Raw genomic sequence first — 63467 nt, forward strand, 5'->3', positions numbered from 1 at the left:
GAGCTCAAAAAATCAGCTCAACTCGGCTTGAACTCAGTTTCATACCGAGTCAAATTGAGCTTTTCGAGTCAAGTCAAGTGAACTAACCAAGGTAACTCGGTTCGCGTACAGCTCCATCCGTAATGTTCAAAATAAATGGATGGCTAAAGAAAATTTGTTTTAGCTTACGCGTGTAGTTAGTATTACGTAGCCCACTTAGCATATCTTTTAATCAGATATCACTGTGGCCCACCTGATGGAAATATGGGATCTCACATACGTGCCATATTGGCATGTGGTCTTGGAGGTGGATGGGCATGGCTCTCCACACGTGCGGGATGATAAAACCCATGTTGCAAAATCATGTTATTCGTCTGCAAACCCTATACTCTCCTCCAATGCTCCAACTGCTGTAGTTGTTGGAATTGACATAAACGAAACCAATTGACATAAACGAAACCTCTATGATTGATCTTGGGATTGGAGGAGGTTAAGCATGACCTACAATGTGATGTGTGGGCCTACCAAGATGTGTACGTGACATCCAATACGTCTATCATATGCATCCCTTCATTTTTCTCCTTAGAGCTCAAAGAACAGAGGGATCCAGTACTCAGGTGGGCCACATCACAGGGAACAGTTGGGATAGGGACCCCACAGGATGAATGGTCAACCCAAAAATCAGACCATTTCCAAAACTCAGGTGGGCCACACATCATGCCTAAGACCTCTAAAATCTCGTGGTGTGGGGTACCTGAGTTTTGGACGACTGATTTTTTAGTTCCAAAAAAAACATGTGGGGCCCATGAAGGGCGGGTTGAAAATCATGCACACATCAAAGTGGACCCCACACATCACAATGTAAGTTAACCTACAAAACCTTGTAATGGAGTCGGCCTCCATAATCAAAGTGAAAAGAATTTATCTTTCAAAATCCAATTTGGGCCGACGATGGATATATCATGGAATTCCAAATCCTTAATTGATCACACGGTCCAATCAAACTGATTTATGTTCTACGGTCAATTTTCGTCAATGGTGGGCCCCTTACCAAGTCAAAATTACCAACCATACACTTCCACTACAATGATCAAGTTAGTATAATGAACTAAAATGGCCCACGCATGTACCTAAAGCACTAGCTTATTATGATCTTGATCTGAAACACTACCTTGTTTTGAATAATTAATACAATGCACAAAGCGTAAAAGATTGCCAGAGAATCCCAAATCATTCGATGGTGAAACCAAGCTCAGTTGAAGAAGGATCGAGTTTTGTTTAAATTTTGAGCCGAGTCAGACTTAGCGAGTCACTCCACGATGTTGATGAATTATTGAATCCCAAATCATATATCATGCAAGCTGGTCTTATTGAACTCAGTTCGGGTTGGATCGAGTTTCGTTTAAAACTCAGGTCAAGTCATCACCTGGTTGACTCAGCGAGTCACTCGGCGATGTTTCTAAAATATGGAATCCCAAATCATATTTCACACGATTTCGTCACGTTGAACTCAATTTGTGTTTGATCAGGTTTAGTTTAAAACTCAACTCAAGTCATCACTTTGCCAAGTCAGCGACCAAATGCTTGAGGTTCAACGAAGTCCTATCTAAAAACCAGATTTGAGTCACCACCTTGCGAGTCTGAGTCAATTACTCAGACCTTACTTGACCGGGTTTCTAAACGATAGTTCAAAAGCCTGAAAACCCGACTCGAATAGATATGCAGCTGAGTCAATTCAACTCGAAGACTCGAGTTGAGTCAACTCAGGAAGTATTTAAAGCAATAATAGATATTTGAAATAGAATGAGTGAAAGAAAAAAGGCCAGATTACTGAGTTAGAATGGACTAAATCTCCAGTAACCTGGCTTGAAATCGAGTCGAGTTGACTCGGGTGAGTTTGAGTCGAGTCACTGAGTTTTAGAACTACAATTAATCTAAACTATGGTATGCTGTAAGTATCCTCAGCCGTAGATCATCTGACTAAACAATCAGGAAAGCATATCAGAGTACCTGAAACACTAACATTTCAAGCCCATGTCACAAAAACAAGCATTTGTTTAGTTGTTTGACTTATAATGCTAACATTAAATAAGGAGTTAGGTTAATGTCAAACATAACTAATGTGGCCAAAATAATGTCTTAGTCAAGATCAATCTATCTTGTAGAATGATTGGTACTAATTTTTAGCCATGTCACATGCATGGTGGGGGCCACCCGACAAGGGGACCTACGTAGCTTTTAGCCATATTGCATGTGGCAGACCTGGCCTGTGAGCGGCTTGGAATGGTTGAATGAGAATCTTTACCGATTAATCCATACCATTGCGAGTATTCTAGCTCTCGCATGGGACATTGCGTCAAACAGCGATTTGTAACTAACCCTAAGTAGAGTTGGACCGAGTTAGGGCTGACCCGACCCGATCCAGTTTTGAAATAGGCCTGACCCGAACTTGACCAGACTCGGTACCGAGTCCAACATGCCTAACCCAATCCGAGTCTAGGTCTGGCTTGGACTAATCCAGACCGAGTCCAACCTGGTCACAAGTACTGAGTCGGGTCGAGTCGACACCGAGTCGGGTCAGGTGCAGCGGGTATTCACAAGTTGAAATCACAACTCAAAACCTAGATTCACTTGCTAGAAATGCAGCCTCTCCATCAGCTACATGACATCTTAGATTTGAAATATCGGATCTGAGTTTTTTTTAATATATATGTACGAGTCGAGTCAATACCGACTTGGATTTCGGGTCAAGTAGAGTCAAGTTACTGGATGACTCGAACTCGACTCGGTTTGAGTTTAGATTGGACGAAGTCAACTCGATTCAGATCGACTCACCCACTCAGTTTGGATCGAGTCGAATCTGAACGAGTTGGACGAGTCGAGTTTGTCAAGTTGAGTCGTTGTGTGCCCAGCTCTAACCCTAAGGTATAAAATCAATTGTATTAGTGCCTTAGAGAAGCATGGGTTCAGATGAGTCCATTTGACCCAACAGGTCATTGGACCCGACCCAACGATATGAACCATGTCTGGATCTGAGATTGGACCTACTATGTCAAGTTTTGAGTCCAAACACCACCTCATTATCATATGGGTCTAAAATCCCTCAAAGCTTACCTGCCCTAAACCAAAGTTTTAAAAGGGCAGGATTTTGGACCACCCAAAAATAGACCTGACCTAGAACTCACTCAAACCTGACAAGGATTCAACCTAGAACTGACTTTAATTAATTCCTTTCAAATCTCAATAAGGTATTAGACTAAAACATAAAGTACAAAAATCTATTTAGAGAAAACATGTAGTTGGGTGCTTAACAAGAAGTCTATATTAAATAAGAAATTAGAAACCGAACCAATCCATCACATAAATAAATCGGTCGGGTCTAGATACTCACCTAGACGGACCAACCCAACCCATTTGCATCCTAATGCTACCATTTTTGTGGGTGCCATCCAATGCTCATTCCCACAATTTATTAAACTAATCCAAACTAATCATAACGAACATGCAATGGCGAATCCAAACAATCCATAATCATGGACCCCATCATCAACATCAATAGCTCAGATCACTCCAATTAGACAATTTTAGCCAAACAATAGAATGGCCCCAATCTCTGAAAAACTTACAAGTTGAGGAATATCCATCACAAAATCTGCCAAGAAGAAGATTGCAAATTCCATGGAGTAGGACTCACCTAACTGTTTGTTTTCTTCTCTTTCTTTTTTCATATACAAAACATCTAGGGTTAGACCCTTAGATGTGGGTCACTTAAACAAAACAAGGTTTTATCCACACCATAATATTATTATCAGAAAAGTTTCAATACTCTAGTAGAGTGTGATGGTTAATACACATGCACCAAGAAATTGCACACAAGCATATACCTAATGTTAAATTAGACTGCCAATTTTGATCGATCATAACTCAAAAAGTGCACTAGTTCAATTAACTCACTAGCCAATTCGTGGACATTTATTGAAGGGTAGACAATGGCCTAGGTATCCACAAATCAGAGATTAGGATTGTTCAACCAATCTGATTTTTGGGACTCTGATCTATTTACATCTGTCGCACAATTTGGGCTGTTTAATTTAAGTTAATGTACATCGGACGTACAATTTTTGGGTGCCTGAGTATCAACGATCGCACTCTGCCGGAGTATTGAATAATTTACAAGGTGAGTTGACTCAGGAAGGTTTGGATTATACAAAACTAGGTCAAAGTGGTCTAGTTGGGAAGGTTGATTGTTCTTTAATGTGTATTAAAAGTAACCTAGGTGTTGTGTAATTTTTAAATATTGGGCACTTGGGAATGTCAACCACTCTCTTAAAGGGCACAGTACTAGCAATGACAAAAAAAAAAAAAAATTTGACACTCGGGCGGAGTGTGATAGCTGATATGCAGGCCCAAAGAGTTTCTTCACATGGTATAGAAGTAACTAAAATTAAATTATGGTCCCCATTTAGATGGATCATAGACCAAAAGCTTATACTATTTTGATTGCCACATTTAGTAGACGATTGAGATTAAGTATCCAATGGTCCCATTTCATAGAAAAATGCTTAAAAGAATCAAAGGTTAGGATCGTTTAATCAATATGGTTCTTGTGCGATTGCTTATCTACACTACATTCACAATATGGATGTTTTAATTTGAGGCTTTGAGCATATGCTTGCATATCAACCATCAGAGTATTAAACAATTCTTGCAGACTTGATGCTTTTAATTGATTAAACAATTCTTTCATGATGTATTGAGTTGAGTTTTTAGTACTTGGATTATTAAGTGTATTGGATACAACTGAAAAGTCACAATGTTGAGGTCATAGGCCACATATACAAGCTAACCTTTGCTCTCAAGTACATGGTGTATCATGGTCTTAAACATTGCGGCCGTGAGTCGCCAAACCTTTGGATCTTTGACCATTTAGATTTGGGTCCTTTTCAATCAACCAAACCATTTTTATATGGTGGCCCTAATAGCATATGTGGAATACCGAAAAACATCTCATATTAAAATTATTTCAACCCTTTGATTATTTAAAGGTATTGAGTCATAGAACACATCTTTTGCACGGACTGAATCTGCGATTAAAATCTATTTAGGGTTGTTTGAGGAGATGGATGATGAACCTAATGATGATGATGGTCTCAAATTGCTAGATTTAATGGCAGAAAGGTATTGCAGTGGGTTGCAAAGCAGGCATTGGATGGAAATGATGTTGATGCACAGGGTAGATAACAGATGAGTCTCGTGTGTCGTTGATGTCTTAAATCTTTCAACAACAGGGCATGTCGATGCCATTGACAGACCTTTCAATTCCATCGAGGATTATTTGTGTAAACAGTGAAAAAACAGAGAGGAGCTGAAAGACTTTCTGTATTTGAGACAACCCAAAGGGGTTGAATATATAGAAATTACAGTCATCTATATAAGGAAAATAATAAAATCAGAATCTTCTGCCTATGAAAACGAACTATACAAGGTAGACTAGTTATACAAGGTATACAATGTATACAAGGCATGTGAGTCTGTCTAACATCCCCCCTCAAACTAATGCTGGTCATCGACAAGTAATAGTTTGTCAACTAGAAATGAGTGACATGCAGAAGTGAAGGACTTGGTGAGAATGTTGGCAATCTGATCATGGGATGCAACATGTGGAAAAGAAATGAGCCCATACTGAAATTTCTCGCGGATAAAGTGACAGTCAATTTCAATATGCTTCGTCCGTTCATGAAAAATCGAGTTAAAGGCAATCTGAATGGAACTTAGATTATTGACATGGAGTGGAGTAGGATTCTGTAGAGGAATGCCCAAGTCGAAAAGAAGTCCACGAAACCAAACAAGCTCACTACACGCAACGGACATCGCCCGATACTCGGCTTCTGTGCTCGATTTGAAAACAGTGGCCTGCTTCTTACACTTCTAAGAGATGAGAGAAAGTGCCGAGAAAAACACAGTAGCCAGTGGTAGATTTCTGTGAGAGCGTAACCAGCCCAATTAGCATCCGAATAAGTACGAAGGTCCAGAGTCGTCGTGGAGGAGAAGAACAGTGATCGATCTAGAGTTCCACGTAGGCACCGTATGATGCGCAACACCGCAATCATATGAAGAGTCCGATGAGTAGAAACAAACTAACTGACGACTTGGACAGCATAGGCAATATAAGGGTGAGTCGTAGTTAAGTAAACTAAACTCTCAACCAAACGGCAGTATAAGTCGGGCAGCATAAGAAGATCACCATCGTCACGGCCATATTGAACGTTAAGTTCTAAGGGAGTCTGAACTATCTTCTGATCCGTCAATGATGCCAAGGCGAGAAGATCCTTGGTATATTTACGCTGGCTGAGTAGGATCCCACGTTTAGAACGTGAAATTTCAAGCCCAAGAAAGTATGTTAGATGTCCGAGGTCTTTCATCTTGAAGAATGATTGCAAAACTTCCTTTAAAGCCGAGATATCAGTAGCATCGCTACCAGTCAGAAGTAGGTCATCAACATAGACGGGAATAATGACAATTCCGCGAGAAGTGACGCACAAAAATAAGGATGGGTTATGACTACTTTGAGTAAAGCCAGCACATGTAATAACATCGTGAAAATGTTGGAACTATGCCTGAGGTACCCGTTTGAGGCCATACAGGGCTTTCTTTAGGCGACATACCTTATTGTCGAGGATTAAAGAGCCAAGAGGAGGTTTCAAATATACTATTTCTTGGAGGTCTTTATAAAAAAAAGCATTTTTCATATCCATCTAAGCAAGTGGCTAAGAGCGAACGGAAGATATTGCCAGAAGAGTACGAACAGTTTTCATCTTGGCCACGGGAGCGAATATCCCATCATAATCAATTCCGTATTCCTATTTGTATCCACGAGCAACAGGCCAAGCCTTGTATTGATCCAATGATCCATCAGACTTGAGCTTGACAGAATAAATCCATTTGCTACCAATTAGTTGGTGGTCAGTGGATCAAGTAACAATGTCCCACGTATGATTATCATCCAATGTCGCAAGTTCTTCTGCCATAGCTTTCTTCCAACAACCATGAGTGGCTGCCTGAGTGTATGAAGTAGGAATAAAGACAGTATCCAGAGTAGCATTCATGGCAGACATAAAGCATATCAAGCAATCAGGCTCTCGATGTACACGAGCGTAACGACGTATCGAAGTAGGTTAAGGATCTGCAACAGGTACAGTAGGTTCGGGTTGAGTAATAGGTGGTGGATCTGTACGTGGTCGACACGAGTAAACCTCCAACGGACGAGGGAGAGTACTCGAGGTAAAAAAAAATCAGGAAAGATGGTTAGACCAGGAGATTTCGGGACGTGTGGAGGAGGAAGAGATAAATGGAAGGCAATATGTTCAAGAAAAATAACATATCGTGAAACCCAAACACGACAAGAAATCGGATCATAACATCAAAAACCCTTCTGAGTTTCTCTAAATCCCAAGTACAAACATTTAATCGATTTTAGAGATAATTTGTTATGCTCATGTGAAGCCAGATGAACATAACAGACACAACCAAAAACACAAAATGTGGAATATGCAGGAGGTAAGCCGGTTAGAACAAAGTATGAAGATTTACTGTTCAAAACATTGGTTGGCATCTGCTTTATCAAGTAGACTGAATGTAACATTGCTTCCGCCCAGAAAGAACGAGGAACACTCATAGCTGTCATCAAGGTGTTGGCAGATTCAATAATATGACGATTTTTTCGTTCAGTCACCCTATTTTGTTGTAGAGTATCAGAACAGGTGGTCTGATGAATAATCCTATAACCTTGAAGAAATGTACGAAAATCTATTGAGAGATATTCCCCCTTGAGTCAAAGCGGAGAGTTTGAACTGAACCCGAAATTGAGTCTCCACCATAGAGTGAAATATCTTGAATTTTTTAAAAACCTGTGACATCAAGTGCAGAAAGTAAATCCAGGTGTAACATATGAAGTCATCAATAAATATAACATAATATCGTAACCCAGAGAGAGACATAATTAGTGAAGGACCCCAGACATTTGTATGCACCAGTTCAAATATAAAAGATGATTTTATAGTACTTAGAGGAAAAGAAATACACTTACTTTTTGAAAGACAACAAGATGAATGTAAGACCCGTATCATAGTCCGTACCGTTCCGTGGACTTCCATGGTCGTCCTGGTCGAATTTCGGCAACCCTCGACCTGTATCCGGCGTTTACACGCAATCCTAAGCCGGGTCCTATATACCGAAGTATGCTCGATCCAAAACTTGTATCATAGCGACTGCGTCGTCGCCGCGGTTCTAACATCATGACTCGCACAGCGATCCGATACCCAAACCAGGAGATGTGGGCCTGCGTGCATTCCGAAGAAACACCGCGCGTTGCGAACTTTGAAGGAATCTCTATGACATGTCACATCAAATCAAGTAAGTACACCACCTTACCTCCATGCCACCTTACCCAACAACAAGTACAAGTGGCCTCTCTCTCTCTTTTCCCACAAGTCAACCCTCTCTCTCCCCTCACCACTCCTCTTTTATACATTTTCAAACAAACCCATATTTTTCCTTACAACCACCACATCACCCAATTCATTTAACCCGTTACTTCCCTCTCTCTCTTTCATTTCATCTCTTCACTCCCAAGCATCTCACGTCCAACCTCTCTTCTCTCCCAAACAACACTAAGTGTGGCCCACTTTCCCCACCCTCTCATCTCTCATCCCCACCATCAAAACCTCATCAACCACCATCAAAAGTGTAGGCAAGGAGCTAAGGAGGCTAAGGGAACAAGGAGAAGGCCTAGAGGTGGGTGATCCACGGTTAAATTCTTATTTTAGGGCCCACTTGTTGGTGGGACCCATTTTGATCTATGTAATGTAAGAATGGAGGGCCCATAGTGGCAGGGTCCCTCCTCTCCATCACCAATCTCTCTCTCTCTCTCTCTCTCTCTCTCTCTCTCTCTCTCTCTCCCTCTCTCCATTTGTTTTGATGAAGCGGACCCCACTAATTTATGTTCTATCCGCACCGTCCATCATGGATTGTGGGATTCCACCGTGAAGTGCACACCAGATCCATAGCTTAACTGGCAGACTGAGTGGAGGTACCTCGTTTCAGCACTTGAGGTCTTGGTGTCGATCCCTAGCAAGGGCGGCTAGCATGGGGTGTGTGTGCTAACGTCACCAAGCTGGTGGACGTGGGCCCCACCACATGATGCATGTGTTGCATCGAACCGTCCATTCATGTGAGGCCCACCATCAGTAGAGACGTTGGGCGCTGACAGCGCTAGCCTCCCTCCCTCTTATACGCGCACACACACACCTATATAATATATATTATTGTATATTATAATCATCATACCACTCCAACATGGGCCCCACCTTGATGTATACATTTAATCCAAGCCATCCATTTCATTCTCTAGATCATTTTAGGCGTTGAGCTGAAAAATGAAGTTAATCCGAGTATCTAGTGGGCAGTATCTTGGAAAATGCTGGTCTTTACCGTTAAAAATCCACTTGATGATCCTATACACCAAAATACCTTGGATATTAGACTCGTTTGGCTTGTCTTGAGTCGTAGGAGCGAGTGGACGGAGTGGATTTTGTTGATGCGTGCCCCACTTGTGAAAATCCTTAGAAAAACTCCAAAAGAGAGAGAGAGAGAGGCAGCATGCGTCACTAACTGACGCGCAGCAGGCCTGCTGCGCTGGACGTGAAACAGCCAGGGTCAGTGGGCCCCACCTCAGGCCCCACCGTGATTTGAGTTGAACATCATCACCGTGCATTTAGTGGGCCTCCCTCCTAGCTTCGGGCCGCCCAAAAATCAGTCGTGTACGTGATCCAGGTGGCCCACATCACAGGGAACAGTGGATTGAACGTCTGCTATTAAAACCCTTTTTGGGTCAGTGGATCATATGAAATTTGTTTTTCCTCTTCTTCAGGTTTGTGTGACCTTATCAATAGTTTGGGTGGAAAATAAACATTACGGTGGGCCCCAGGTCCACGTGGCCTTATCAACAGGTTGGGTTGAAAATAAACATTTTGGTGGGCCCCATGTCTGTGTGACCTTGTCAACAAGCTGGGTGGAAAATAAACATTATGGTGCGCCCCACATGAGACCCACTGATGTACGTATTGTAATCCACACCTTCCATTAGTGTGGACCCCACCATGAGGTAAGTACTTCATCTATGTCGTCCACCCCTATGGGACCCACCATGATGCATGTGTTGCACCCAAACTGTCCAACCATTTTTTAAGACAAATTTAAGGCTTGAGGCAAAAATAAGACATATCTAGGATCAGGTAGACTACATTATAGAAAATAGTGGGTTTGAACGTCCACTATTAAAACCTTAGAAATTTTAATGGTGAAAATCCTCATCACCACTAATATTTGGGTGTGGCCCATTTGATATACGCGTGACCCATTGTTGAGGCCCACCTTGATTTGTATAAGGCCCATGTTGTAAGGCCCATTGTGATGTATGCAAGGCCCATGGGTTATGGCCCATTGCAATGTACGTAAGGCCCATTGATGCGGCCCATTGATACGGCCCACTTAACAAATATAAGACCCATGTGATTAGGCCCATCTTGATGTAGTTGTGGCCCATCCGTTGGGGCCCATCTTGATATATACAAGACCCATGTACATGAGGCTCATTTGATGTATTGGAGGCCCATGGGTCAAGGCCCAGTGGGATGTACATGAGGCCCATTATAACGTGATTCCACCATGGTTTATGTGTTGACCTTTATAGCGGGCTATGCCTTGGGAGCAATGATGGTTTGATGTCCACATTGTAAGGATAATGCTGGTTAAATGTCCGCATTGTCACTCTCCCTAAGGCCCATCGATAGGCCCATACTTATAGTGTGTAGGCCGTCTGGCCCCATCTTTGCTATGCACAGAGCCCATCACTATATAACATGCTTAGTATAGATCCATGATTCATGATCATACGCATCATATGTATGCTTGATATGCGGAGTGACTGATCATAGCATATGCCCTCGGGCAGATTGTTTATGGGCTCCTTAATATGCGGAGTTGCCTTTCATGAGCGCGCGGTATGCGCAGGATTTGTTGCATGTGTGGTAGAGTGATTCATGTACTTGCATTTGTGTGATTATGATTGTTGTATGCCCTAGCGACATCAGGGCCATAGCCTCCATAGACACATCGTGGATAGCTGGATTGGATACCGGAAATACTATTTTTAGTATCAGGGCATCATAGATGTCCCTGGGTGAAAATTCCTAAACCCAATGGTACCATAGGATGACTCCAACGTCGAGACCGAGTGGATACACGAGCGCATGAGGGCCGTATACCGGTAAGCTGCGTCTCCAACTGTATCGTGGTCAGTTGGAAAGGGGTGTGACCTTACCCGCCTGAGTGAGGGGGTAATTTCTAGATTGAGTTTAACCAGCTTGAGGAATGGGTCCGCTATCGACGAGCCAGGCCCGATATTGACAGGCGGATAATGAGGTCTTTTCCACTCTCCCAGTTGTGCATTCGGATAGGGGCGGCAAGCTGACGTGGAGTGTACTAGACCCCGGTAATTATCCAGAATGAGAACTGTACTAATATATGATTTCCACTGTTAAAATTTACAGGGCCCATCATAGCGTTTATTTTTCATCCAGTCTGTTCATAAGGTCACAAAGACCTGAATTAAGTGGAGAAACAAATTTCACATTGATCCAGAACTTTTGCGCTCCCAAAAAGGGTTTCAATGGTGGACGTTCAATCCCCATTGTTTTTGGCAGTGTGGTCCACTTGATATGCAATGTTGATAAAGCACGTGCATCAAGGTGCATCCCACCATCCAGCAATCTGGACGGTGGAGATAAAACACATATATTATGGTGTGGTCCACGGTCTAGATGGACGAACAGCATGGACGTGAAACAAATACATCACGGTGGGGTGACAAGTTCACCAAATGAATGGACGGACAGCATGGACGTGAAACAAATACATCACATTGTTGGCGTCGGATTCGGCGATCGGAAATTTTATGAGCCCGATTTACGAGTTTGGGGCGTGACAATGAACAAGAATAATCCAAATCTTTTCTATTAAGAGAAACCCTCCCTAACATGCCAGAAAAAAATAATTGAATTAATCTATCGGAATGTGGATGACCCAGGTGAAAGTGCTATAGTTTCCACAATTTATTTGCCGAACAAATATCTGATGAAGATGGAGAAAAGAAACAACGAGTCGGAGTGACAGATGTATCAAAGTCCATCACGTACTGACGACTATGCCGCCTACCCATCTCAAGTACCTTCCCCATTGTCAAATCCTGCACAAAACAACAGTTGGGAAGAAATATGACTAAGCAGTTATTAGATGTGAGTTGATCAAATGAAATTAAATTGGAAGAGAGGTGAAGGACATCAAACACACCACGAAGGGTGAACTGGCGATGGGCAAAAGGAGAGAAAGTCAATGATCTAACGGACTGAATAGGTAGTCTAGTGCCATCCGCAGTAAAAATAGTCTAATTTTCGATGTAAGGACGAATGTCACAAAGATGGGATATAGCATCAGTCATATGATTGGAAGCACTCGAATCGAAGAATCATGTAGAAGATGGGGATATACCTAACATACCGGCCGCAGAAAGGGCCTGAACGATTTGCTGGAGCATCACAGGAGTCAAATGTAATGAAAGACCTTCAATAGAAACAGTGGATGCAGTATCACTAACAGATGATTCGGAAGAAATAGTGGCAACAGTAGCAGAAAGAGCACGACCACGGCCACGACCAATACGTCCATAGCCGAAAGAAGATGCATAAGCATGTGTATGGCAGTCCTGAATACCATGACCAGTCCATCGACAATAAGCGCATTATTCTTTGCATTGAGTGACGACATGACCCACCTTGTTGCAGCCGCGACAAGGCAAAGGAGTGGAACCACGTGTTGGTGTAGTGATGGACACAACAAGCACTATATCAGATGATTCCGAAGTTGATGAAGGAAGAGAGAACTTTCAGTCGTTGTTCCTCAGCCAATAAATCATTAATAACCAAATTCAATGAAAGAGTAGGGCTACGGTTCAAGAGAGCAGCCCAAAAATGCTCAAATTTCGGACGCAGCTTCATAAGAAACTATCAAACTTACGCACTCTCGTGCATAGTTTGGAATATCTTAAAGTCATGAGAAAATGTTGGATCTATCATAGCCATCTTTGTCCAAATTGTGACAATTTGGGTGTAAAATGCTTGAATGTTGTCATCACCTTGAGTTAGGTTAACGAGATCCTATTCCAGGCGATATAAACGAGCTGCATTACTCTGCTGATAAATTGTCTAGAAATGCTCCCACATTGTCTTAGCAGTGCGATGAAGTGTGAGGCTAACAGCAATGGACCAATCAACCGAATCGAGAATCCACGTAATAATCCGTCCATTATTCATTTCCCAATCAACTAATTTGTCGGCATTGTGGAAGTGGGGATAGTAACAGATCCATCAATTAGTCCCCACAAACCACGACCCTTGAGGAAGTTCTGAAAATGGATGGCCAATAGAGAATAGTTGGTACTATCAAAACTACAACATGGGGCCTCTGTACGTGATGAGTCCTTGTCCATTGATCTGAAGTAATGTAAAGCATGCAAAGAGTCACGGTAGAAGAAGGTTTTAGATGCACCTTGCAGCAGGAGATACCCAAGGGATTGCAGTTTCTGGATCTGGCGTAATAGCAACAGCAACAGGGGTTGCTGGATCTGGAACGAAGTTTGGCAACAACAACATATCGGAGAGCAGAGGGGCATGCAATAGGGGTGGTCGGACAAGCAGGGGCGACGCTGTAGGGGTGGTCAGACGAGCAGGGGCGACGCTATAGGGGTGGTCAGACGAACAGAGGCGACGTTGTAAGGGTGGTCGGACGAGCAGGTGCAGTTGGATGACGCTGTAAAGGTGGTCGAACGATGCAGTAGGGATGGTCGGACGACCCAAGGGCGGTCAGACGAGCAGGGATGGTGGCTGGACGTAGCAGGGATGGGGGTCAGACACAGTAGAGATGGTGGCTGGACGCAGAAATGGTCGGATCTGACAGTTGGTGCCGGTTTTGGATCAGTGAAACTTTGATACCATGTAAACAGCGAAAAAACAGAGAGGAGCTGAAAGATTTTCAATATTTGAGACAACCCAATGGGGTTGAATATATAGAAATTACAGTCATCTATACAAGGAAAATAATAAAATCAGAATCCTCTACCTATGAAAATGAACTATACAAGATATAATAGCTATACAAGGTATACAATGTATACAAGGCATGTGAGCTTGTCTAACAATTTGATGCCATCGAACAAGTATTCGATGTCATTGAGAAAATTTGAAAATTGCATGTTAGTTGTAGGACACTTTAAGTGTCCTGCACGATGTCATCAAATGAGTTTTGATGCCATTGATGAGCTATTGATGCCATCGAAGTCCTACTTGATGTCATCGAAAAAATTCAAATTTTACATGTTTAGTCGCTGAAACGTTTTGGTGTTTAGTTCGATGACATCGACAGTTCGTCAATGCCATCAAAATCTCATCGAAAGTGTCATCGAATAATCGCGCAGAGCTACGTAAGTGCGGAATTTGTTTCCTATTTCGATTGTGATTCTCATAAAAGTTATATATATATATGCGGAATTTGTTTCCTATTTCGATTGTGATTCTCATAAAAGTTTTATATATATATATATATATAGTGTAATTCAGAATAGGAAGTATCTTAAGGCTTTCTAAATTGTTTATAAGGTTTTAAGGATGTACTTGGATTAATTCGAGACTTATTTGAATCGGGTAATTTCTATCTCTTGTAATTTTCTGCTTTCATAGTGATATATATTGATTCATACCGTTATTTTTTCTCACAATTTCCTACACCATGTAGCAGAGCCGTTGTGTTAAAATCAACGGATAAGATCAATGTAAATTATAGCTCTAATATATCATGCTACTCCACAAACGACTCCATTTAGAAAGTATAATGATACAAGGAGTATTGGCCAAAACACCAATAGCTCTAAAGTTAATGGGGAAGGAAAGGTTGATCCCTATATGTTGGTCCTCCTAGGTAAATTTAGGCGAGACCTATCCTCGAGTAATTCTTGCTTTCTGCTTTGCACAGGTCTCCGAATCGCATAGTCTCATGGTAGACCACACCTCATGGGTCACCCCACTCCATTCCAATATAGAAATATGATGCATCTTTGGAATCAAATCAAGATACCTACGTCAAGTAATATATTTATTTAGTTGATAATTACAAGAATATGTAGAAAAGATACAAGATTGTAGGATATTTTAATAGATATACATGAATCCATCTATATATCTATAACATGAACAGTACTTACTAACTGCATTTCATCACAGTAAGCCTTTCTACTTTGCTAAAACTTTGCCTTGTAAAAGAATATATGAAGGCCTTTAAATCTAATTGAAGTATAGTTAGACAGGTAGAAATTGAGGGGCACATGTCTCGGTTCATAAAAGTGGGTCGGGCTCCTTCAATAACACGAGATCATTTTTAAAACCTCGGTGATGATCACATGGATGACTTCAGTGAAACTATCTACACCATCCAAATTGTGGGTCACAATCCAAATGGAACATATCTCCAAAACTACAACAGTTTAGCTATTCTAATCGTCTAATTGATGGATATTGAATAGATTATTAGAACTAAAATGGATAGTCGTCCAAATTTTAAGGAGATCATATGGTAAATATCATCTTCTCAATGTAGTGTTTGGGTTGTGTTGTATTTAAGTTTGGGTCAGGAATCAGATGGCTTGGATTATCCTGAAACCATGTCATGTGTTGGTTGAGTTGGGTAGGACAGATTTCCCACTAATGTCTTATTGCTGTAGAGGGGCGCGGCCGGATTGCGTACTACCCCCATCAGGACCGTGCTAGGGATGGATGGGTCCTGGGGCTCTGTGGGGCCCACAGTGATATATATATATATATATATATATATATATATATATATATATATATATATATATAGAGTCATGCTCCCCTGTGAACCTACACACGTGGGCACCTTTGCACACGTGTCATGGGTGTCTAATCTGAACGGTCCATGTGATGCGGAATCCCATGAAACCTCATGTGACAAATTTTGACTCTGATCTAAAATTCTGGTGGGCCATAGTTAAGAGAAATGCAAATCAAGGGAAAAAACTGTTTTTATTTTTCATGGGCCATCAAAGTTTTAGATCAAAGTAAAGCTTGGCTTGGGGGGTTTCACGAGGTGCTGCTTCACATGAACGGTTCAGATTTTGGATCCACATCACATAGGATGGGTTCTCAAAAAAGTTCGTACGTAGTACGTACGAACTGGTTCGCCGGTGAGCGTTTCCGTATACACACACAGCTCGACCTCACGGGAGCTAATTGTGAGGTGGAGCGCATAGTACCTTTTGAGAACCCATCATACCTGATGTGGATCCAAAATCTGAACCGTTCATGTGAAGCAGCACCTCGTAAAACCCCCTGGGCCGAAGTTTTACTTTGATCTAAAACTTTGATGGGCCATGAAAGATGAAAACAGCTTCCTCCCTTGATTTGCATTTCTCTTTGCTATGGCCCAGAATAATTTTATATCAGGGTGAAAATTCTTCACATGGGGTTTCACGGGATTCTGCATCACATGGACCGTTCAGATTAGACATCAATGGCACGTGTGCAAAGGTGCGCACGTGCGTAGGTGCGCAGGGGAGCATGACTCTATATATATATATATATATATATATATATATATATATATTATGCACGCCCTACTCCATTTATTTTGAAAGATCGTTTTAAGGCATGAGCCCGAAAAGGAGGCAGATAGAAGTCTTGAGTGGACCACACCACAGGAAGCAGGGTGGCAATGACACTGCCCACCGTTGAAACCTTCCTAGGGCACACCGTGATGTTTATTTACCATTCAATCTATTCATAAGGTTAGAAAGACATGGATGAAGGGAAAAAATAAATATTATCTTGATATCAGCTTGATCCAAAACTTGTGTGGCCTCCATGAGGTTTTCAACAGTAGGTGTTCCATCACCACTGTTTCCTGTGGTGTGGTCCACTTGAGCCTTATCTCTACCTCGTTTTTCGGTTGATGTTATAAAATGATCTTTCAAAATGGATGGACGGCATGGATAAAACACATACATCAAGGTAGGCCCCACAGATCCCCTGCCAGGACCATTGGTCTCTAGCTAGGTGCTGATGAGGGTAGTACCCAATCCGCGTCCCTTGCAGACCATCTGAGCCGTACAAAAGGTGGGCTGCGTCATAAAGATCAATTGAGGTGAAAACCTGGATGGCCCACTCATCGGGAGGGTTAATAATCGGACTGTTGATGGTCTAACTAAATGGAGACTCATGCCACAAGTGGATTCATCCTTATTTCACCCCAGCTGATCTTATGGTGCAGCCCACCTTCTGAACGGCTCGGATGATTTCTCAGTTATCACATAAGTTCTTATGTTCGAAAATTTTCACGTGAGCAGCAGTCTTTGGAAATTGGCCCATCAAACTATGGCAGGCCCAGGCCCATAACAAGCCCATTCAGTCCAGTCTTGTTGTTTTAGGCCCAAACCCCTATAAACCTGGGCCTGCCCTGTTTACCAATCAAGCTTAAAAATCAGGCCCATACCTAACCCATGGCTGTCTATAGAAGCTCAAGTCAGACCCATATGTCGTAGACTCAAATCCACGTGCCGGCCCGCCAAGTTGCCAGCTCTGATTAAGTTACCACTCCGTCCGGCAAAGGTGGCAATGGCATGCATTTCAAGTGGTCGGAAAATCAAGCGAGTCCGCTCATCAAGAGCCAGTGGGCCTGATTTAGACAATCATATCACGTGGGGCCGCCTGATGAGTGGACCGAACTATTTTCACTGGCCGATCCTCATTTGGGGCCTAACCTTTTGAACATGTACAGTGTGACAACATGTGGCATGTCGGCACGTGTGCTGGGGTTGTATACTAACCGTAGTGTATGTGATCATTCATCCATAGAACATTTCCAGGCCATAAGATATTGTTAGACTCTAGACCCAGTCCATGAGAAAGAACTCGTACGAGCCCACTTGCTAGTGGCCCAATGGCTATGGTGTGGCCCATTTCTAGTGGGCCCACCTACGCTACCTATTGATAGGCACTGCTCGTGATGCATCTAACGGTCAGATCAGTGGCCCACCACTTATATGGGCCTTAGCCCAATCACACCAATCGGAACTTGGAACTTCGTAGTCTGACCAAAGAGTTATTATGCTGTGACTCGACTTTCAGATTGTACGAGCAGGGCCCATGGTTAGTGATCCGAACCATTGATATTCCTGACTCGGTAGGGCCCAGATAATCAGTGGGCCATCTTGCTTTCTGGGCCAGGCAATTTTAGTGGTGGACCCAACCTGAGAGCGGTCGATTGGCCTCAGCAGCTCTCTTTTGTACATGGAAGGCAGTCAGTTGACTGGGCCACCAATCAGGCCTTAGGGCCAGTCACCCATCTTAGTTTGGGCTGGACCTACATTCATGCTTTTGACCCAACTCACCCATTTCTGCCTTATCATTTGTGAATCGAGAAAAATCAATGTATTATGCATCTGTGGAACATGGCCCACTGGCCCATCTCCAGCCCAGTAGGGTCCAGCTTAGGCCTGAGATGGGCCATCTAGGATCTCCCGCCCGATTTTTAAACTGCCATTGTGGGCCTATCAAGACAGGCTTATTTGCATTTCAGCTTTTCTTCTCAGCCCAGCCTGGGCCTGTTGCCAGCCGTTGACTGTGCAACAACATGGCAAGTGTGATCTAAACCATTGATCCAGTGGACCCCACCATCCAACTAATCATGCACCATTATCTTCCCCATTAGATGCACTCAGAAAGGGGAAACAACATATGAGCAGGCCCATGGGGCCCAGGAAACCATTGTGGCCTATCAAGACAGGCCCATTTGTACTGGGCTTGGGCCCTGATATGTAAGACCCTACTAAGATGGGCTCATATCATTTTATATCCTGCAATCTTTCATTCCAATCATCCCTCATCCAACGCATGCATTACGCACATGGGTGATTGGTTTTCATTTCTCTAGATGTCTATTTATTTGTGCATGTGTGACCCACCTGATCAACGGATGGATGAAGAACACTTACAATGGGAAGTCATGAATACGGATTTGATCTATTTTCGAATTGGGTAGGATAGCACCCGGGCGTATCAACGTTTCATACTTAGCCTCAGGCTTACTATTCTAGGTCCATGCCAACTTGGTCCTTGGGCCTTTGATTATCCATCGGCTTAGTAAGCCCAGCTCAAACTCAATATAAATAAGTCATACTATTGAACCAGAAAAAACAACAAGCGATGAAACCAAAAATAGACAAAGCCTTTTTCAATCTTGATTTACTCCATTATTTTAGTCATGCCTTAATGGATGGATGTAGTGGATGTCGCATGGTCATCAGGTCTAGTATCCAATCCATTCATTAGAATTGTACACATATTGATGCCGTAGCTCAAGATTAGGTTGATCCATTGGTTAGAGGCCCACATTTTGCAAAACAAATGTACGGCTCTAAAACACTTGATTGAAGTTTTCTAACCAATCTACTTGTTTCCAATATTGGGGTCTACCTTCTAAGTGGACCAAATAAATTTTGGAGGAAAAAATGGAACCGACAAGTGGATGGATTTGATCCTGAACCTACTTACCATGATGGCACGTGTGGAGGTATATAGCGAAAAGCCTAAATTTACAGTTTTTTTTAATGGAATAATTAATAATTAATCAAACACGCTCAAAGTCTTTAAAATACTTTTTAGAATTAAAATTTAAAAAGAAATATTTTGTTAGCAAAGCCAATCGGATCTTTAATTTTTGTAAGTATATATTTTTTAAGATAAATTTATGAGTGATTAAACCTTAAATATTTCATGCATGCTACGCTATCTTTATTGAAGGTATTTATCCCTAGAGCTGTACATGAGTCAAGTTAGCTCGACTGGCTCTCTCAACTCAACCCGTAAAAACTTGACTTGCCTCATCTCAAAGTGGATTTGAACCAAGTTGAGTTGGTTTTTAGAGTTCAAAAAATTTTCGAGCTGAAATGGAGCTTGTTTGAGCTCAAATCGACTCATAGCAAATCTCAACTCGAATAAGCTTAATGACTTGATTGTTCTAATATTGATGTTACTCGCCAAGTGTTTAATTAAGTGCCTCAATGAAGTATTTGTCGCGGGTGCATACATCGTTCATTGGATCAGCTAGTAGTGAGGAAAGACTGGATACAAAACAAATTACTATAAAATTAATAATAATAATAATAAAACTTCGCATTATAAAATTGTCCTCAAATTATGATTTTAATATTACTCGCGGAGTGTTTGATGAAATACTTATAAATTACCATTATTATTTTGCATAATATGAACAATTGAATATTCATTTTATGTGTTAGAAAATGTCATACAAGCTTAAATTCAGCTTGAACTGGCCCGAGCTGCTGATCAAATTGAACCGAGCTAGCCAGTTGAGTTAGCCAATCAAGCTTAAGGACTGAGCTGAGTTAAGCTCAAGCGGAGGTTAGCTACAGCTACTGACTGAGCCAAGCTGAGCTATGCCAAGGTCAACCCCGATCAACTTGTACACACCACTATTTATCCCATACATTACTTCACACAAGGTTGTTATGCCTAAATCATCACGTCACTTCCATCAAATCATCGCTCTCTAAGAGGTTGACCTACTAGAGAACGGTGTAATAATGTATATTGAGAGACTTTAACATTTCTCTGTATGCACAGAAACATGTTGGCTAAAGGTTTATCTTTCATGTCAAATAAACACTTTCACTTAAAAGCATGAGCTTTTAGAAAAGTAATCACCTTAGATTTGGGCATTTAATCACTGCTTTTTTTTCTTTTTTTTTTTCTCATGCCATGGTCGCCTTAGATTTGGCCTTGCCTCATTTTCTGGCTCATGTGATAAAATATCAGTATAAAATGGATGGAGAGCGTGGATAATACACATGCATCATGGTAGGACCCACATAACACCGTCCAGTAGCTATGTCCCTACTGGTAGCGTCGACATCCAATCCTGATTGTTCGGCCATGCCTGTATATGGTGAGACCGACCTGATGGACGGATACGTGCATCACACCAGCACACTTGTAAGGCCAGCATCTGTACAGAAGATCTAAGCCGTCCACTAGACAGGGTCTGCCACGCTCATCTATTGGTTGAAAAATCGGCTACTCGTCAGTTGACCTGCTTATGTGAAGAATGGACGGATGAGAAAACGAGAAAGGACCAGCCACTTATCGTAAGTAATCAAAACAGCTATTTTTTCCATTAACGAGTCACGTATTTAGAAGATCACGTCCGTACAAAAAGGTGGGCCACACCACGACGATCACCTGATATGAAAAGTAGGATGTAGATTCGTTGTATCTGGGGAACCGCCATGATCAGTGCAGCCCTGACTATAGGGCCCACCTTCATGTATATGTTTTATATCCACGACATCAAACTGCTTTGCCAGCTTATTTTAAGGCATGAGCTCAAAAAATAAAGCAGATCCAAATCTCAGGTGGTCCACATCATAGGAAACAATGGCGATTGAATGCCGGCCGTTAAAAAATTAGTAGGGCCCACCAGAATATTTATTTGCCATCCAATCTGTTGATAAGGTCACACATACCTGGAAGAAGGGATCTAAAACACAAATATCAGCTTGGTCCAAAGGTTTTGTGGCCCCTGGAAGTTTTTATTTATTTATTTATTAATGATCGGCATTTAATCACGAGTGTTTCCTGGTCCACCTGAGTTTTGGATCTGCTTCATTTTCAGGGTCATGCCGTAAAATGACACATTAAAACGGATGGATGGCGTGGATGAAAAACACATACATTACAGTGGGTCCCACAGTAACGGATCCACCGACCGTTGGTTCCTCGGATGCACTGAATCCGCGTCCAAACTGAGCTAGCCACACATCTGGAGGGACGCGTGTCAATATAAACGGACCACGGGTGGTATGACGCAGTGGACCGGTACACCCCACCCATTTTCGGACGCGGATTGGTACTACCCCCACCAGAGCTTAGGCAGAGACGGACGGTCCTGGGGGGGATATGTGGGACCACCTTGATGTATTGGTTTTATCCACACCGTCCATCCATTTTGAAATACCATTTTAAGGCATCACCCCGAAAGGGATTTAGATCTAAGAATCAAGTGGACCACACCATAGGAAAGAGTGAGGATGGAATACCAACCATTGAAAGCCTCACGGGGGCCACAGAAATTTCATATGAAGCTGCTTTTATGTTTTCCCTCCATCCAGATCTATCTGACCTTATAAACAGTTTGGATGCCAAACAAACATCACGGTGGGTGGGCCTCAGGAAGGTTTAAACGGTGGGCGTCATTGTCACCGTTGATTCTGTGGTGTGGTCCACTCAAGACTTCCATCCGCTATGCATTGACATGATCTGTGAAAATGGCGTGGATAAAATACATACATCACGGTGGGCCCCACAGAGCCGTTCCCAGGACCGTCGGTCTCTAGCGAGGTCCTGATTGGGGGGTGGTACGCAATCCGCTTCCTAAATGGATGGACGGCGTGGATAAAACGCATGGATCATGGTGGGGCCCACCGAGCTTTTCCACCACCAAGCTGGGTGTTGTTGGGGTCGCCACCGAAGCCGAGTCCTTTTTTCTCAAGACAAGAAGGAAAACGGAGCTCTCTATTGCAGAAGGCCGAAGCTCTCTCTCTCTCCACAAATCTCATCGGCCTTTTTCTTCTTCAGGTACGGATTCCTCTCTCTCTCTCTCTCTCTCTCTCTCTCTCTCTCTCTCTCTCTCTCTCTTCTCAAAACCCTAGATTTCTTCAGATCATCTTTTCCTCATTCCACCCAATTCGCAATCTACACTAATAATCTTCGGTCGGTTCGAATCGGATCGACCGCTTCAGATTCGCCTTCGTACGATCCGTTCGATGCCTTTTTCTTCTTTTTTTTTTTCCGTCCATTATTGGCGAGCGTCTTCGTTGAATTCCAACTGTTCTGATCCGAAATGCAATTTCTGAAAATTTTCCTACTTGTTAATTTTCATTTGTAATTCTGTGTAGTGATGCTTGCAAGAGACTGGTAAAAGCACCGATAAGAATCTGTGGTGGTTGACAGATCGAAGGAATTCATTAATCTCCGACAGTTAACAGGTTCTTTTTTTTTTTTTTGCGGGGTTTCTGTTCTCTTATTTATTTGATTTTCCAGATCTGTTGTTGTCATTTGCTTATTTTGCTTCGATCCATCTCGTTTCATCTAGAAATTATAGGTTTTTTCAGCTGTTTTGATATATTCTTGTGAATGTCTCTTCCGTTAGTTTTCACCATATAACTTGTTTTTGTGTGTGAATTAGCATGGGGCAGAAGGTTTGAGAGAATGCTGGCCTTGGATAACGTGCCTGGCTCCCACCATCAGATGGCATGTTTTGTCAGAGATCTGGCCTTTCATCAGTTAGGTTACTGTGAACATGTCCTGGACGTAAATAGTTTTTTTTTGCTGACCAGGCGAGTCGAACTTGTATTAGAGAAATGGACAGTTGGAAAAGAAGTCCAACAGTTCAAATTCATTGAACGTGTGCAGTTTAGGAAGTGAGTTACTACCCTGAATTTTGGTATATGGCGTGTTCACAGGTTTACCTGCCTGATGAATGGCAGAGTATATGGAGTGTAATTTTTGTAACAATAGGAGTGAGAATGAGGAATTAGTGAAGATAGCTGACCAATAAGTTTCCCAAAATGTCTACTTTCGATATCTTGGGTCGATAATGAGAGTGGAAAGTTTGAGAAGGATGTTGCTCATAGAATTCAAGCAGGGTGGAAGAAATGGAGATGGATCTTTGGAGTTCTATGTGATCGTTGTGTACCACTCAAACTGAAAGCGAAATTTTATAGGATGGCTATAAGACTAGCTGTGCTTTATGGGATATAATGTTGGTCAGTTAAGGAACAACATGTTCATAGGATGAGTGTAGTTGAAATTAATGCATTTGAGGAAATTTAGGAGTAGCACCAATAGGCAATAAGATGAGGAAAAGTAGACTTAGATGGTTCAGTTATGTGCAACGGAGACAAAGAACCACATTAGTTAGGACTTAGGAGGATTGAGTTGGTACAAGATGAAGGTTCTAAAAGGGCAATGAAAATGCCCAAAAGGACGTGGATGGAGGTAGTAAGAAAATGCTTGAAGACCTATGGTCTAAATGAAGTTATGTCCCTTGACAGAGTGGAATGGTGGAAAAAGATTCACTTAGCTGACCCCAATTAGTTGTTATAAGGTTTAGATGAGGATGACTATGATGTATTGGCTATTTAAGTACATATTCTTATTGCATTAGGGCTGAAACTCTGATACATATTGAAGGACCAAAATCGATAATTTTGGTGCATGGTTCCATTAATAATTTGAAAACTCGACTCAACTCAAGAGTCTATTTGGTCGAATTTACTAGAAGACTCGGCTGAAAACACAACTGGACTTAAACATGGGAATGGTGAAAAAGTTAAAATTTGAAAAGATGCTTGGGCGATGGATTACTCCTTTGTGATTGAGTTTCCAAAGTTAGCCAAATTAGCGGTGGATATTGATATTTCGGTGGTGGGCTGTTGGTTTGCTAGTGGATCTTTGGAGGTGTGGTCACCTCCTTGTTGTCAGATTCTTTCGGATGAAGACTTTGAAAACTTTTTTCTCCTCCATCAAATTCACATTTGTATATTCAGTTCACGAAGAACAAGATAGGATGGTCTAGCGGATTGAAAGTTCAAGGCATTTTTTTTAATTTCATCTTTTTACGCTTTGGTGCACCCTCCCTCGCTTGGGGGTTGTGTTCTGACGGCTTGGCTATGGCGGTATGGGCCACCCTCGGAAGTGGCAGCTTTTTTTTTTTTTGAGAGGTAACGATAATTATTAGAAACCACAAACAAAGTGGGAAAGAACACAAAAAACAAAAAGAAAAGGAAAGACTAAAGGCCCGAAAGGGCTACAATGATGTAAGGATCAAAGTCCTTCAAACCCGAAGCCCACTCAGTAACCCAAGTAAGAGCCCTATGGAAGGTACAATCCATCGCTTCAAACTTATTCTCAAAGCACCTTTTATTTCTCTCACCCCAAACAGCCCATAGGATAGCCATTGCAGAAATTATGGCATTTTTGTGGCTTGTTGCTAGAAACAAGATCCTAACTATCACTATTCTTAGAAAGCATGGAATGGTGATTCCAAATGTGTTCTTTTATGCAAGGCTAGTGTGGAGACGGTAGACCATCTTTTCATCCATTGCTCTTTTGCCTGGTCGGTTTAGGAGTCTATCCTATCATCCTTCAAGGTGTAGTGGTGCATGCCCGCTTCGGTGGATAGTTCATTGGAGACTAGGCATGGGGTTTTCTTTTTGAAATAAGTTTGTGTGGAGTGGCATATGGCAATTTTGGTGGCCTTTTGGTCTATTTGGGCGGAAAGGAATGGGGGATGTTTCAACGAGATTCCAAAAAGTTGGAGGGCAAAGTTCTTGGTTGCCGAATGGGCTTCTTGTAATGCACTTTTGAAACATAGCAGCTTGCTTTTTGCTAGATATGGCTATAAGTTTTCTGGTGCCATCTTGTTGCCTTCTTAATAAAACCCCTTTATCTTTATTATTAAAAAAAATGACTGGACCCAAAACTAAAAATTAAATAATTAATAATTATTTGCAGATATAACATATTAAAATGCATAAATTCATAAAAATTCTGAAAAGTTAACACAAAACCCAGGAAAAACTGAGTACCAGTTTTTTACCCGACAAGAATTGAAAAGGCTTTAACGAGTTTCTCCTCAGGTTGAGTTGATTCTATCAAGTTTGAATTCGACTCTATGAGTTTTTAAACTATCATGTGGTAAGCTGAAGTTGTTTATCAAGTTGCATATGCTACAGTAGGTTCTAACTGATTTGTACTATCAGTTCTATTAAGTCTGATTGTGTAGTGTGCATGAACCTTTTGAGCAATGCTGCAGTTTTCTTGTCGATTGTCCGTGATGGTGCAGGAGGGCCCACCCTTTGCTAACACAATCCGTCAATCTCATGAGCCCAGTTGTGATTGTGGATTGGTGATGCTATGATATCTCCTGTATCAGATTATCCCAAGCTGCCAGTGTAAATGGTTAATTACAACAAATGGTTCACATTTAATGGGGCAAAATTGAATGGTCAGCAACATCTGATGGGAAAGATCTTTGATGTTTGTCTAACCCTCCATGGAACCTACCATATGAACAATTTGGATTTCCAAAAGTTGTGTCCAATATGTACAGTTTGTTTGTCTGCTGAAGAAATGTTGAATTGAACATTGTATGTTTCCTCCTAGGATCAGTGCCTTTTTAGTAATTGAGTGTAGCCTCTCTCTCTCTCTCTGAGACTGCTTGTAAAGGGGAGGTTTGTTGCAATTGAGGCTGTTGATTGAGGTTATATCTCTCGGTCATTTAGTTTGTGGTTCTTATTATTATTTTTTTTTTTCAGCTGCCAAAAACTTGGGAAATCTAATGGCTATGATAGATGAGCCACTCTATCCAATCGCTATTTTGATAGATGAACTGAAAAATGAAGACATTCAGCTGCGATTGAACTCAATCCGCAGGCTTTCAACCATTGCACGGGCCCTTGGGGAGGAAAGAACTAGAAAAGAATTGATTCCTTTTCTTAGTGAAAACAATGATGACGATGATGAAGTACTTCTTTCAATGGCCGAAGAATTGGGGGTGTTTATTCCCTATGTTGGGGGAGTGGAATATGCCCATGTTTTACTTCCCCCATTGGAAACTCTTTGCACTGTGGAGGAAACTTGCGTAAGGGACAAAGCTGTGGAATCATTGTGTCGTATTGGAGCCCAGATGAAGGAAAGTGATCTGGTAGATTGGTTCATCCCTCTGGTAAAGGTAAGCTCATTGAACTTTATTCACTTGTGCATTTTCTTTGGTTCTCTTCAATGGTTGGTCACTGCTGGTCTCACTTTTCTTGATGAGATTTTGATTAGCAAACATAGAGTGATTCTAATTTTCTTGGATGTCTTGTGGTTAGTTTACAATATTCTTGGAAATGTGATTTCATTTTGCTATTCATGGCTAAACCAAGAAATCTCGCATCAAAACCTTTTTCATGTGTCATGATCTTGCTCTTTAAACTGTAGAATACAGATAAATGTAGATATAGACAACCCATGATAACTGGATCATTCGGAAAAACTGGAATACCCAACTCAGATGCTTGGATATTTGCACAAGGTATCCGCTACACAGAGGCTTGGAATTCTAATTCAGAAGGGGTTTTGAACTCCTGACCTGGTAGTTACATAGAATCTAGAGAGAAGCACATAGATTGGACTGCTACAACCTTTGCCCGGCCCCAATCTTTTCTGCATTCATACCTGTATCCATACTGGGGTGCAATAGTCCAAAAGAATATGAGTTTTGCATTTGTTTTTGAGATTCTAAAAGTATGATCACATTTGTTGCATCGTGTCCAGTCCAATGTTTTTTTTTTTTGTGTTGACTAACCTATATCATCTTTTGCCCTTCAGAAAAGAAAAAGAAAACCCATTGCTTTAGTGCTTTTCTTGCACAGCTTTCTTTCCTCAAGTTTTCATATTTGACACTTTTAGTTTGTTGCATTTTTTTTTTGTCTATTCCACTTCTCCTTACAATAAGTTTGAACCTCCAGAGGCTAGCAGCAGGGGAGTGGTTTACTGCTCGAGTTTCCTCATGTGGACTGTTTCATATTGCTTACCCAAGTGCACCAGAGTTGTTGAAGGCAGAATTACGTTCTATATACAGTCAGTTGTGTCAAGATGATATGCCTATGGTGAGAAGATCTGCTGCATCAAACCTAGGAAAATTTGCTGCTACAGTTGAACCAAGCCATCTGAAGACTGATATTATGTCTATATTTGAAGATCTAACACAGGATGGTATTGACCTTTTTCTTTCTTACTGATTTTATTGAAGATTGATGGATGTATATTTGAACATGCTTCTGGTTTATGCCGTTGCCTTTTAGTAGTTATTCATTATCATCCACACCATCACCATTGTCATCCTCATCATCATAGCCTTATGCAAGCTATTTGGGGCTGGCTTTACCTCTTTTTTTGGGCCAAAACAGGAATTCTCATGGTAGCTTGGCAAAAGTTGGATGGCTGGCTTTGCAACTAACATGAGCCCTCCTTTACTCAGGCTGCGGACTGCGGTCCATGTGGTGCAATTGCTACCAAGTGGAATTGAATACCTTTCTTAGTTACTATGTTTGTGAATTGATACTTCCTGTACTTCATTTTGGTCATGTTAGTGTTGAATTTATGTATAGAATGTGCTTGATGCGCTTCTTAATCAATTCTCCTTCAATTGTACTTCATTTTGATTATGTTAGTGGTAATTTGTTTTATAGAATAGATGCTTGGCAGCATGCCTCTTAATCGATGTCCTTCCAATTGCCTTCCACTACCATTATATTGTGGATTCTGTATGCAAGAAATTGAGTAGGTACGGTGGGGTAGGGAAAATATGGGAAGGTGATCTGGAGGTTAGCTCTTTTGGCCGGTATTTGGGCTCTATGGGGGAAGGGAATAATCAATGTTTTCAAAATTGAAGTGAGTCAATGGCAGAGGTATATAGAAGGGTTAAGTTGGAGGTTATGGGGTGGGCTTCATGTCTCAAGTCCTTTGTAGAGTGTAATCTTTCCCCTTCATGTTGGGCATCATCAGTGTAATTTGCCTTAGATTTTTTTTTCTTTGGCTCTTTTTAATAAAATATCCTTACCTTTCAAAAAAAGAAAACGAGGAAGAAAAGAAGAAATTGAGCAGGTAATTGTTTCCATTGTTTATGATTGCATTTACTAATTGCATCCACACTTCTATAGCAAAACATGACATTTTTTTTTTCTCGTGCAACAGTTTTGTTGTTGCATCTGCAATCTACTGTCGATGTAAGCAACCCAATCCTTTGAATGAAAATTGTAAATAAATAGACAACAGGTGTGAACTTATGCAACCAAGGATCTCTCAAGCTGGAAACCTCATTTCAGTCTTTAGTGTGAACTCTAACTCTCCCCAACTTTACACGTTTCTAAATGGTCAACATTCTTTCTTCTTTCTAGTCATCTCTTTGACTTCTCATTAGTTAATTGTAGCTTATTTTCCAATGCTGGGGAAAAGGTAGCCCACACATTAGCCCAATATTTCCTTGAGCAATCAACTCTAATTTTATGTACGAGTTGGTGACTGTTTCTTGATGACATTTCCTTATTTCCACTAACACTAACAAACAAAAGAGAATCTTTATTGCATGGGAGAGGTCTCAGTTTCAATGTACAAATCTTTCCTTGCCATGCTTTGAGTTGCCACTATTAACCATCAGTCCATCCACCTTATATGAGATCCAGAAGAAAAGGAGAAAGATCCAAGGGCGTCCCAAAATTTATAATGACAGTCTTAGTTATGGTGGATTGATCTCTTACTTGTGCATCTGATGACGATGCAAATCCTTTATTTCTTTTAAGGTGGAAGGCCAAAGCTCCCATTGTTGTCGAAAGCACTCCTTGTCCTTGAGCTTTGCAAATCTTCTATCAAGATAAGCTTTTCATAGAAAGTGATTCATTCAATGCAAATTCATAGGCAAAAAAGTCCATGATACTAGAGATCATTTAACACCTCATGGGGGGTTGGGCTCAATATTTGTAAGAGGGAATGAAGACATGTTTTTTTTTTAATTTTTTCGAATGGAGGTTCTGGGGTGGTATCTCATGATCCTACTCTTCCTTTCTCTTTTGTGCTTTGCCATTTTGCTTGATTTTAATAAAATTTCTCTCCTACCAGTCAAAAGAGATATATTTTCTCTTCGCTTGTGGATTAATGAAATGTTCATTTTTTAAAAATATACCCACCAAAATGGCCAGGAATTTTATTTTTTTATATAAAAAAAACAATGAAAGTTGCACCAGAAACATTCTGTCTGAAACAGTCCGGAACAGACAAATGGCCAAAACAGACTACAGAAAACTGAGACTGAGGCTGCTACATTTCTATATTCGTAGCAAATGTTTCTGCCATTTCAGCAAGAACAGAACAAAATTTACAGCTGTCTTTTGCATGTGCATGTCATGATGGTTTAACCTTTTGGTCATTACATTTTCCTTTCATATTACCGTTCCACACACACACACACATGTTCCATTCATATTCTATCTGACCTCTAAGAATGTACTGTTTGATTTGCTGCTTTTCAGATCAAGACTCCGTTCGGTTGTTGGCTGTTGAGGGATGTGCAGCACTAGGGAAGTTGCTGGAACCGCAGGACTGTGTAGCTCACATCCTTCCTGTCATTGTTAATTTCTCTCAGGTATTGATATCACAGATACGAATGCTTTTAATCCCCTTGATGCTTTTGTGCGTAGGCAATTTTCATTGTTTATTTTTGTTAGTTACTAGCTAAATGTGCTGCTTTCAACGTTAGGGGAGCCATATGTTGTGAAATAAATATAATTATCTGTTAACTATTCAAATTAAAGAAGATGATTGTTTACATGACCAACTCCCATCAGAATGAGGTTGTAAGATATGTGATTTTGTATTGATGATGTTATTGAGTGCCATTAGAGTTCACATATGCTTTGTTTTTCTTGAGTAGGACAAGTCTTGGCGTGTTCGTTATATGGTAGCAAATCAGTTATATGAGCTATGTGAAGCTGTTGGCCCTGAGCCTACCAGGTAATTCTGTTATAATTTTGTTTTATTCCTCAGTTTTTGCATATAGTTGTTGTTTTGTTACTTTATGTTCACCATGCATTTTATAGCTTTCCTAAGGAAAGCCTCATATTTTCATGTATTGAAATGGTATGTTACACGTATTGATTGCTTTAGGCACTTCATCCCTATATGAGTGTTTGATTGATGGTGACTTGCATATGGTTTAAGGGCGGACTTGGTGCCTGCATATGTGAGGCTACTTCGAGATAACGAGGCTGAAGTACGTATAGCAGCTGCAGGGAAAGTGACGAAATTTTGCCGCATCTTGAATCCACAACTTGCAATTCAGCACATTCTTCCCTGCGTGAAGGTAAATATGCCTTGTGACACGTTCATGCAGTTTCTTTTTCTTTATTCTTCACGTTTTGGTTTCTTCCTAGGCATGAAGTCGCTCTTTATTGCGTTGTTTAAAACTTTAAATATGCTTCATGAACTTTGTTCTTTTTAGGAATTGTCATCAGATTCTTCACAACATGTTCGCTCTGCTTTGGCTTCAGTAATAATGGGAATGGCACCGGTCTTAGGGAAGGTAAGAATTACGTAATTGTTGTGTATGGGGTTGTTCAATTAAAAAAAACTGATACAGATGATCATGTACTTTTATGTGTGTAAACTGTTAATTTTAAAATGCACACTAATATGTCAATTTCTTTTCCTCCCAAAATACCCTTTCTTTCATTGTTCATCACCTGCATATAGACCAGCTAACTGTTGCATGTGATTTTCACAGGATGCAACTATCGAGCAACTTCTTCCAATTTTTCTTTCCCTTTTGAAAGATGAATTCCCTGATGTTCGGCTCAATATCATTAGCAAGCTTGATCAAGTGAATCAGGTTTGTAAGCTTCATCAGTATCTAGTTCTGGTTTTTATTGATTTTTTTCAGTTAGTCATGGTTGCAAATTATAATAATGCTAATATTATTAATACTGTTAAGGGGATATTCACACCTACTCTGTTTTACAGGTACACCTTTTCTGCTTCTGGTAATACGATAGTGCAAATACATACTATTGCATTTCCAAAGGAGAAAGGGTGTCTCTATCCACTAGGGTGGGTGTGTTTAGTGGCTCCATATTGACAATAATATATTATTATTATTTGATTATTCATTTTAATTTTGCAATACTGTTAATCCTAGGTTCCTATTCTGTCCATTATTATTCAGCCTCTGTTTCTCTTTTATTATTTGCGTTCAAGTTCTCTTTCTTCTGTGTAGTTTTGCTTACTAATTAGTACTGAAATTAGGTGTGGCAATTTAATGATATTCTTGCTCATATTTAGAGAACATAGGAGCTTCCACCAGCACGCTTCCTCCACAACTGCCCCCCAGCTACTTTTTCCAAAAAAAAAAAACCCAACAACTGCCCCCTACTTTTATGGCTTTTTTCTGAACATCATGGCTTTCATGTTTAGAGCAGTGTTTTAAAAGGCAATCGATGCATTTGTCTCAAGGTCTACCCAGTCCCACGGGCCTAAGAGGCATGCCCAAACCCGGCCCAAATACTTGCCCAGTCCAAAATCCCAACCTAAAGATCTGTTTGAGTTGGAAATTTGGATACTTCTAAAGAAAATGCCCTTTTTTCCATGTATTGATGTGCAGTTTTGTTGCAGGTTATTGGAATTGATCTGTTGTCCCAATCACTTCTACCGGCAATTGTTGAGCTTGCAGAAGATAGACATTGGAGGGTTCGGCTTGCTATAATAGAGTACATCCCCTTGTTGGCAAGTCAGTTGGGTGTAGGATTTTTTGATGATAAGCTCGGTGCCCTGTGCATGCAGTGGTTGGAAGATAAGGTTTGTTACATTCATTTTTATAGGACTAATGAGAGGTTCTTATTGCTTTCAGTTCTGTCATTTATTGAGTTTTTGATGCAGGACAATTGACCACTTGCTCTAAAAGCTCGAACTGATAGAGCATGGCGAATTAATCCCTTCATCTCATAGCCCAGGCCCCACATCACATGGGTTAGGACCTCGGCCGAACCCCCCTTGTGGGCCCCACATCACATGGGTAATGCCTCACAAGAGCCACCTGCCTCACACGGGCCGCCCACCCTGGGTGTATCCCCACATCCCACAGGCTACCCCACTCGAACGTGGTGTGAAAATGCCCCTGCATTAGTTTTTATAGGTGCATTTGGCCAGTTCCTGAATTACAATTTAGATGCACTCTGGTTAAATACTAGTCAACCTAAATGATGTTTGAAAAAGTTACATTGTTTGGATTGCACAATCCCATTGACTTGAAATATTGTGTAAGGCCCCCAAGATGCTATTTCCTAGTTTCTATTCCAAGTAGAAACTAGAATTGCAATTTGAAAAGTGGGCAAGATTCTTTTGTCATGTGATTGACTAACTAGGATCCTCAATACCTCAAATGGAAGTTACTCTTTTGAGGTTGTAGGCAACCAAACATGGAGTCCATACGATGTATGGAACAAATGCAGCCTTAGGTCATAGGAAATCAAACATGGGCCCATGATTAGATGGCACAAAAGCTACCTCAAATGTGAACCGACCATTTTCATGGCTATTGATGAACTGGTTCAGATTGTCCACTCAGAGTGATTGTTGAGAACAATGGGCAATCAAGGGTGGGGCATACATGATAAACGGTCAAGATCTATTATCATAACTTTTCTAGTATTAATTAATGTGGACAATCACCATTTATGGGATGGCTAGAATCACCCATTAAAGTGATTCTTGAGAGTTATTGTCAATCAAATGTGAGAATTACATGATAGATTGTCTAGGCCAATTATCAAAACTTTTTTTTGTAATCTCGATTGTCAATTTTCTTGGTCATTGAATGGTTACCCAATCAAAGTGTTTCTTGAAAGTTATGGTTAATCAAATGGGTATATATGATTGACGGTCCAGATCAATGATGAAACCTTTTCCACTACAACCATTCTGTATCGTCCATTGTCCTAGTCACTGATCAGATGGTTAGAATTGCTTGATCAAAGTGATTCCCGAGAGAGATAGCCAATTAAAGGTACTGCCTACATGATAGACTCAGAGATCAAACCTTTTTTTCACATAATTAATCTAGATCGTCCATTTCCTAACCATTATCAGATAGAATCATATGATCAAAGTGATTCTTGAGGTGCTCAGTCAAGGTGGGGCTTATGTGATAGATGGTCTAGATCATGATTAGATCTTTTTTAGCATGATCAATCTTGATTGCCCATTGATCAGGTGGTTATGATCGTGTGATCAAAGTGGTTCTTGAGATCATGGTCAATCAAAACATGATAGATAGTTTAGTCAATTATGATTTATGAGAACCTTTTTAGTAAAAACAGGATAGACCATCCATTTTCCTGGCCGTTGTTTGGATGGTAAGAATCACCTTATTAAAGTGAATCTTTAAAATTGTACTCAATGAAAGTAGGGCCTACATGATAAACGGTCAGGATCAACAAATAAACCTATCTTAGTAATCAAAGTGATTGAATGGTTAGAATTACCTTATCAAAGTGATTCTTGAGGGTTGTAGTCAATCAAAGGTGGAATGTAGATGATAGATGGTCTAGACCAATGATCAAACCTTTCTTAACATAATTAATTTGGATCCTCCATTTTCATAGCCATATATCATATGGTTAGAATCATCCAATCAAAGTGATTCTCATATCCACTTTTATCAGTCATTGATTGGATGGTTAGGATGAATATTGCAATCCCATCTATCACATGCATCTAATGCTACATTGACTCTAACTCTAAGAAAATGACATACCAAATTGCATTTTGTATTGTACCTGCAAAACAGATGCGCTGGCCAAACAGACAAAGCGCAGTGTGCAATTAACTTTCAATTGTGAATTTGCAATATACTATTTGAAATTTTTAGTAAAATTGTGTGCCCAAATGCTTACCTAAAGTATTTAGTTGTTTTAATTATTTTGTTTATAGACTTAGTAACTTACTATTGCTTGCTCCTTTGAATTTAGTCTTTGGGATCAAATTCTTGTAATCACAAAGTAGGAAAGAACTTAGTTTTATACAAAGTTCATATCAAAAGTCTCTACTGTGGTTAAAGAATTTCCAACAACACAAGAAACATCATTGTTAAAGAGAACAGTTTTGGGACTATTCTGACTGGGCCATTGTCATCCAAGCATTCAATCAATGTTACCAAAATCACCAGCCCCCTCACATAGTCACATTTCCCATTCCAAATCCACACCAGCCCCCTCACATTTCCCATTCCAAATCCCACTATCTGGGTGATGGGTCATATGCGATCCAGATTGCTATTTTATGAATAAAATAGCAATCTGAGGGAACTTAATAGTAGTACCAATTGGCAATAGGTAATAAGGTGAGGGAAAGTCGACTTTAGATTGTTTGGTCATGTACAATGGAGACCAAGAACCATGCCGATTAGGAGTGAGTTGGTACAGGTAGAAGGCTCTAAATGGGCAAGAGGAAGGCCCAAAAGGATGTGGATGGAGGTAGTAAGACAAGATTTGATGACCTATGGTCTAACCATGGTCTGGCCCTTACTAGAGTGGGACGGCAGAACAGGATTCATGTGGCCGACCCCAATTAATTGGGATGAGGCTTAGATATGGTGATGATGATAGCTGTTTTATGAATCCAAAATTCTGGTTCTATACTCCTATTGTAGATTAACATGTAATCTCAATCTATATTCAGAATGTCAAGATTTATTGCTGAATCCAGTGTCTACCTTTTTTATTTATGTAATATCATATATAATATTATGCGTGTGCAACCTATGATAAAAACATTCATCATTTCATTTATAAATTAAAATATCAATTTGTTTATAAAGTATATTGTATGCCTTTAAAAGAAAAGGTATTTTATATACCTAGTGTATGAATCGTAGCAATTCATTAATTGGGATAAGGTTTAGGAGATGATGACGATGATGTATTGTAGCAATCCATTCAATCCTACCCCTGGTGTAATACATTGGAGGAAGTAGTGTATTATGTATCCGTTCCCATACCACATACCAGAGTTACCCGTGATCCAGATGATCATGTTTTCAATCCCATAGACAACAACGTACCTAGTTCTAATATCTTCTCAGCCATATTGCCCATCCTCCTTGGGGAAGATCTTTTTGTTTTTGCTTCTAATTATCTTTGTTGTTTCCTTATCTAGTGATTGGAAAGTGCTAAAATAGCGAGGGTCACACAACTTACAATGTTTATGACATCCTATCCAGTAACAATTCTTTGCTAACTAAAACACGGAATGTTTTGCAGGTTTACTCAATTCGTGACGCAGCTGCTAATAACTTGAAGCGGCTCGCAGAGGAATTTGGCCCAGATTGGGCAATGCAGCATATAATTCCACAGGTTTGTTTTGATGATCTGAAAAATATTGTCCATGGTCACAATTTCTCTATCCTCTTATGCATGAAAGTTTTAGCATACTGATCCTCTTTATCATGACAATATTGTTAGGAAGGTCACATTTTTAATTCCAACAGATGTACAGCATGCCGAATCACTCACTGAATGAAGCTAGATGTAACACATGTTCATAATTCTTTTGGCATTTGATTTACCATCGGTGGATAAGAGTTTTTTCAACCGATATGCATTACAATATCAAAATTGGCATGGCTGTTCAAACTAACAAATATTGATATTCCTCAACTCGTGCTCTATTACCGGGCATCATTATACATTGATTCAAAGTGCACGCACACAAGCATGCCCGTGACACATGCGCACAACCACACACACCCACACACATGCACAGACAACACACAAACACTTGTGTGGAAGTTCTGATAAATGCTTAGTATGCATCATGGAGTTTTCCAGTGCCTCTTAAAGCATCTGTATTTCAATAATGCCGCTCTAAGCAAGCCTTCTACATCTGCTTCCTAGTCATGTGTCTGCTGCTCTAAACCGTGCGCACGCGTGCACACATTTCAAATATTCCAGTTTAGACTGCCTCATCCCCATGAAATGTTCTAGTTTAGATGGCCATATAGAGGGTGCATACTTTATAATGCGATGGAAGTTTTGATAAATGCTTATGCATTACGGAGTTTTGTAGTGCCTCCTAAAGTATCTGATTTAGATAATGCTGCTTTAAGCAAGCCTTCTACATCTGCCTCCTAGTCATGTCTCTGTTATGAATCATCTACTTTTAGCTTATATAAATCAGATCTCTCACCATCTTGGTACCTTCTAATCCAGTATGGGAATTCCTGAAATAGTCTTAAAATAATTCAGAATTCTGAAAAGAAAAAAAAATGCACGTTATAGAAAATACTAGGATTCCCTCTGAATGTTTATCAGCAATCCAAGTTTCAGTATATGTTTTGTGATTAGGTACTGTTAAAATCTGGATGTGTGGTTATTATTATCCTTTTATGTGTGATAGACATCTTGCTTCATGTGACAGTTTTTTTTTTTTTTTTTTTTTTTTTTTTTTTTTAAAGAATTCTCTAATAAATTGATTAGCATGTCGTCTCATAGGTGCTGGACATGATTAATAACCCACATTACTTGTATCGGATGACCATCCTGCATGCAATTTCTCTACTTGCCCCTGTCATGGGTTCAGACATCACATGCCAGAAGCTATTGCCTGTGGTCATTAATGTCTCAAAGGACAGGTAATGCCACTACCTTACATCCCAAGAACAATTGCTATACAGACTACATGTTCTTATCAAGTGTCCTACATTTTGCAGGGTACCCAACATCAAATTCAACGTGGCAAAGGTGTTGCAGTCCCTCATACCCATAGTCAGCCAATCTGTGAGTCACAAGATTAGTTACTTGGTTAGCCTTAACTTGGAAGTATTATATAATGCTTGATCAAATTCTCCGACCCAGTGATAGTGGTTGCATCCACATAACAATAGCCTAAAGCATGCATAAATCTGGTGGGTCCTAGCCATGCAATTGAAATTGACAACAACAACCATCGGATGAATAGCAGTTAGAACCATTCAGTGGGGAAGATTTTTGGGGCATGTCCCCATCCACCATGAGGTTCACCATATGGATTACCAAACGTGGGGAGACCCACTTGTACAGTTTGTTTGGACCCAAATGGGTGTTGGATTGAACATTGTATATTTTTTACACTATTGCCAATGGGATTCCACTTTCATGGTTGCAGGTGGTGGAGCAGACTATTCGCCCCTGTTTGGTCGAGCTCAGTGAGGATCCAGATGTGGATGTGAGGTATTTTGCCAACCAAGCACTTCAGGCAAGTGATCAAGTCATGATGTCTAGCTAGGCAGTCTTTTTTCAGATTCTTTTTACTGATCTGCAGCAAGTTTCTGTACCTATATTGTGTCTTGAAATTAATATCTGCCAACTAGAATTCCCGCAGATTGATCACTACCACATCATCGCATTGTTTTATCCCATTTTGACGCTTTCTTCAATTGCTTGCCTGTCTTCTTTTCAGAAGAGTTCTACTCAGCCAACAGATAAGAACCTCTTGTCCAGGTTTTAGTGTGAGATTATTAGCCAATTCTAATGACTACAGTAGAAGGTCATTGAATGACACATCAGACTCCAAATACATACCGGAAAAGGAACGGACTTTTAACATGCTCAATACAATGGTAAGGATTTGTGATGGTTACCAGGAAACTGTTTTGTGTCAAAACACTGAAACTTTCGGTTTTGCTTCTGTAACTGAGAAGAGCAGATATTTCATGTCTGTTGACAATTCTTTGGAGCCAGTTAAGTGTATGATTTGTGGAGTCGTGCAGTTCTGTAAATGTGGGGCCAATATTTCAATGATCCAGACTTGATCTTAATTGCTCTCAATGGTTAGGTGATGCCACCAAGATCTTGATTGGAAGATCCAGCCCTTAAAGATTCATTAAAAGCACAGGATTTTCTGCTTGTGGGGCCATGGAGGGGAGATCCAGACCATTGGTCTAAAAGCAGTGATGTGGATGGGCCATACTTATCTTGGATTCCACGGTCAGAACTCTTCGAAATTTGGCCCTTATTACATTGAATGTGGATTTGTTATACTTTGCTTAACTGCCTATTTGTGGGCCACCAACCGAGTTGGAATTGTCTATTGTTGGTAACTTCCAGGGCACCATTTAACAAATCAACAGTTTGGATCACCTAACTGTGGGTCCCCACATGCAGGTAAATTGATACGCTCTAATTTGCTGATGAGCTGTAGCCTTTACTACCCTACTAACCGAATCCATTCTCTAATTCCATTCTCTGCGGTTGCAAGCAGCCCATAGGGTGGGTCCAGTTTGTACGCTAAGTTTGGGTCAATCCAATGTTGAGGTGTCCAACCTTTTTATTTAAAAGAAGGAGAGATGGTCAGATGCCAGTTCGATTCCCCTCCCTGTCATTACCCAATGCAAGTGGTTTGAGGGTGATTATGGGTTAGTCTCCCTTTAAAATGGGGCAGGGACACCCTGTCGTCATTTAAAAAAAAAAAGTGGGAGAGATGGTGGTGCCTCTTGGTTCAAGATTCATAAAGAAATCAACCCATGCAATTATATATATATATATATAGAGAGAGAGAGAGAGAGAGAGAGAGAGAGAGAGAGGCTTTGGTTAAGCTCCCTGGGGGAAGGCCTCTGGTAAATGTCCACAGAAGCAGATACTAAGAAAGATCTGATTCTCTCATGGTATGGCAGACGAGGGGAAAGAGTTGTGAAATAAATTGAGCGAGAAACAACTGGAGGCCATTTTCAAAGCATTGGTATTCCTTCCCTAATTTAGAGGCTGAGTACTTTGATGAGGACGAGGATGCCAGCTTGATTCCTACACTTTTCACATTGTGGAAGTGTCAATGGTTCGGTGATACGAAGCTCACACATGGTCCATGGACCACAATCTCCTTCTGAGTTTGAAGATCTTAGGTATGGAAACCTTGGCCTTTCATTGGCTCAATAGGAACTGTTGCTGGATATTGCTTTTAGCCAAAAAAAATTTGTTATTGATTAGGTTTTTTAAACTTGTAAGATATCTGAGACGCAGATCATTGACACCGGTGGGCCAATAATATGAACGCTTTTGATAACTAATTGATGTACCCATTGCACTGCATTATACAGCAAGTTTAACATGTGTGGTTGCATCTGGATTGTCCAACACTTGGAATTTGACATGCTTGTGTAAGATCTCTTCATATTTTGTGGTTCTCCCAGCTGAAAGCCCATCGACAACCATACTGACCGTTAAATACCATGGTAGCTTTTGGGTTATGGCTCCACCCCCCAGCAGTCCAATGCAGATTAACAGTCTGGATGTTATGCTGTCACATGTATTAGGGTGCTTAATAATTTAGATTTTTCTTTTAGTAGGAAACGGAAATTATAGGAAGCAGTTCGAAAGCTGCAACGTCAGATATTATATGGTCCCTATCTGAATTTCCATGAGCCGAATGGCCCGCCTAATTGGGCGACTAAGATCTCTCATTGCCATTTCCAAATTAAAGTTGGGGCCATACAATGTCACTTTTATCTGGTGACAAAACATTGGGAAGAAATGCCAAGCTCAAAACTGCTTTTTTGGAAAAAGCCAATTCAACACCTGCAGCTAGTCGTCAGCTTATCCTACTATTACCTCTTTTAGAGGGGGGAAAATGCTTTTGCACAGAAAACTCGTGGAAAATCCAAGGTGGACGAAAGTATTTTCCATGGCTAAATGATAAAAGACATGGGAATCCCCAACGATCTGCCCATTTGGTGGATGGAACCCAGCAGGGGAAACCGGAAACTCACCAAATGAGGTCTCTACCCAACACATGCAAACCCCAGTTTCGAGGTACACCCCCAAAAAGAAGGCTCTAAGCATTGCAATATCAAGCCAGCAAAAACACACAAATGGGTGCAATAGCTAACCATTTCGGTTAACTACATACTTGCAAAATTCATGGCATGGAGAATCTGATAAGCAGAGACGATCAAGCATAAAAAATTTGAGGGATGGGTTTCTACCTATAATATATTCTTTTATTTCTTCTCTAACATTATACATCTGCCTGAATATCTATATAACATATGTAAAAATAATATAACAAAATTTCCGGTCCCAAGGTTTAATCCACATATGGGCAGAACATAGTAATAAAACAAAATTTATTTACATCCTTGCATGCCACCAATTCCACTTGGAAAAAAGAAAAAAGAAAAAAACCCCACATCATACTCTGCATTCCAGTAGCTGCCATAGATCTATACAAAATGCTCTCTTATCCACATCCAAAAATAATGTGTGATCCTGCAAAAACAACTCCCTCTTCAATCAATGCAAGATAACAGATATAAATGTCGTGCAATAAAGTCAAGAAAGGAATTCTATTTGTATGCACGGCAGACGTGTGCGAGATATGCGACACTCATCCAGTGGTCTAAATCACAAAGGTTATGGTCAGCAGTCATTCTTCTTTGGCCCTCAAATCAAAGGGATTAGGATCATCCGAACGGCCCGGCACTTGGGCCACAACCCATCTCAAACACATCTGCCTTGCATCCCAATGCAACATGTGCAGTCAGTCAGTGTAAAAACAGCATTCCTGGTAAAGATACTGTGAAACAACTCACATTTTGATCAAGCCTTCCTGTGTCCTGGTTTGGTGTCTTCCACAGTACATTCCAATACGGATGCATATAGTCACTCTCTATGAAGAACAAATACCACGTATAGCAGAACTATAAAAGGTTCAATGGTGTGCCTAACAAAGGCAGCAGCACATTCCTTGCATTGACCTGTATCTATCTAATTTTTTCCCCCCTGAAGCAGCAACACCCTATGTTTTTTTTTTTTTGGTTTTTTTTTGTTTTTTTTTTTGGTTTTCCTTTTCTCGACTATAAGGAAGATATACATAGTGAGAAAAACAAAACTACACGCTTCAGAATAGGCATTATATGCAAGCAGAACCCATCACTTGACATTTATTGCTGCAGCCATCTTCCTCAGTGTCTGAGAAATTTCCGAGAATGATGGTCGCTCCCCCGGATCAGAAGACCAACAGCTTTCCATCAAAGATTTCCATTCTGGATCGCACCATGATGGAACTTGTGGACGCAATGTGTTGTTCACAATGCCCCCTGCAAAAAACAACCGATGATTAGAAGGGCCTTCTCATTATTTCATAGAGGGATTAAATATCTGCCTCATTGTAGTATGTATGTGTGTGTGTGTATGTATATATATATATATATATATATAACAACAAGCTCATCAGTCAAATATGCGAGCATATCGTTGTTCTACCATCAAACAAGCACATGCCTCACCCCATAAAGAGTTCTACCATCTTTTATTATTATTATTATTTGATTTATGGATGTCAATATTTATCAAATGAAGGGGAAAAAGGCATCAAACTGAGAGAAAAGAATCGCTAATTGGAAAGAAGCAATCTCATCACACTCACTTGCTAGAGAACCCGTAACTGTGTGCATTAGCTTTTACTATGGATATCAATATGTCTAACCTAGAAGTTATATCACAAATCCTGTTAATGAGGGAAAAAGTGGGATGTGTGATTAAATCTGGGTTTCAGCTAGGTACTAGTCAGTCAATTTTAGGATAGTTGTCTGGCCGGCAGGCTGTTGTTGTTGTCTTTCAAGTTATGTTCTGTCTTTTTGTGTCGTGAGGAGTGTTGTATTTTTTTTTTCTTTTTATTTTTTTCTTTCTTCCATTTTTAATAATATATTCCCATCCAATTCATCGAAAGAAAACAGCAACTGCAAAGTTCTTCCCAATGACCAAGGCAAGCTTCAGGACTAGTATTTCACATGCTAGCCCACCTGGAGGAATGAGGGCAGTCAAGGATAAGGTACTCAGATTAAATCAAAGTTAGGTCCACAAGTCAATGATATGCATGGAAGGTAACCCTTTCAATTAGATGAGATGGTTTAAGGGTGGTTCACTGCCTTGTAGGGCTGCCAACAGGTCGGGTTCAGGTTGGGTCCTAGTGTACCCATAACTGGACCCACCTAAGGAAGTCGTCTTCGTGTCCTTCTGGTTCCGGGTCCAGGCACCACATTTGGGAACCAGATCGAATTCAATCAGATCACAGGTATCCCTTGGGCCTGACCTTAACTGTCAGCAGATCGGGTTTCATCTAGGTTGTTATATGCGACTGCAGAGAACAAGAGAAGATGGCAAAAGGGAAGAACTAGAAGAGGCAAAAAGTCAGAGAGAATTTAATACTCTGTAAAAGTAGAGGTTGAAACACAGGCTATCAGAAATTGCGTATGTGTCACAGACTCGCACATTAACTCACATTAAACCATCCAAATTGAAGGACCTAAACATGGACAGGTCACTATCTTAAAATGAGATTGATTGAGCAATCATTAGTTCCAATTAAAGGAATTCTTTTTTGCTTAAAATGGACCATTAAGTGCTCTAAGCTTCCAGTCTTCCACTAAATGTCCGCTAACCACCCAAATAAAAAATCACATCTTTGTAAATTTTGTTCTATGAGCTGTGTAAAAAGGGGGCCACTATTTGGACAGTTTGGTTTGTGTCATATGTATGCTACTTGGAAAATTTCTTAGCATGTGAGTATCGATCACCACTCTACTAGAGTATGAACCTTTTTCCCTTAGGGTTTAGGCTAAGGCTCCTACATTAATTCACAAAGGGTGGGGTCTCATCCTCCTGAAAAAAACATGGCACTCATGTACATCTATCTAGAATGCTAAACCATCCGGATTATGAGACACTGTAAATGGAGCACATCTCTAAAATCATACTAATCAAGCAATCCTAACCATCGACTAGAACGCTATCAAATGGATTGGTTAAAAGTAAAATGGTGAATCTTCCAAGTTCTTAACAGAAAAATCAGATGTCTATTGTCATCTTATCAGTAACATTTTACTTGTGCTGCATGCACAATTAGCTAAACGATTGGACGGTCTGGATTTCCACTGCAACTATGACAATCAAAAAGTTGCCTCTTCTAAAACAGTGGCAAATTACTACAAGTCTAGCAATCTGAAGTGTCACCATGTTCACTGTGTAGAGAGTCCAGATAGCAAATAATATCAACGTGTCAAACATGTGGTGCGTCCAACATGTTCAATTGATTATTATCTCCATGAGGAGCATATAAGGCAAAAATCAGGCTGATTATGTAGATCAAATAATAAAAAACAATGTCCAGCCACCAGTCTGATAAAACCGACAGGTGTGGCCTACTGATGATTGAATCTATCTTCTTCTTCTTTTTGAAAGATGAGATAATTTATTGGCAAGGGCAGAAAAAACCAACCAGAAACAAGATTGAATCTTTCTTATTTTTTGTGCTAGGTAATTTAGATGGAAAGCCAAACCCATTGGATGTGTTTGATGCCATACAGACATGACAACCTTGCTATTCTGAGCCAGTTGAGCTGTAACATATTGGTCCAACTAGTTGCATAAACGACCTCGTTGATAATAGTGAACTTTGTAAGGCCCACATAAATGTACTAGAGAGACATCTAAATATTACCCATGTGCCAAGTGGCACATACACGCACAAGATCCAATTCTTCACACCATTAGATGGGTCCCATGATTCACATGTTCACATGCTGTTCTAAAAATATTTGGCTTGTCCACATTATATGAGCTATAGTTTACAAAATACATGGATGGACGAAAAAATTAACCAATCTTCTAACATCAAGGTCAGTTTGATCAGTGGATTGGCTTGATGTTTAGGCACATGCATCTACACAGCAAGGACAACACAGTGGATGGCTTGGATATCGGTAAATTTAGCCACGTTGGAACAGGCAGTTGTGTGTAAATGACATTAGTATACAGCATGCAGGCTAAGCAAAACAGTATTATAATATTATTCTACTCTGACCAAATCACTAGCATCTGCGTCTCTCATTTCTCTCCCCATTTGCCCAACCTTCCTGTAATCCCTATGAATTTCCCCTTTCACCAAGAAAATTCCCAAATCGGGATCCCATCTCAGCCATCAATCATCGATCACCATCATCAAAGAATTAATTTATTCAAATGGCAAGCAACGTGACACGCCATGCCCATCTTCATCCTATATATATATATATATATATATATATATAGCGAGAGAGAGAGAGAGAGAGAGAGAGAGAGAGAGAGAGAGAGAGAGTGGAATGGCATAACAGGATTCGTATAGCAGACCCCAAATAGTCAGGATAAGCACAGTATAAATATTAATCAGGTATGAACTAGTCAGAGGTGCTCGACAGAAACCCGACCCCAGTTCTTGAACGTCCAAAATTTGGACACATGCCCATTTAAACCAGGTCGGATCCCTCGGGTTCCCCCAGATCCGGGTACCCATTGACAGCCAGACCTTGACTATTAAACTCCAGATTTCAGCAGTTCATTCCACTTTGTTTCTTTAAGGGCCAAATACGTAATTTGCTTCATGGAGAATTACATGGCTTTGCTAAATTTGTATGCATAAAAATGGCCTGGCACATAATGCCTCCTGTTGAACTCCTTGTAAAATCTACTTTCACTTAAATCAAAGAAGAAAAAAGTAAAACCAAGGACAAATCATTATTCACGTCAATAAAATAACTAGCCATACATTTAAATGCAAAGATGTCAGAGATTAGAAGAAAGCTCTAAGGATAGTTAATTATCAATAGGGGATCTCTTTACGCAAAACAAGAGGAAAATTATGAAACCACATATTAGCAACATTAAGCATACCGATTATGGAAGCACAATGCATTTCTGCATAAGGCTCCTCTCCAGTAAGCAGTTCCCACATAACTATACCAAAAGAATAAACATCGATCTACACCAAGAAAAAGGAAGAAAAAAAAAAATCAGTATGCCCACATAGCCAACAATTATAGAGACAGATCATGATAAGCAGGTTATAAATCGCAAATGAACTTACTAGTTTAAAATTCACATTTAGGATGATCTTACTTTTTCAGTTACCATGTTGCTTTTCCCACTAAGAAGCTCAGGTGCCATCCATGGTAAAGTTCCACGAACACCTCCAGACACTAACGTGTGTTGCTTTACCTTTGATAAGCCCAAATCACCAATCTGAATGGAAATAAGAATGATGTAGAAGTTACTACGGACAGAACAATACCTCTCAATCAACAGCGTACTAGGAGTGTTAAACATGGTCTTAAATATCGAAATTGTAACGCCCCCAATTTTTTGTTAATAAAATTTAATTTTAAAATTTTAAGTCTTAAATTTTGAGTGGGAAAGAGATCTACCAATCTCATCATCCTTCCTCTTATCTCTCGTTATACAAAATTTTCCTCGTATCTCGTAGTTTCCCAACGAACCTTCTTTCTTAAAAAGGGAGCGTAAGAGAGCGAGAGTTCTAACAAAACTAAAAGAACGAAAGAAAAACTCATGGGGGAAAAAAAAAACACGAAAGGGAAAGTGGAAAGGAAGATTTTTGGAATTCACTTATTCAGGTTAGTATTTTTTTTCTTTATTTTATTTATGCAATAGTTAATTTGGTATGATCTACACATTGAATGGATTGGATCAATCAAACATCCATTGTGTAAGTTTAATTCATTCATGTAAAAAGGTATGCGCATGGCTTTAAGACTAAAGTATAAACATGAGATTTTAAGGTATGCGCATGGCTTCAAGGCTAATGTGTAGAATGTGAGATTTTTCCATGATGGACGGCGATCAATACGATCTGTACTGTTCATGGGTGTTATAAGACTTAATTATTTAACATTTTTAAGAATTAGACCAATTCTTTGAAGAATTAGACCAATTCTATACCTTAGTGGACCTTACTGATCATATATCTACCAATTTTCTTCCTTAATTTAATGAAATTGAATAAATATCGGAAGAATAATTCTTTGCGCAAGATACAACTTGGCTTAGAAAATTATATGACATAATTTGAAATGTGTGATTAAATCATCACCATTCATTAGTTCCTTGAGATTAAAATAAATTAAAATCTTAAATTCTAGACCGATCAAACCATTGGATGGGTAACATCGATCTGAATAAATGATAGATAATAAATCATACGTTTTATTCATTATGTGTAATCGTAAGATTAAAGAAAATTCTTATTTATGTGATTTTAGGAAGTCCTAATTCAATTCAAACCGTTAGTTCACGGAATCATCTCCACCACATCAAGGTGAGTGATCTCGATGTGTTTCCCATCCATCAAGTTAAAATAGATGGATTGTTTAATATGTTGTATGCTCACCCTGATATAATTGTCATGTACTTTTAATTGATTTAGATGAATGTCTGATTTCTATATTAATAATGATATGATTTGATTAATGTGTTAGACTATGTTGATTCAAATGTGATAATCGAAATAATCTATGCAATACATGATTCATGATTACTTGGTGCATCTATCAATTGCATGCACAATACATGTTGAATTCCTGGGGGACCTCCCTGAATGATATATCCTGGTAGAATCGTTACCAAAAGCCCACTATACTAGTGGAAGCCTACTCAAGGAGTAGATACGGGCCTTGCCTATGCCTACCAAATGGTAGAAGCCTGCCAAGGGGCAGATACGGGTTGACGGGTTTCCAACTCAAGCAAGTGGACAAATTCCCACTTGATGCATTGATGCATTGCATTTGCATTTTTTTTTAAAATTATATTGTGTATGATTATGATTATTGGCATTCTATTATAATTTGATGTAAAGAACCATGTCAGGAATTCTCACTAAGCCCGGCCAGCTTACCCTTTTTATTGATGGAAAGACTGTACAGATGTGAATGATGGTGAGCCGGTGGCTCAAGAACAAGAATACGTGGTCGAGCTGGAAAAGGGCTTAAGGGACACGTGGCCCTACTTGACAGAGGAAGAAGTTGCTACCTTAGACTAGTCATAATATTTTTACTTTAATTATATTTGATTTTCTTATATTGTTAATTAATTCTTTTAAGTTGTTGGACATATTTATTTCATTCATAAGATCCCGAATGGAAGGATACTTAACTATGTTTATAATTGATTATTTGAATGGATAGTCATTTCTTATTTATGAGATATTGCTGAGAATGGATGGAACGTAGATCTACGGTAGAGATAGTAAGTAAATGAATAATCGTATAATGATGCAGTTAGTACACTTTGTGTACGACTTACGACTCGAAACTCGGGTCTGAAGGTGCACACTCTGTACTCGAATGTCGAGGCGTAACAAAATGATATCAGAAAGAGGCCTTTTCTAAAACCTAGAGTGACCTGTAGGTTATGTATCCCTCTAAATTCCATAAATTGTAGACCCTTGAAATTAAAAACACTTCATTAGGATTTTCATTTTGATTGATGTATGGATTGATGAACATAGAGACCCAAAACTAAGTTCCTATTAATTTTTTTGAAATGTAGAAATAAAAATTTAGATTCCATGCACTCTTATTTGAATATAATTTAGAATAAGATGGATTAATATAACGAAAATGAATTTTAAAGATATTTAATCCATAAAATTCTGCTGGACAACAATGGGCAGTAAGAATTACCCAACTTGTAAAATTCATAACTATAAAAGTACTATACCGATTGGGGCGATTCAAAAGCCTGATCGAAGATAGACAAATCTAAATTAAGATAAAAATAATAATAAAATTCAAATCTCAGAGTCACTATACTAATTCAGTGAGTTAGTATAGGCTGGTCGAAATTCATCAAATTCTTGACAAGTCTGACTGCAGGAATTTTAAAAATTTTTGTGGTTAGAATTTTTAGCTCAGATTTCACAGAGACATATATTAAACTTATAATAAGATCTCCAGAAAAATTATTACCTAATCTGAAATTTCAAAGTGGAAGAAAATGTGATAGAAATAACAATCATTAAACCAAAAATCAATTTGTTCAAACTTGTTTTCTATCGATTTAATTAATAGAGTTTTATTACCTTTGGTTAAATTAATATTTTTATTTGAACTACTTTATAATATATATATATATATATATATATATATATATATTAAGAGACAAATAAAATAAAATAAAGGTTATAATTTCTACTAAATTTAAAAAATTCTTTCTTATAGGATCATAAGCCCATAATTAGCATTTTTTTTTTTTTTAACTTTCAAAAGAGAGAGAGAGAGAGAGAGAGAGAGAGGAAAAATTAAATCTTAAACTTACTAAGACTTACTTTTAGGTCTAGAAAAATATCTTTCCCAAATTTCAAGTTCCGGGGAAGGTATTTCTAAATTCTAACAATTTTTTTTTACATTGTCGATTGAAAATCTGGACCGATTTAGTGTCCCTGATCAAACCCAATCAAATTGTTATTTAAAAATTTTCAAATTTTTTCTGAGAGTTGTGCACATATTGCTGGATAGCTGTATAAAATTTTACGATAATCTGAGTTGTAAATAAATTATGAAAATTTAAATAGTAGGCTATAAATGATGGAAATGGCTACTGGACAGCATGATTTTTCTCCCTTAATAGTGATGAAAACCCAATTAAATATAATTATATTGATCTAAAATTTTTTATAAAAATCTATCAGATAGTCAGTGACCTATTCTCCAAATTTCAGATCATTCTGATATGTAGTTTGGAAGTTAAAATTCTGGAAATGATGATGTGTCTATTAAATCCAAATTTGAAATTTTTCTTTAGTCACGTTGAAAGATGCGACACTTTAATCTTTAATCATTGTGACGTATGAAACTTAGAAACCCAACCTATGATCTTTGATTAACGGTTTTAACTTGATTTTGGAAACTCATAAGTAATTAAGTACGGTACCAATTGAGGTGATTCAAATGTCATATCGTAGACTGATAAATCGAGTTTAAAAGTTTAAAATAATAATAATAATAATATATAACTAAATAATCATAAATGTTCAATACTAAATTTAGTTTCTTTTTAACTAATCGTTTGCTTCTAGACAACCCTCACTGTTCGAATATTCAAATCTTATGTAGACCAGTTTCTAACAAAAATTTTACATACTTAAAAATTCATTACAAAAAAAAAAAAAAAAAACTACGAGACCAATCCATTGTCTGTAACTATCAATAAAATTAGCGTGACTAGCGCCATTAGAATTTATAAAAATTAAAAAATAAAAATAAAAAAAATTTGAGATGCTAGTTTTCGAATTTCGAGGACGAGATTTTATTTAAGGGGGTAGAATGTAATGCCCCCAATTTTTTGTTAATAAAATTTAAATTTAAAATTTTAAGTCTTAAATTTTGAGTGGGAAAGAGATCCACCGATCTCATCATCCTTCCTCTTATCTCTCGTTATACAAAATTTTTCTCGTATCTCGTAGTTTCCCAACGAACTTTCTTTCTTAAAAAGGGAGCATAAGAGAACAAGAGTTCTATCAAAACTAAAAGAACTAAAGAAAAACTCGTTAAAAAAAAAAAAAAAAAACACGAAAGGGAAAGTGGAAAGGAAGATTTTTGGAATTCACTTATTCAGGTTAGTATTTTATTTATGCACTAGTTAATTTGGTATGATCTACACATTGGATGGATTGGATCAATCAAACATCCATTGTGTAGGTTTAATTCATTCATGTAAAAAGGTATATGCATGGCTTTAAGACTAAAGTATAAAACATGAAATTTTAAGGTATGCGCATGGCTTCAAGGCTAATGTGTAGAATGTGAGATTTTTCCATGATGCACAACGATCAATATGATCTATACTGTTCATGAGTGTTATAAGACTTAATTATTTAATATTTTTAAGAATCAAACCAATTCGACACCTTAGTGGACCGTACTGATCATATATCTACCAATTTTCTTCCTTAATCTAACGAAATTGAATAAATACCGGAAGAATAATTCTCTGCGCAAGATACAACTTGGCACAGAGAATTATATGACATAATTTGAAATGTGTGATTAAATCATCACCATTCATTAGTTCCTTAAGATGAAAATAAATTAAAATCTTAAATTCTAGACCGATCAGACCATTGGATGGGTAACATCGATCTGAATAAATGATAGGTAATAAATCATACGTTTTATTCATTATGTGTAATCGTAAGATTAAAGAAAATTCTTATTTATGTGATTTTAGGAAGCTTAATTCAATTCAAACCGTTGGTTCACAGAATCATCTCCACCACATCAAGGTGAGTGATCCCGATGTGTTTCTCATCCATCAAGTTAAAATAGATGGATTGTTTGATATGTTTTATGCTCACCCTAATATAATTGTCATGTACTCTTAATTGATTTAGATGAATGTCTGATTTCTATATTAATAATGATATAATTTGATTAATGTGTTAGACTATGTTGATTTAAATGTAATAATCGAAATAATTTATGCAATACATGATTCATAATTACTTGGTGCATCTATCAATTGCATGCACAACACTTGCTGAATTCCTGGGTGACCTCCCTGGATGGTATATCCTCATAGAATCGTTACCAGAAGCCCACTATACTAGTGGAAGCCTACTGAAGAAGTAGATGCAGGCCTTGCCTATGCCTATGAAATGGTAGAAGCCTGTCAGGGGCAAATGCAAGTTGACGAGTTTCCAACTCAAGCAAGTGAATGGATTCCCACTTGATGCATTAATGCATTGCATTTGTATTTTTTTTAAAAATTATATTGTATATGATTATTGACATTCTATTATAATTTGATGTAAAAAACTAAATCGGGAATTCTCACTAGGCCTGGCTAGCTTACCTTTTTTATTGATGGAAAAACCGTACAGATGTGAATGAGGGTGAGCCAGTGGCTCAAGAACAAGAATACGTAGTCGAATCGGAAAAGGACTTAAGGGACACATGGCCCTACTTGACAGAGGAAGAAGTTGCTGCCTTAGACTGGCCATGATATTTTTACTTTAATTATATTTGATTTTCTTAGATTGTTAATTAATTCTTTTAAGTTGTTGGACATATTTATTTCATTCATAAGATCCCGAATGGGAGGATCCCTAATTATGTTCATAATTGATTATTGGAATGGATGGTTGTTTCTTATTTATGAGATATTGCTGAGTATGGATAGAACGTAGATCTACGGTAGAGATAGTAGGTAGATGAACAATCGTATAATGAAATGAAGTTAGTACACTTCGTGTACGAGCCACGACTCGAAACTCGGGTCTGAGGGTGCACACTCAGTACTCGAAATTCGAGGCGTGACAAAAATACACCAAGTCAACTCGGTTTCATTCTTGAATGAGTTGAATTGGTTTCATCCTGACCTGGCCTGTTCCAGACAGTTCAGCCTTGTTTAGGTTTTAAGGTCCGAGACAAGACCAAAATGAGTGGCATACCCCAAGGTTCAGAACCATGCTATTAGATAACAAAAATGAGCCGCAATCAAGGTATTAAAAAATGGTTACATAACAGCCTTTATGTAATGGTAACAGTGGGAACCATTATGCATTACGAGGCTAATACAGGTTTTTTCAAAAAAAAAGAAGAAAAAAAAAGAAAAAAAAAAAAAAGGAAGCCAAAGCAGCCATTGCGAGGGCCGTTACGGCCCATATAGTAAAGGTAACAGCATGGCCGTAATGGCCATTACAGCCTGTATCGTAACGGAAACGGCCACCGTTACTGTTATTGAATGCCTTGGCTGCAATAAGGAGAAATAGTTGATTAAGTAATGAAGAAAGCTACTGAGCACACAGGTAACTTCATTGTCCACAATTTCTGACAATGGATAATTGTTCCAATATAGATCACACAGGAGTGTGACATTTCAAGAACAACTCAAGCAAGTCTAATGACATCCATCACCATTTAAAGACCAAATAGTCTAGAGGCAGTAAGAAACCAGAACAGGACTTGTTCCAAGGAACGCTCCAACAGCCAAGTCTAACCCCGCAAAAGTTAAGGCCCAAGTCAATGCAGCATACCTTGCAGATAGGCCGGTGAGGATCCCTCATATTTACTAACAGATTCTCACACTTCAGATCAAAATGAACAATATTTTTTCCGTGCAAATACTCCATCCCAAAGGAAACATCCATGGCTATAATGAGTCTCTTGCGACGATCGATAGTTCTGCTCAATAGCAAAATAACATTGGACAGATTAGAACTTTCACCTGAAAATACCTGAAAGCTCATCTCATAACAACCACTTTGTATCAGGCAAAAAATAAACGTATAGATTCTCACGAACGTGGGTCTCATTGCATGGCTCAGTGGTAGATGCATCGCATTTCAACACTGAGGTCATGGGTTCGAGTGCCCATGTGGAGTGTGTGTGAGTGGGTGTGGGTGTTCAAAAAAGAAAAAAAAAAAAGGAGAAGAAGATGCTCAGGAACATAACATATCAAACAACTCCCCAAATAATTAACCTGTCCTTCTTCTGTAGAAATTGTTTCAAAGAACCATTAACCATGAACTCCGTAACAGTTGCTAGAGTTCCATCAGGACCATCACGAACTATACCATAGAACGAAACAACATTTGGATGATGCAAAGAACTCAATATCAGAGCCTCTTTCCAGAAATCTGCAATCTATTGGATGAAAGAGACAAATAAAAATCAGCTTAAACTTTAGTGTGAAAGCAAAACTTAGAACTACAATTTTCACCAGACTTGAATTCAGAAAACCATAAGACCAATTAGTAGATATCAAACCCTCATATGACCGTGCTTGTAAGATTTTACCCTCAGGAGCAATATATAAAGAAGAAATGAGGAAATTGATGAATACCATTCAGATTTAAAATAAAAAATTAAAAACAAGTTTCCCAACTTGAAATACAACTGATATAAAAGACGCTTCATAACCAAATACAACTGAAACGTAACAATAACAGTTTCAGAGGAACAGAATGGAAAGAAATTCTATACTTCCTAACTGAATCTCTGTGGTAATTTTCCAAAATCATTTTTAGACTTTTAGCATCAAAACAAAGCCAACCCCAAATAGCTGAGATAAAGATTTTGCCGAAAACGAAGAGTATGATAACAAAATTAACAGAGTATCTTGCTTCTAAAATAAGTTAAAACTGTAAATTACTGCGTTTATACTAGATCTTACATAACATCTCAAGCCACAGTGATGGGACACTAAAGATTGACGAGATCATGAGTCATAACTCATAATAAAGGTAAAGTAATTGCTCTTTAAAAAGAGCATGTGTAGAATTTTTTTAATTTTTTTAAAGGTTAAAAAAATTAATAGTGGAAGAAATATGGGATCTACCAGACGTTCTCTCTCAGATGGCCTTCCAGCAAAGCAGCTTGCTTTTATTCTTTTTATCGCAACATCAGAACCTTTCCATTTACCATGAAAGACAGCACCATATGTACCAGAACCCAGCTCTCGGATCTCTTCCAAATCATCATTTTTTATTGTCTGCCAACAGAAGGGAAAAAAAGAAGAAGAAGAAGAAGAAGAAGAAGACATCAGAAATAGTGCTGGGGCTATGAGACGGCTGCACCATTTGAAATACTAAAAATACAGGTACCTGTAATCCTCTAGCCAAAGCTTCTTCCTCAGCCTTCGTTGGCTCAATCTTGGCAGTGTCCGGATGGTCATTATCAGAATCATGCTCCAACTCGATGTTGTTCTGCGGAACCGAAACAAAGGGAGAATGACTACCTAAATGAGAAAAACTATATCCGCATAGGGTGCCCAGCAGGACAACTATGCTTACCACAGGTTCTGATTCATGTACAGATGCTTCCTTCACATCTGGATGTTGTAGAACACCATCATCAACATTTGCTTGAGCTCTGGCTTTCACCTCCTCAGCACCTTCCAAGGCTGCTTTCTTTACTGAAGCAATCAACTCAGGTAAAAAACTCAAATACTGAGTGGAGAGTCTCCTGTGCTCTAATGCACCATGAGCATTAGAGTCGCTGATTTTTGTGGTATCACCGCCATCTTCAATAGGCTTGATGCCATTTAAATCAAACATCATCATTTGATTTTTATTTTGAGGAGGAATATTTTGAACATCAGGTTCCTTCACTGTTTCCACTTGTTTTGCTTCATAAGCCTCTCCAAAGATAGTTTTCTCCTCTGGTTTCACTGCTGCAGCGACATCAGTTGCACTCGTAGGACTGAGATAGTGGCCTGAAATGGTGGAACTAGTAGTTCTATCATCAACTAAAGTTGAAGATGAAGGCATCCGGAGCACAGGTGCTGCAGCAATTGCAAAGTCCAGTATCTCAGGTTGGCGCAGAACAGCTTCTGGAGCAAAGGAGTGCTGATTTTCCTGAAAAAGAATGTTTGAGTTCAGTTTGGGTGCATGGTCATGAAGATATTCTTGGGCAGCTGATCCATCAAAGCCAAATACTTTCTGTGAGGAACCTCCACAGTGCCCGACCCAAGGGTTTCGATCTTCCATCCCAACACGGCTGAGCCTTGGACTTCCCTCTTGTGCACCCCTAATGAACCCTGCATTAACTGTACCATTTGCCTGTGGTAGAATACCCGATGCTTCATATGATGGACCTCCACGAATAGGATTCTGCACCTGTCTCCGTAGAGCATGCATCTGCACAGACCCATGTGATCCTTGATAATGACTATCCATTCCATAAGCAGGAGGGAAATTCCCATACCGGATCCCAGAGTCTTCAAGAGGCTGGATGTGCATGTGATGTCCAGGTCCAGGTCCAGGTCCAGGTCCAACTGTTTGGTCATGAAATGCTTCGCTCCCCAGCTCTGCACCAGAATGGATATACCGAGGATCATCATGATTGATGCAGTTGGAAGACACTGAATGCCCATCATGCACGAAAGGAAAATTCATGTTCATGCCACTGCCATCTACCATGTAGTGCTCGTTGACCCTTCCACTAGCTCCGGATAGTTGCGTTCTGGGTTCCTCGGCCTGATGGTTCAGTTGGTGGTGTAGAACCCACCCTCTTTCGTGATTAAGGGATTCGTTATAGAAGGGACGATGCTCATTTTGCTCATTCGAGTAGACTCCAGGGTCCAATTTTGATTCTGGATTCAACATGTAAGCCTCCCTACTGGGGAAGCACTCGCCACACCGATTAGAGAATTGCACGAATTCATTCCCCGAGCTTGACTGTTCCATGTGGGGTTGTCCGTGCCTCCAGCGAGCATCAGGATATCGGGTCTCCAACAAAGCTTGGTTTTTCTGGAAAGCCATTCTGCAATGCTCGCAAATACTATTCCCGTCAAAGACGTTGTGAGAATGACTCAAATTACCAGGATACCCAGATTTTTCACTGGCAATTGCTCCAGGCGGCAGCCACATCACATTATCAACGAAAGCTGGTTGGTGATCATATGGTGGCTGATGATTCATCGGATGCCGGCCATATTCTTCCAACATCCTATCCATGCACTTATCATGTAAATCCCCGAAAGGCATACGGTAGCGTCTGGCTGAGGGCGAAGATGGAAATTCAGGAACAGGCCGTGGGTCATGGGCAGGATGGTGCCCGGCTGAATAGTAGGCGGGACTCCATGGAGCCTCCATCTCGTTGTATCTTTGAGTATGTGGTTGTGAGTGTTGCCCGGATGATGGATGAGGGACATTGATGTGGTGCAAGTTAAATGGCGGCAACTGAACCTCACAATTCATAGGGTTGTAGAACTGTTCGCCAGAGTGAATTTTTTCCAACTGCCCAGAGATCAAGCCATCAACCTGTTGCTTTCTAAAGTCAGAAGCAGTATCAGACATGCTGTTCAGTGCATCGACATACCTTCGCTCAGTTTCTCTTTCATCTGCATCGAAATGTGGAGAAACATCTTGATCAGGGTGCGAAAAGAGGAATATCCTGAGGCGGGTAAACCCATCGCCTGCTGCATCAAGCTTATCATACTCCTCCATCATGTTTGTGACATCATCATCATTCACAACCGATACCAGCGCGTCGAGGTCCTCATCAGGCTGCTGGTACTTTAGCAGCGCTGCAGCTTCAAAGAGCTCCCGCATCCTCGACATCAGCTCCTCATAGGTGACATCACGCGGCATGCTCACAATCCGGGTTTCGCCACCAACATACCGAAGCTTACCGTCGAGCGGGCGGGGCAGGATACTGCCTCCAAAGCTGCACAGGAACTTAACACGCGGGGTCTCGTCAGCAGCAGCAACACGCGGGGTCTCATCAGCAGCGGCGGTGTTTGTCGGTACAGGCGCAGCGGAGCCATCCATCGTGAACAGAGCCTGGGTTTGATCGACGGAAGTTTCAGACACTGAAAAGGATCGCACGCATCCGATCCCTTTATTACACATGAGGATCAAAACCAAAGGCTGTGCATCGACAGCCCAACCGAATCAACAAACCGAACACCCCCCAGCATCTCCCATCCCCAAACCACCACGAATTCCATTGCCACAAACAGGACCGAACGCATCCGATCCGCCGATCGGATATGCCAATCAAAATCGACAACCGACCATCAAAAAAACACCCAACGAGATTCACAAATCAAACCAGCACAACCTCCAGGACCGAATTCCAATCTCAAAACACAGATTCTGACTGTACTAATCAGACCTTGCAGAAACCCTAAAATCCGAAAACAAGCTCGAGCTGGAACGAGATCTGCTGCACAAGAACCTCTACAGATCAAAAACGAAGGAAACCCGCCTGCATATCCGTCTTCGATCGGACACGGTCGTGAGATCTGTAGAGAGAGCGACAGTCCGATCTGCAGATTGGGGAGAGAAACAGAAACCCTAGAAAATATAAAAGCAGCAGTTTCAGCTTCTTCTTCTTCTTCTTCTGGAGAATTATTCGTTATTAGAGAGAAATGGCGAGAGGGAGATGAGAAGAGAACGGTCTGGAAATGGAGAGGAATTGATTATTAGAGAGAGAGAGGGAATGGGGATGCTGCTGCTGATGATGATGATGATGATGATGATGGGATGGGATGGGATGAACGAGGAATGGAGGAGGCATCGTTCCGTCTCGCGGTTTCAAGATGCGCTGGGCCGCTGCCAGGTAGGGCTACACGTGGCAGCCACTGGTTAATCGAGAGGCGAATCTATTTATCTCTCTCCCATCGCTTTAATGACGTCAGCTACGATGGATGGGACCGGAAGAGTCGACAACTCCTGTGCGCGTACAACAAGCTAGCGTGTGGGGTCCACTATGTCGTATAAGTGAAATCCACTCCGTCCATCCGGTTATAACCATTTTTTAGACCGTATATACATAATAAATCCTATTAAAATTACGTACTGGCAAAAACAAATATAGGATGTAAAAATACTACCAAAATTGATAAGTTCATACGTTGTGGCCGGTATAAGATTTTCTATTAGGATCATTTTTATATATTCCATTTATTCTTGTGATTACAACTGGTTAACGGTTTTGATGAAATATAAAAACCATGGTGGACCAGCACGTAAACCTATGGTTGGAAACACATACAAAATGTTCCATATGGTGTGGTCGACAGGAGCTATAAATCGTGATAGAAAAAATTTCTTAATACTAAAATGAAGGATATAACCTGATAGACGGAGTGGATTTTGTGTATACAATATGGTGGGCCCTACAAACTTGGTTGTTTTACGCACTTCGTAAAACAGGTATCCTACAGGGTTCCAGTCTTGAGAGATGCGTTTACCAGTCGCGTCCCTCCCTAGCCATCTCTAAGCGCTTGAATGGAAACGCACCCACACGTAAAAGCAGGGAGTCTTGTGTGAAATCAGGGACGTTCATAATGTGATCCCATCTATTTATTTCAAGTTAGGTATGTTATTTTAGTTCTTGTGCTAGTTTTCTTTAACATCTTGGTACATGCGCCGCAGTTTACCGCTCCAACTGGTTGTATTTGATTAATCCTCTATATTCGAAGAAACGGACGGTTAATTTTCAATGTGAGTCATTTTCTCACCTGAACAGGACACATGAGGCGTAGAAATCATCTCTGAACGTACCAGATCGAGACGTACGTGTTTATTTCCCACTCGTGACGCGTTTGTGTTTGGCGCTTGAAGAAGTGTACATCATCGCAAAACGATGGCGGTCGGGAGGAATTATGCGAGGGAATCATATGGTCCTGGAATCCGAGAATACGCGAAGTGTACTCGGGTTTCGAGCTCCTACAAGTGGGGCCCTCATGTTAGTCGTCCACGTTCCAGACAGCTGGTCCGAAATAACCACATAGGTGGACCACGATCCAAGAATCTGGCTCGACCTTTTTCAGTAAAATGTTGAAAACTGGACTATTCTTATATTCAGTTCTCCATATTGCAACATTTTTGTAATCCTGAGAGTTTGGGAGGATGGCCCCACCAACCGTAGCAGTCTGGCCCTGGACCCACATTGTTCGAACTGAAAGCATGACTATGTGCAGGGGTGGCAGTGAATCAGGTTGGCCCGGGGGTCAACTAGACCTATACGAGTTTGAGCTAGATATATGGGTGGCTGGTTGGGCTGGGGTTAAACAAGTGGCCTATTTTAGGAAATGGATCAGTCAGGCTTGATTATGGATTTAAGATTCCACCGAGTATTCTAGTATCAAGTCGTGACTCAGCTGAGTTGCTGGTGAATTGGCCTGACTTCATCTGAGTCGGAGTGAACTAGATTGGTTGTTACAACTCAATTTGAGTTGACTCGAACAAGGTGAGTGGGACTCATCTGAATCTTAAAACACACGGTTTGAATCATAACCCTCATGTACCTCACCAATGGGCCGGAACAAATGACTTAACTCGATTGTCCCAAAACACCATTAAACAAATATATCAATAGAAAGTATAAGAAAGAAGAAAGATGGTCCCTAATGGAGAACTTTAGGCTCCCTCTCAATTCCCAACTTTCTTCATGATTTGCACATATGATTATTCTACTGTGATGTGTAGTCGGGTGATGAAGAGGAAGAAGATGGGAGACAAATATCAAAATGTTCATTATTCTTATGCATTAGTGTTCCCTTTGCATGCAATGTCTTTGACCTTAATCTCTTTGCATGTGGTCAAGGGTTTGAGTGCCCATAGGTGGTGAAATCCCACTAAGGTGTGAGTGTGTGGGGATGTGTGTGTGCGTGTGTTATAAAAAATAAAAAATAAAAATCTCTTTGCATGCAGTGCAAGGGATCTGGCGATTTTGTACACTATCACAAGACACTTGTAAGATGGTCCCTCGTGTTGATGAATTAAAGATTGGATAATCATATCCATTTGATGATAACCCGAAAAGAGAAAATAACCCAAAAAAAAAATAAAAATAGAAGTGTCAATTTGATCAAGTAGAATAAAGGAGACCAACAATTTGAAGATATTTTTAGCATCCCCAGCTCCCAGTGGGCAATTTCTTAAGCATTCAGACATATGTCCCACTCAACTATTGTTTGCAATAATCAGTTTCTAAAATTGAAAACCTCTCGAAAAATACAATATCAAAAAGAACCACCCAATGTACTAAGCTTTTTTTTAATAATATGATTAATTTTGTTAGCATGTTTGAACATATGGCACACTTGATTAGTAGATTGGGGAGTATTGGCTATTGGGTATGCACGTGCAATTAGGGCCTATTTAATTTTCAATTACATTGCAAATGGAGTGTAAATGAATAATAATGATTTCTCATACTTAATCGGAAGAGGGGGTTACGGGATAATTAGGCCCCCAAAATGCATAAATACATTGAAATTGGATCGAAATTGCACCTGTAAAATCTATGGGGGCCATCATCATGCATGTGTTTGATCCAACCCCATCCATCTATTTCACCTGCTCATTTTAGGGCATGAGACCAAAATGTGGGAGATCTAAAGCTCAAGTGGACTACAACGTAGGGAACAGGGGGAATTGAATGCCTCTAGGGCGCACAAGGATGTGGTACCTGTCATCCAACCTGTTCATAAGGTCACACATACACAGATGAAGGGTAAACACATATAAACTTGATCCAAAACTTTTTTGCCCCCCAAGAAGATTTGAACGGTGGGCGTTCAATTCCCCTTGTTTCTAATGGCGTGGTCCACTTGAGCTTTGGATTTGCCTTATATTTAGGCTCATGCTGCCAAGTGAGTAGGTAGAGAGGATGGATGTCATGGATCAAACACATACATAACATTGGGATCCTTAAATTTTAGGGTAAAGAAGTCTTCTTTCCTCAGTTTCAAGTAGTAGCATTCCAAACATGCTTGCATGTCAACATTAGGTGAAGGTTGTTGAAGATAATTACAAGTGTAAGTAATAATTACTCATTTACATCATTTCTACTCGGGTGGTAGACTCTCTGGAGTTTCAACACCCGGTCAAGGGTTCGAGTATCCATAGGTGGTGAAAGCCCACTACGGCGTGAGTGTGTGGGGGTGTGTGTGCGTGTGTGTAAAAAAAAAAAAGTGTTAAGTTGATCCATCATTTTTACCATGTAAATTGAAAGACAAACACACTCTTAGGGTAGAATGACTTTCTCTTTTATATATTTGTCAATATGATGGGAGTCTTGGCTATTAAGTATGTATGAAACAATATGGAAATAAGAAATAATTTTGATTAAATCAATACTTCTTCTTACACTAAGAGGTTGATCTACCCTTAAAGCCTATCAAAATACAAAGATCATGCTCATTCATGCGTAAAAACCTATTAGATGGGCCCTACACATCAGTTATCAAATGGAAACCCTTCACAAGAAAAAATAATAATAATAATACGAAGAAGAACAATAAAAAAAAACATGTACATGCCATGAATTTTTTTCTTCTTCATATTTCTTCTTCTCATCTTCCTTCATATTCATGTTCTTCTCTTCTAGATCTACTATACACTTCATACAATTAAGAAACAAGAGAGGAGAGAATGAGAGAATGAGAGAGGCCATTATTTTTTAAAGGCCCATGTATATAGGTGTGAACACTGAAAATCAGCACCCACGCTTTTATCTTTGTTTTTTAAGTGTATGGGCTTATTTAGATTGATGATGTAGACTTGGAGTGGTTGTTCACACCCCAAGTATAGGGTTGTGATGTAGTAATAATCTTGATAAGACCGAGGTCGAATCCACAGGGACTGAACCTTGTACGTAATCTGAAAGTAACTTGAAATAGAACTAGGCGAAGACGAAATCTAAATCAGAGGCTTTTAAGAGAGTAATGGTGAAATAGTAAACTAAAACTTAGAAAATTCAAAGGTGAGAAACTAGGGTTTCCAAGGATCCACTTGTAGAGATCAGGGAGATCTACACTTGATTCAAGAACATAACTGGATTTAGAGTCTCATCTTCATCCAGTTGGAGGATATAACATTAAAAATCAAATCTGAACTTCTTTTGATCCAGTTTTCAAGAGAAGATAAGTATGAGAATTAAAATTGATTCCATCACAAAACCATGCCCATGAGACAAAGTAAACAACAGAATTTAACCTATCTACAACCAATCAGAGAGAGTTATGAACGTTAGGAAAGGGTTCCGTCATCCAACATGCCCAGGAAACGATGGTGAATAACAGGGTTCCGACGCTCATAATCTCAATAATGGAAAGAACATGCTCATAGCTATTATAGATCCATTGTAATTTAAGTCACAATAAACCATTAAAAATTGAAAGCATTCCTATTAATCAAACTAGAATCAAAGTCAGTTCAACTTAACATGAATCAAAGCCGTAGGAAACTACCCATCACACTACAAGCTTCACCTCTTAGCCCTAGCTAATAGGTTTAGCTAACCATGGCATGATTAAACTAAACTTTTAATAATAATCATCTAGAAGAAAAAAAAAAACAAAAAGAAGAAGGAATAGAGATGGTCGGGTGCACTCCACGTCTAAGGCCTCCACGGCTGCCCGAGATATCCTCCATGGCTTCTCTCCCTCTCTTTTATATGCCTAAGGAAGGTCACTAGGTCAGCTGAAATCCTTGCACCAACCCTTGCACCGCCCTCTTTACGCAGAGGAGAACGTTCTGGAGATTTTCTTACACAAGTCGTTGATTGTGTTAAAGAGGGAATGGATACGTGAACATCAGATCTGCCCATCTCTCTCGTTAGACTGTTGCAGGCTTGGTCAATTGGTGATCTGGACTCTTTGGATTAATCTGCTGGTGTTGACAGTCCCACCAGATCACAGATCAAGCCATTCGTTGTTGATCTCATCACTGGGACTCACGCGCATCACTTTCCGTTCACTGGACAATGCTTTAAACGGTGGAAATAGAAACTGATGTTCGCACTGACCACCCTTAGGGCCCGTTTGGCCGGGTGGATTGAAAGGGATTGAATGGTATTAGGGTGGATGGCATGGATTTCGAGGTAATGATGGTGTTGTCAGTGGATTGTCTTGAGATACATGGGATTGCTACTGCCCTGGATTGCTATATCTAGTCTGTTTGGCACGCCTGGCCAATCCTGGGATTAAACCTTCCCATCCCATTGAATCCCTCAAACCAAGCACGTTTCAGGCAAATTTGTATGGATTAAGGTGGATTGGATGGGGTTTAAAGGTAATGATGCTGTCGTCAGTGGATTCTCTCAAGACCCGTGGGATTGGGATCAGATCACCGACTCTGTTTGGCACGCCCGGCCAATCCCGGGATTTAACTTCCAATCCCTTCCAATACCCTCCAACACTATGGGGCCCACTTTTGATGACCTTCTTAGAAATCCACTCCATCCATCATCTTTGCAAGGTCATACCCAGCTATGGCGTCAAATATGGGTCAAATCTGAGTCTTAGGTAGGCCACAACACATTTGACAATTGGACCGTATTAATGATCAAACGTGCCTATTGAGGCAAGGTAACATTGATAC

General features: G+C 39.9%; 2 protein-coding genes across 8 annotated transcripts; one reads left to right on the forward strand and one right to left on the reverse strand.

Moving 5' to 3' along the window:
* Positions 1 to 22603: 22603 nt before the first annotated feature.
* LOC131217143 (serine/threonine-protein phosphatase 2A 65 kDa regulatory subunit A beta isoform-like) lies at positions 22604 to 38855 on the forward strand. Of its 4 annotated transcripts, none has more exons than XR_009157207.1 (15): positions 22604 to 22814; positions 26558 to 26973; positions 27755 to 28001; positions 30314 to 30426; positions 30715 to 30794; positions 31002 to 31143; positions 31282 to 31362; positions 31564 to 31668; positions 32448 to 32630; positions 36092 to 36184; positions 37322 to 37461; positions 37540 to 37606; positions 37974 to 38063; positions 38268 to 38427; positions 38643 to 38855. XR_009157207.1 is itself a non-coding variant. In XM_058211925.1 (15 exons), exons 3-15 carry the CDS (start codon positions 26581 to 26583, stop codon positions 38313 to 38315), a joined length of 1782 nt encoding a protein of 593 aa, XP_058067908.1. In that variant the 5' UTR covers positions 22677 to 22814; positions 23135 to 23224; positions 26558 to 26580; the 3' UTR covers positions 38316 to 38568. The 4 variants fall into 4 exon arrangements, 3 of the variants coding, with proteins under 3 accessions (XP_058067906.1, XP_058067907.1, XP_058067908.1); XM_058211925.1 differs by lacking the exon at positions 38643 to 38855 and adding an exon at positions 23135 to 23224 and having other exon boundaries at positions 22677 to 22814; positions 38268 to 38568; XM_058211923.1 differs by lacking the exon at positions 38643 to 38855 and having other exon boundaries at positions 38268 to 38568.
* Positions 38856 to 40758: 1903 nt separating this feature from the next.
* LOC131217144 (uncharacterized) lies at positions 40759 to 57624 on the reverse strand. 4 transcript variants are annotated; one of them, XM_058211926.1, is made up of 9 exons: positions 54420 to 57619; positions 54231 to 54332; positions 53966 to 54118; positions 53108 to 53271; positions 52662 to 52809; positions 45734 to 45856; positions 45509 to 45596; positions 41392 to 41898; positions 40759 to 41068 (listed from the first exon to the last, which is right to left on the reverse strand). In XM_058211926.1, exons 1-8 carry the CDS (start codon positions 56979 to 56981, stop codon positions 41732 to 41734), a joined length of 3507 nt encoding a protein of 1168 aa, XP_058067909.1. In that variant the 5' UTR covers positions 56982 to 57619; the 3' UTR covers positions 40759 to 41068; positions 41392 to 41731. The 4 variants fall into 4 exon arrangements, with proteins under 4 accessions (XP_058067909.1, XP_058067911.1, XP_058067910.1 ...); XM_058211928.1 differs by lacking the exons at positions 40759 to 41068; positions 45509 to 45596 and having other exon boundaries at positions 41742 to 41898; positions 54420 to 57622; XM_058211927.1 differs by lacking the exons at positions 40759 to 41068; positions 41392 to 41898 and having other exon boundaries at positions 45702 to 45856; positions 54420 to 57622.
* Positions 57625 to 63467: the final 5843 nt, after the last annotated feature.

This window comes from Magnolia sinica, chromosome 10, assembly GCF_029962835.1.
Source record: "Magnolia sinica isolate HGM2019 chromosome 10, MsV1, whole genome shotgun sequence".
Lineage (NCBI taxonomy): Eukaryota > Viridiplantae > Streptophyta > Magnoliopsida > Magnoliales > Magnoliaceae > Magnolia > Magnolia sinica.

Coding starts and splice junctions, on each gene's coding strand:
- LOC131217144 (XM_058211926.1), bottom strand. CDS start 56,981: ATGTGTAATAAAGGGATCGGATGCGTGCGATCCTTTTCAGTGTCTGAA. Junction 53,272..53,965: donor CATCTGAGAGAGAACGTCTG/GTAGATCCCATA, acceptor TTCATCCAATAG/ATTGCAGATTTCTGGAAAGA. Junction 45,857..52,661: donor CTCACCGGCCTATCTGCAAG/GTATGCTGCATT, acceptor ATTTCCATTCAG/ATTGGTGATTTGGGCTTATC.
- LOC131217143 (XM_058211923.1), top strand. CDS start 22,619: ATGGACGGCGTGGATAAAACGCATGGATCATGGTGGGGCCCACCGAGC. Junction 28,002..30,313: donor TGAAGATCTAACACAGGATG/GTATTGACCTTT, acceptor GCTGCTTTTCAG/ATCAAGACTCCGTTCGGTTG. Junction 32,631..36,091: donor TGCAGTGGTTGGAAGATAAG/GTTTGTTACATT, acceptor AATGTTTTGCAG/GTTTACTCAATTCGTGACGC.